The sequence below is a fragment of the Sorex fumeus genome, unplaced genomic scaffold (genome assembly GCF_029834395.1).
Source record: "Sorex fumeus unplaced genomic scaffold, SorFum_2.1 ptg000131l, whole genome shotgun sequence".
Classification (NCBI taxonomy): Eukaryota; Metazoa; Chordata; class Mammalia; order Eulipotyphla; family Soricidae; genus Sorex; species Sorex fumeus.
Window position 1 is genome coordinate 37,247,306 of NW_026606188.1, and position 72,089 is coordinate 37,319,394.

Genomic DNA, 72,089 nt, shown 5'->3' on the forward strand with positions numbered 1-72,089 from the left:
TGTTCCGAGGAACAATTCTTCTCCAGTGTCAAAAACGGCATGATGAGATCGTTGTCTTCTTGTCTTGGTCAGACCAATAATGTCGTACTTGATCTTTTGCGCTTGTACCATCAGGTCCTTGATGGATGCATCTGATGCTAGCGTAAGTGCATTGAAAGCACAGATGATCATTTTTGTATTCCTTTGTTTGGCAGCCTCGTTCAGCCTTGAGATTTCATCGGCCTCTCCTTTCTCATCCTTCTCAGTGCTGCCATATTGTTGAAGCCTTCAGGGTCAGGTGAATGAGACCCATTATAGTTACTGGTTTTGGCATATCGAATACACAATGGATAGCTTGCAAGGCTCTGCTGTGCGGGTGGAATACTCTCGGTAGCTTGCCAGCTTTTCTGAGAGAAATAGAGGATTTGAACAGCCAAGAAAATAAAAGAAAATAAATATTAGATAAATAAATAAATATGAACTGTTCCAAACTCAAAGGCATTTGTACAGAAAGAGAAAAAGGGACAAAATAGGGGCAATCAAGACAAAATTCATTCTAGAATTCTCATTTATCCCTTCCCATTCTCTTCTCATTTGCAGTCTTTGCTGAGAAATTTGAGGATTCCCTGATCCAGACTGATCAGGATGTTATAGTATGTTAGCCCACACCCTACGAATCTTGAATACGTTTATGATTGACTTTTGGAGATTTTTAAATTGGCAATCTGCATACCAGAAAATGAACTATGCATAACTCACATTGAAAACAAATTGAAAGTGGATCACAGATCTAAAAAGCTTCCAAAAGTATACACAGGAGAACATTTTAGTGACCTTGGATTTAGTTTTAACTAAAATAATAACTGAAAACTTTATAAAAAACTGACTGCATACATTTTATTAAAAACACTTTATCTGTGAAATAAAAATGGAGAAAACATTTAAAAGTAATATATATTTATATTTTATATATTTTATATAAAATCAATATATTTTTGTGTATAAAGGATCATATCCAAAATATACAAAATTGAATGTTGAAAAACAGAACTGGAGCTACAGCTCAGCAGACATACTTTTTTTTTTTTTTTGCTTTTTTGGGTCACACCCGACAATGCTCAGGGGTCACTCCTGGCTCTGCACTGAGGAATTACTCCTGCTGGTGCTCAGGGGACTATATAGTATGCTGGGAATTGAATCTTGGTTGGCTGTGTGCAAGGCAAACATGCTACCCACTGCACTATTGCTCCAGCCCCAGCAGACATACTCTTGCATGTGGTTGATCTGAGTTTTATCCCCAGCACTCTATATGATTGGGTCCCCAAGTTCCACCAGTATTAATCCCTGAGCAATGCAGCAATGACTAAGCCCTACACAGCCAGGTGTGACCCCCAAAACACAAATAAATGAGAGCAAGCAAAAAAATTCTCAAGAGTAAAAAAGTAAAAAAATCATAATAAATAAGTCACCAAAGTACACAGAGGACAAATATGAGAATAAAAAATATTTATTATAATTTTTATTAGGGAAATGCAAATTAAATCAATAACAATATAGCTTAAAACATCTATTAGAATATCCACCTATTAGGTTGGATAGAAGTTAATAATGCATTAATACAAATAGCTAAAATAATAATGAACTAAATCCGGCATTGATTATAATAATGGGAGTTTGTCTGAACACCTACATGATTTGGAAGTTGTCAATAAAACTAAGTGTAGGGTTAGTAAATAATACAATAATTGTGCCTTGTCTTATTAGTTTTACTGACTTGTAAAATTATGTCCACAAAAATCCTGCATAAAATACGCTTGTAATTGGATTTATAATTACAAAACCATGATAACCTTTAATAGATAAATAGACTGTAATGTATCCATGTGATTGTGACATTATTTAAATAATTTAAACTTTTTAAATATTTAATGGAAATATTTTTTAAATATTTAAACTTTTTAGGACACCCATTATTGTGCATAATAATTCAATGTTGAATACATGACATTCTTTCCATTTGTTAAATCCTCTGTAACTTTACAGTGTAAGCGTGGATAAACACCAATGTATGCAAATTAAATATATATTTAGATAGTTGAGGGATGGAATGTAGAAGGTAACAAAAGAATCTACATATTCGAACTATGAATCAAATTCACTAAGATGAAGGCAAAATACGACAAAACTGCTAAATGAATATCTTTGTAAATGAGTGCAACCTATGAAAACTGAAATACTTAACTGTACACAACATCAGTTTCTCTTTGACAAGCTATTTTCCATTGGTACAAGAATCAGCAATTTTGAAAGCCCAGTATGTGAAACTGGAATTGAATAATTAAAGTAATTGACTAGCAGATGGCTAAAACCAAGTTTCTCACTGTTGGAGGGAGGGTATTCACAAGGGAAGGAGATTTAAATGATCCACTTGGTGAGAGATTAGTTAGAAACTAATGAACTCGTGTTTGTTTTAATGTAGATAGGTGGACATAAAAAGAGAAACATGGGTATAAAGAGAGGAATATTGATAGCTACATATAAATGGGTGAGTATACATAAATAAATACATAAATAATTCTACATATCTATTAGATTAGACAGCCTAGAAACAATGAGAACTCAGTAGTAATGGCCAACCTAGTGCACAGATCATGATTTCTGGCTCCATTTTCCAAAGAAAGAACCAGAGTTCCTGAAGCAAAGATTCATTCTAAAAATGGAACAGGAAATATACAAGATGTGTCTGTGTGTCTGTAGCATCAAAAATAAGTGTTCAAAGAAGAAAAACAGATTGGCTTCTATGAAAAGCTCTAAGGAGCAACTGAAAGAGCTCACCAGGGTCAAAACAGAAACAATTAGAGAACAAAAATTTATAAAATATAGACTTCAGTTAATAATAAGATCCAGGGACTGGCTGGAGCAATAGCACAGGGGGCAGGGCATTTGCCTTGCACGCAGCCAACCCGGGTTCGATTCCCAGCATGCCATATGGTCCACCAGCACTTCCAGGAATAATTCCTGAGTGCAGAGCCAAGAGTAACCCCAGTGCATCGATGTAAAAAGAAAAAAAAGGAAAAAAAAAGAATCAGGAACCAGAGAGATAGTGCAGCTGATAAGGCACTTGCCTTGCACATGGTCCCGCTGCTTTTATTCCTGGCAGTGTATTTGATCCCCTCAACCCCAGTAGGAGTGATTCCTGAGCACTGAGCCAGGAGTAAGCCCTGAAAACATCCAGGTAAGGGTCAAAAACAAAACTTAAATAAACAAAAGATAGTGGTAATAATAAGGTAAGGTAAAGGTAAAGGCCCCCCCGTTGATCGTCGATTTGCTCGAGCGGGCCCAGTAACGTCTCCATTGGAGACTTTGTTGTTACTGTGTCTGGCATATCGAATACTCTCGGTAGCTTGCCGGGCTCTCCGAGAGGGGCGGAGGAATCGAACTCGGGTCGGCCATGTTGGCCGCGTGTAAGGCAAACGCCCTACCCACTGTGCTAGTGGTAAAAATAGTAATAGTATATAGCCAGGATTTGACTTGATAAGTTGACAGTGTGAATGCATGACATCTTAGTTAATCTCCAGTCCTGCAAAATAGCAATAATAGTAATAACAGTAATAACAGTAATAATAATAAATACTTAATGATGATATATCAATGTTTATCAAATAATCGTGACAAATATAACATTAATTCAAGTTGTTAATATTAAAAGAAACTGGATATAGACACTTCCTCTAGTATTTTGGAAATAATTATCTAATTCTAATACCATTGAATACAGAATTTTCTAAAACACACATATCTTTCTCTCCAGAGCTACCCATGTGTTTATGCTTGGCAATCAGTAACTATGTATAAGTTATGTCACATCCCAAAGATCACTGAAAGGTCTCAAACTCAAGGTTTCAAAGTCTATGAAATATGTAGATCCCCAAAGTACATAGCTAAAACCAACATTATGCCAAAACTCCCATATCATAACCAAAAAAATTTTTAAGCCGTTTTTAATTAATTAAAAAAAGCTGTCCTGCATTTTCTGCCTCGTTAAATTTTACATTGTTTTAAATCTTTATTGCTTTTTACATGAAATAGATTGCAGATTTCAGAATAAAATTCACTTAGATAAGTAAATGACTTTTGTGCTGTATATTTCCAGGCACTAATAGCATCATTTGCATGCTAAAGAAATGAATTCTTATTCTGCTGTGGCCACTAAGGATTAATTTAATGAATTGAGTAGAGTTTGTATTGCCTTCTGAGAGAGAGAAGGTTAAAAGGTACATTTTACTAAATATTTAAAATCTTTAACCTTTGAAGTATAGATCTCCATAATTTAAAAAAGATAGATACTTAAAACACAGCTGTATCTTGCTTTAAATATCTCCTTTTTAAAAAATTTAGAGGTAATCTACATGATTTCTGAATTAATACATAATATTTTTGCATCATACTATTATTCTGCTATCTAAAAATTTCTAAAGATGCTAATCATATATTTTTTGTGCTTTTTGTTTTACCAAGTCTGGATGACGGAGGATCTCTTACATGTTTATAAAGTAGTGTTGTGTCCTTTCCACGTCTATTTTCTGAAGAAACACATGAGGCCATTTTAAATTCAGATTTTTATTCCTAAATGAATGACTTCAAGAGCTATATTTGAATTTGAATTTTTCCACTTGTAGAAAAATTAAGAACTACCTTTTGATTTGTGTTTCTTGGAAACTATAAATTAATCAGTTCACATATTGATGACTTTTAAATATAGAACTGTCATATGTATGAAAGTTTTTTTGTGAAACAATGAACATATATGTTCATATGTATTGTATATATAGTGCAACAGTTCATTTTTTAGCAAATAAAATCACTGTATCACTGTATCACTGTCACCCTGTTGTTCATCGATTTCCACGAGCAGGCACCAGTAACATCTCCTTCATTCTAGCCCTGAGATTTTAGAAAGTGCCACTTTCGAGGCTCCTTTAGGGTCAGAGAAATGAGACCCATCATTGTTATTGGTTTTTGGCATAATAAATAAAATATCTTCCTATATCTTCCCACATTAAGCCTATTATAAGAAATCTATCAATTTGCAAAATGGTCAGAGGATCACTATAAATATCTAAGGTAATAGAAAAAAGTATTAAAGCAATATCTTATTAAGGGAGAAGAGTCGATATAAAATTTGAAACTAATATTGCTGATATAAGAGGATAAGAGTGTCTGGACTTCAACATACAATAATATAAGAACAGAATTTAAAGTAACAGAATTTCTTGAATCATTTAATGTAATCCACTCATCACACTTCTACTTATTGTTACATTTAACATTAAGAAAGTAGATTTTTAGAGGCTTGGGCTTAAGTGATCATTTCATATACAAACATATTTCCCATCATTTCAATTTTATACACATAAATAAATTACATGTGCATCTGTATGTCTCTGAAAAACAACTAAAAATAATATTTTAAAAGATAATTTATAAAACATTTTAATCATAGACACAGGTCTCCTCATCACTGTCATTCAAGTTTCTTTGCAGCCTTTGGACAGGAATCTCCAGTAAGAATAAAGTAAATTCCTTTCAAGGGAATCGCTATTTGTTTAAAATGACACCTTACCTCTCTCACAGGTAATTTATATTGTTGCTTTTTATACCTATGAATGAGTCATATTTGTCTGTTCTTTGAAGATATATTTTTGTGTGTGCGGGAAATTAGACATTTAGCTAATATATTGCAGAAATGTCAGCTACTATTTTCTGCTTTCCAGCCCCCCATCCAGGACTTACTTTTGTTTTCTTGTTTATTTTCTTATGATTATTTTAGTGACATCTTTTACAGCTGCTATATGAAACTTCTGACCTTGTTTCTCCTCAGTTTAGATGTGGGTACATACACAATTTTTGGGTAATCAGTTATTTTACCAGGGTTTTCTTCTTGGACCCGAATGATATTTTACCATGCGTAGGATACTTGTCCTACATGTGATCTACCTGGGTTCGATTTCTGAGTACTGCCAGGTGTACACCTGGCCCCCGTAAAACAAAACAACAAAACAAAACAAAAATAGCAGGGTTCCCATTGTCCATTTCCCTGTTCACTCTTTAAAGCTGTCTGTCTTTATTGGTATCAAGCCTAGCTCTACCTCATCAATTCCTCTAAGTATGGGTTAAGAATTCATGTGTTTCTGACATCTCCCCTCAATCATATGATCATCTAATCTTTGATAAAGGTGCAAGAAATGTGAAGTGGAGTAAGGAAAGCCTCTTTAACAAATTGTGCTGGCATCACTGGACGGCTACATGCAAAAAAATGGGCTCAGAACTCTGCCTAACACCATGTACAAAAGTAAGATAAAAATGGATTAAAGACCTCAACATCAAAGCAGAAACCATAAGGTACATTGAAGACAAAGTTGGCAAAACCCTCCATGATATTGAAGCTAATGGTATCTTCAAAGATGCCATGCCACTGACTGAGCAAGTGAAAACAGAGATAGATAAATGGGACTATCTTAAACTAAGAAGCTTCTGCACCTCCAAAGAAACAGTGACCAAAATACAAAGACAGTCTACAGAATGGGAAAGGATATTCGCCGAATACACATCTGACAAGGGGTTGATATCCAGGATATACAAAATACTGGTTAAACTCCACAAGAAGAAAACATCCAACCCCATCCAAAAATGGGGCAATGAAATGAACAGAAACTTTCTCAAAGAAGAAATCCGAATGGCAAAAAAGCACATGAGAAAATGCTCTACATCATTAATCATCAGGGAGATGCAGATCAAAACCACAATGAGATACCATCTCACACCTCAGAGACTGGCCCACATTCAAAAGAACAAAAGCAACCGATGCTGGCGTGGATATGGCGAGAAAGGGGCACTCCTTCACTGTTGGTGGGAATGTCCACTGGTTCAGCCCTTCTGGAAAACAGTATGGACGATTCTCAAAAAATTAGAAATTGAGCTCCCATTTGACCCAGCAATACCACTCCTGGGAATATATCCCAGAGAGGCAAAAATGTATAGTCAAAGTGACATCTGCACTTGTTTGTTCATTGCAGCACTCTTTACAATAGCCAGAAACTGGAAGAAACCTGAATGCCCAAGAACAGATGACTGGTTAAAGAAACTTTGGTACATCTACACAATGGAGTACTATGTAGCTGTTAGAAAAGATGAAGTCATGAAATTTACATACAAGTGGTACAACATGGAAAGTATCATGTTAAGCGAAATGAGTCAGAAAGAGAGGGATAGACATAGAAAGATTGCATTCATCTGGGGGATATACTGTAACAAAATATGAGAGTAATACTCAAGAATAGCTGAGATCAGCACCAGAAGGATTACTCCATAGCTTAGTGGCCAGTCGGGCATTCTAGAGGAAAGGGCAGCTCAGATAGAGAAGGGAACACCAAATAAAGGGTGTTTGTAGGATTCTCCCAGGAGGGGAGATGCATGTTGAAAGTAGACCATGGACTGAAAATGATTGCCACTCAGTGCCTCTTTTGCAGACCACAACACCCAAAAGGAGAGAGAGAACACAGGGGATTGTCCTGACACAGAGGCGGGGGGGATGGGGGGATGGGGTTGGGGGGGATATTATCCATGGTGGTGTAAATGGGCACTGGTGGAGGGATGGGTATCTGATCATTGTATAATCAAACCCAAGCACAAAAAATTGTAAATCTACAACTGTACCTCATGGTGTTTCACTAATAAAAAAAGGAAAAAAAAGACCAATTCAAAGATATAAATCAATAAGTTACAAAAGAATAAATTCAAAATAGACACACACAAAAAAAGAATTCATGTGTTTGATCCCAGTATCCCTCCCACCCCCATCCCACCCCCAACCCTCTCTGCCTCTGTGGCAAGGCATTCCCTTTAAAAAAAAAGTTGGTGGAAAATATTAAACATGTTCAATACCAAAAAAAAAAAAAAGAATTCATGCGTTTGAGTGCGTGTGTGGGGCGGGGGTTGACACTGTTCTCAGTAAGAAATTATTTAATGATGGGGTCAGAGTGATAGGACAGTGGGTACAGCATTTGCCCTGTATGTGGACAACCCAGGTTACCATCCATGACCATTTCATGGATGGAACCCAAATCCACAAGGAGTGAATCCGGAGCCCAGAACCAGGGATAATCCCTGATCACTGCCAGGTATAGCTCAAAAAAATAAAATAAAATAAAAATTTTCATTATCTTATCTCATTGGGCTGGAGCAATAGCACAGCGGGTAGGGCATTTGCCTTGCATGCAGCTGACCCGGGTTTGATTCCTCCATCCATCTGGGAGGGCCTGGCAAGCTACTGAGAGCATCCCGCCTGCACAGCAAAGCCTGGCAAGCTACCTGTGGTGTATTCAATATGCCAAAAAGAGTAACAACTCTCACAATGGAGATGTTACTGGTGCCTGTACTAGCAAATTGATGAACAACGGGAGGATAGTGGACAGTGCTACAGTGCTATCTCATTAAATTTTGGCCTGAACAAATTTAAAGCTAGTCCTGGAGATTTGTTCTGACTCCGAGACTTTTTCTTGGTTTAAATACCCTCTTGTTTCTGCCACACCAGCTGGCCAAGGATTTAGCTTGGTGATCACACAGAACAAGCAGCCTCCTCTTAACTGCTTACCACCTAAATATTCATTGTGTTTTAGTGTCTTTAATACTGAAATTAGACCATTAAAAATGATCGTTTTGGTGAAAGTTTTGGAATTTTGTTTTCATGAGCTATCTATTCCCTTGAGCACCTGTCATGGGTGTTGGAAATGGGCAATGGCGTCTATGATTCTCAGCTTACCTCTCCTAACATTAAAAATCTCCCCCTGTAAATGAGCCAATATGAAGGCAATCAGAGCCCTAATATTCTTGGTTTGCCATTTCTAACTATAATGCTAATCCTAAGTAGGAGCTGCATGAAGGAAAGAAGCCTTATGTTTCCCAGCTGTACTTACCAAAAAAGAAAGAAAGAAAGAAAGAAAGAAAGAAAGAAAGAAAGAAAGAAAGAAAGAAAGAAAGAAATACACATACCGTTATATATTGCAGTACCAGTATAATAGCTAGGATACAGAATTAACCCAGGAAGTTAAAGACAGATGAGTGTATATTGAAGGTGTGGCATATATACACAACAGAATACTGTGCAATTGTAAGGAAAGATGCAATATTCCATTTACAGGAACTCGGCTGTAACTGGAGTATGTCATGTTAACTGCAGTAAGTCAGAAAAAGTACAAATACTGAATGATCTTATTTATATATCATATTTAGGATAAACAAAAACCAGAATACAAGGTATCAAAGGTATAAAACTATGTGACCCTTGAGCTTAGATTATTAAAATGAGGACAGGGAAAGGAAGAAATCAAGGTGGAAATTTAAGAAGACAAATAGGAGGTAATAGGGGGAGACATGTAGAGCACATTGGTTGTATATATGTAGTGGTCCAGATATATCTATATATCTAAACCACATTGTCTACAGCACTATAAGCATGAGACCCAAACTACAATAACCAAATATAAAAGTATGCTTGCCAAGAAGGCAGGTAAGAAGGTGTGTGGGACCATTGGTGGAGGTAAATGGGCACTGGTGGTGAGATTGGCGCACAAACATTGTATTCCTGAAAACCAAATATTTGTAAATATTTTTAAAAACTCAAAAATTTGCAAAATTTTGTAAACCACAGTGCATAAATTTAAAAATGATTCTCTGTCTGGGTCTCCTGCATGCAGAGCATGCATCCCATGCCTTTAAGCCATCTCCCTTTTTAACAACACGTATACAGAACCAGAAGATCGTAGAGCAGTTAAGGTCCTTGCATACCGCTGACTCCAGGTAGAATCCCCAGCATCACGTGTGATTCCCTGAGCACAGAGCCAGGAATAGCTCCTAAACTCCACTGGGGATGGCTCAAAAGCCAAACTAAACATACCTACCTCCATTTTGTACAAAGCACATGAGATAGCTCAGATTAATGTCCCAGAGATGATTTTGCTGTACAGCCAAAAGCTAGGTATTTATTTATCCATATCTGGTAGGGCATGGAAGGAAAGATTTTTTTTTATGTTGCTACTATTATTAGGTGGGCTGGAGCATAGTATAGTGACTAGGATGTTTGCCTTGCACACAACCGACCCGGGTTCAATTCCTCTGTCCCTCTCGGAGAGCCTGACAAGCTACCGAGAGTATCCCGACTGCACAGTAGAGCCTGGCAAGCTCCCTGTGGCATATTTGATATGCCAAAAACAGTAAGTCTTACAATGGAGACATTACTGGTACCCGCTTGAGCAAATAGATGAACAACGGGAGGACAGTGCTACAGTGCTAAATCTTACTATAGTCATTCCAGTTCTAATCTGCCACAGATAAATACAAAATACCTTCTGCTTTTTGCTCTTTGTCAGCTTAAGCATTTCCCTTCCCATTTAAATGATAAGGAAAGAGAAAGAAGTGAAATTTAAATAAAAAAGTTCATTATTTGATTATAATGCCACATAAATTTTGGTATGGGTTGAGGTTAAGAAATATGGTAAATTCAGTTTTTTCGATTATCTAAGAATTTCAATTATCTAGGGATCCCTCTTCCTTATTAAAATAAATGACTGTAAACTAATGTAACTCATTTTGATAGAATTTAAATTTCATAGTGTTCAACTTCATTATCTGGAACTGTATTTTCATATTCAAAGACTATAGGCAATTTAGGAAATCTCTTTATTGTTATTTTTCCTTTCTTTGGGAAGGCTGACACAAAATATTTCATGCATCAAGAAAGCAATAAACCAGAATGGTGTTCATGTGACCTCTTTATTTGGACTTTATTAATTGCAAGATATTTATTGCATTGTATTCCTGACAATTGCTGTCATATTTAGAAAACATTTTGAGTTATAATTATATGTATAGATTATCAGTTTTATTTATGTAAACTATGTGTACATACATGAATTAATTATAATTCCAAAGTCTGAAAAGAAAGTTGTAAACCCAAATTGTTAAATATTTTTAAAAGCTTGCTGTCTTACTGAATAAATGCCCAACATTAACCTATAACAACAGAAGGTCTTAACTAAATTTCTATAATGGAAAAAGTGGGTCAAGAAGTTTGGTCATGGTCTTAAGCAAGCTATTTAATTTCAGGTATCTTCCAAATAAAATGAATATAATTATGGATCTTATGAGGAATATATTTTCACACATGCATTTCAACATAACCATAAGTTAGACTGTTGAGATATATAGACAACGTATTATACACATAGTTCACTATATAGCAGTTGCACAGTTTTTGACTCCTTTCTTTGATTTAGCTGAGAAATCAGTTTAAAAAGTAATTTTCTTTAATATTTTTCAAATGTGTCTAGTCTTTTTCCTTCTACAAATCTTACCCAGTACTATTTTGCGACAGTACCATAATTGTTCTTGCTCTATCTAATCTCCCCTTCTTTAGTCTACTCGCAGTCCTGTATATTATCTTTTAAAAATAGATACCAAATTGTAACTCTGTGGGAAAAAAATCTTCAATATTCCATCATTAAAATTATAGCTTTACATTAGCACTAAAAGTAACAATATACCCTAATTCACATTTTAAGTTCCTTCACCATCTGTACTACTTACTATCTTCCTCCTTCCATTACCACAAAACAATCATAAACATATTACTTGCCTGATAATAAACTCTCAATTTTCCTAATTTACAGCCTTGATTTGGATATTTTACATTTCCCTTCAAAGCTCTTCTTTAAAAACACATCTGATTCCCATGAACTGATTCTTACCTATTCTCCAGAATTTCTGCATTGTACATTTTAGTGTCTCTCACCTTTGCATTAACACTAACTACTTTCTCTGAAAATTCCTTAGACAGACACTTTATTATAACTCTGTGTTTGATTTTTATTCTTGCACTAGGCAAGAACTTTTCAATTCTTCAGTAATTCTCTCGGGGGACCCTCATACCAGAAAGACTCAGTAGGTCTAGAATGTCAACCCAAACATGGCACAACAAGATTTTAGATACTTTATTTATTTTATTTTTCATCATGACTATATCAGACTATCTCTTAGAAAATATTCAATAAAGACATAAGTTGAATTTAATGAGATAACCTTACAGTTTTAAAATATGCATTTGAAAACAAAGCTGTAGACTTGTTTTCAAATCTACAGAATACATAATTCCATGTATTCATGACAGAAAATATAATTGTATATAATTATATATATGATTATATATAACAAAATAAGCTGCTTGTTCAGAGTTTTTTTTTTCAAAACTAGCTTTGCCTCAGAGATAACTATGATGTAATCTATTGTTGTAATACTCTAATATTGTGGAAAAATACAACAGAAATCAAATTATTGCCTTACATATGCATCCTTCCTCCTATAACTAGAAAGAATTTTATTGCTTATTTTAAAAATTTGTTTAAAGTGAATAAATCCATTATCTTATTGTTGAACACTATATTGAATTTTAGGAAGAAGTGAAAGGTAAACTAAATGTGTTAACATAGAACTATGTCTAGGACATACGGCGCAATTAAAAATCGTTTCAAATCTCAAAACAGCTTTACATCCCTTATGTATTTAAAATCTATGAGACTATAGATTCCCTAGAAATGCACACATACACACACATATGCACACACACACACACACGCACACACACACACACACACACCAAATACATAGAAAGTTCTGAAAAATCATGTACCAGACAGAGAAGTTATCACAAGGAGAGCTAACAGGCTGGGATACTGGTGACCAAACTAAACTCTAGATGTTTTTAAATAAATGTGTATATGATTTCAACTTTTTAACAAGAAAAATGTATTCTGATAAACAATATGCCACGGTTAAAAATCCTATTTCTGCCATTCGATACTTGTATGATTGAATAATATATTCCTGTCAACTGTTTCTCATCTATAGAATATTTATAATCTAAATATTAAATAGGTATAGCTTAATTCATGGGGATATAGATATTTTTTATTTTTTTAATTCAATACTATATTAAACAGCAGAATTCTTATACAGGAAAGATATACAACCATTTTCCCCAAGGTATATATTTTACTTTTTAAATATTCTATTTTGGGCTGGAGCGATAGCACAGCGGTAGGGCGTTTGCCTTACAAGCGGCCAACATGGCCGACCCGAGCAAGCTACCGAGAGTATTCGATATGCCAGACACAGTAACAACAAAGTCTCCAATGGAGACGTTACTGGGCCCGCTTGAGCAAATCGACGATCAACGGGAGGGCCTTACCTCGAGCAAATATTCTATTTTATACATGAGAAGTTTATATCCACTCTTTACTGGAAGTGAAAATAAAAGCTAGAAATTTAGAAAATGTTTTATTTTAGTTATTGGGTTATGTTAGATAACTTAAATTTTATTTTGAGACAACACTGCGGTAGCATTTAGATTTGCAAACGTAAAATTCTACCAAAACATAGTAAATATTTTCTCTATTTTATAAGCGCTATTCAAAATTCATTCTTATATTTGGCAGCATCAGTTTCCTTCTCTTGGTAACATTTAAAAACATTTTTTTCTTTAATGACTACAAATGTATTTCCAGTATTTTTCTCCTGTCAACATTTAGAAAATTATGCCTACATGGTAAAACAATGCCACAGAGTCTAAATATCTACATAAAGGTAGAAGTGGTTCAAATAATCAGAAAAAGGAGCCTTGATCACTCCTGACCTGAATGAGTCCAGAAAGACTGCTTAGTAAATAATAAATAATAAAAAATATTGCTGAATTAATGTTACTGAATCTCTGGCACCTCATGCCCTGAAGCAAGTCAAGGAACACCTGCTGTTGGAACACGGGAGCAACTTTATATGTTACAGCAAAGGCAAGGGGAAAGATTAAAAATCCAAGCCTTCTCACCATCCCTGACAGGTCTTTAAGCGAACATAAGAGTTTTTCCTGATCAGGGAACCTCTGGTCATTGGTCAGTCACAGGATTAGATTTCACCAAACTTTATCGGTTGATGTAGTTGATCATTCACTCTCCCTTTCTCTGTGCATGTTCAGGAGCCTGTCACTGCTTACCAAAGGACTTGAATAGGGGAAATCATCTCAGTTTCTGTTATAATGTGCCTAGATTTTAAAGGGCTAAGCTACTGTGTTCCAAGGAAATACTGATAGCGATTTGACAACAAGGTGAGAAAACTGGGTGAGAGCAACTTTAGGGGCTTAGGGAGCTCTAACATTAACTCTGTCAAACTACTACTTTATTTTACAATTCAACTTTAATAAAAAGTTGATCTGAGACAGTAGCAACAAACATACTTTATTTTATACAGCCAAATGTCTTAAAATTGCCTAGTCTCTAACCAATTTTAGTTTAATTTTGAGAAAACCTGTTGTAGAAAATGTTTTAGCTCAGCATCACTACCCACCATTTCCTGGACATGTTCACTATATGTCTGAAACTGTAGTAGATACTGATACTATAAATATTAATAAGTGACATTCCTTGCCTTCATAAAAAATTAATATATAGAGGAAACAGATAAGTAGACACAAACTCTTTTTTATAATGTATCTGCTAGATCTAAAATTCATGTGACACACACACACACACACACACACACACACACACGCACACGCACACATCCCTAGCTCTTTAAGAGGACTTAGGTTTCAGTGCTTAGTACTATAGCTCCTTATAGAAACAACCCAAATTCCAAGTGACAGATGAATAGATAACAAAGCTGTGCCATATCTATGCAATGGAATATTACAAAACTATAAGAAACAGTGAAATTGTGCAACTTTGATGGAACTGAAGAGGATTGTTTTAAGCAAATTAAATCAGAGGAAGAAGGAAAAATTGCCAGGTGATCTCACTCATCTGTAGTAATGACAGGAATGAAACTTCCAAACATCTGTGAGAATCACTGCTAAACATTTCTGTAAATGATACCTAGTCAACATTAACTTCCAAATGTTTCCATTTGAGATAATCAGGCCTGACACCAGTCTCTTTTTATACTAAGTCTATTAGGAATAAATGAAAACGAGTCTTTGCCTGAGACAACGAAGTGATATTACCAAGAAGTGCAGGGAAGAAGTAGACTAAAACAACATAAGGACATTGGTTGAGAATCTTGAGCACTTTGGTGATGGTTAGGTGAATAAACCTACATAAGACCATAAATATTAACACTATCTTTGTAAAGATAAAGATAAAGATAAAGGCCCTCCCGTTGATCGTCGATTTGCTCGAGCGGGCCCAGTAACGTCTCCATTGGAGATTTTGTTGTTACTGTGTCTGGCATATCGAATACTCTCGGTAGCTTGCCGGGCTCTCCGAGAGGGGCGGAGGAATCGAACTCGGGTCAGCCATGTTGGACGCTTGTAAGGCGAACGCCCTACCGCTGTGCTATCGCTCCAGCCCTCTATCTTTGTAAATTGTTATAAAATATTTTAATAATATTGTGTGGGTACCTTAACCACACAATAGATGAATAGCCAGTTTCAGTTCACAAAGAAGGTAATTATAGCCTTATTATTTTTTAAAAGTATAGCCTAATTTACATAACACATTTATACAAACAATATTAACTCCACTGTATATTAATTGTGTGTATCAATGATTTTTTTTTCAATTTGTGTTTTCTAGCAGGCTAATATCAATCTTTTCCTGGCTCAATCTATATTATCTCTATCTATCTACTATGTACCTATAGCCTGAAGGTTTCTCCGATTGTATTATATTTTAAGATATTTCAGTGAGAGGATCTATTTAAAACATGCTTCCCTTTATGCTCTGAAACTTACCTTAAATCAGAAGAGTTAGAAAGATCTTAATTAGTAGTATAAAACAGTTTGTCATGAAGCCAGGGGATTTCATCAGCTCCAAATCTGAGCATTTGAGAACCATTTGGGAATGTGTGAGGATCACTGTCCTATGGACACCTGTTAGACATTTCTGTAAGTGATAGCTTGGCAACATTACTTTCCAAGTGGTACTGTTTGAGATAATCAGGCCTGACACCAGTCTGTGTTTCTACCAAGTCTATTAGGAATAATTTCTAGTTGATGCAGTTCTCTTAAAGCCAAATCAGAGAACTGTGCTGTAAATAAAGCTCACTCTTCTTCTCAGCAGGTAACTGTGTGATTACTCCCACTAACTTCATTTCTTTACCCCTGCCAAACTGTGAATATCACCAAGGAGGTTACTGGTGTAAAAAAGAAAAGAATAGAGCTTTCAGGAGCTATAGTGATGTGTACTTTACCAGCCATTGACTTGAACAATAAAACAAGTAGTAATTGCCTGATGCTGTGTCAGGTGATCTTTAGATTTTACATTCAAAAGAATTCAGAGGCGATAATACATAACAAGTAAAAGTGACATTTTCAATATCACAGCTAGATCATAGCAAGCCTACAATTTCCGTGTGAACATTGAGTACTTGTGTCAGCTTTTTCATCGTATCACAAATTTGACTGCAGTATTTGGACTTTGGAAGAATTGTAAATAAATGCTAAGGCTACTAATTTTAAGTAAATGATTCTGGTCTTGAATATTTTCTACTCTCTGAGCTTCTTCAGCATGTACAGATGTATAAATCTGAATCATTCAACTCAGCACTTAAAGATCAGCCTTTATTTGTGTTCCTTCATTTCTGTTGTAACACTGACTTATCTAACTACTATTGACACATAGAAGGTTTTTGGTAGTAATTCTGGGATTGGTTTAACTCTTTAGATTTCCTTCTGCTATATTTACCAGTGATGCGGTAAGAATATTATAGAAGCTAGGGACTTTAGCCAATTTTACAGAAGGCAATAAAATAATTTTTCAAAAGAATTGTAGGTTCTTTTCAGTAAAAATAAAACCCCACAAATAATAATGCAAGTTTCTTTCTGTTAATTACATACGTGAATGTATATGAATCATATATTTTTGATGCAAGACTCAAACAGAGTTGTTTTACTAGTACAAAATACAAATGGTTTGGGGCCAGAGATACATAGTACAGGAAAAAAAGGCTTTTCCCTTGCACATAGCCGACCTGAATTTAGTCCCTGTGCATCCCTAAATTCTACCAGGAGTGAGCCCTGAGTACAAAGGCAGGAGTGAACCCTGAGAGCACTGCCACATGTGACCCAGAAACACACACATACACACACAAACACACACATACGCAAGCATGAGTGCGCATGCACACTCACACACACATACACACACCCCAAGAGAAAATAACTGTTTCAAGAGAAATCAAATGAAATATAGCATATTATATCATGTAGCACTGTAGCACTGTCATCCCGTTGTTCATTGATTTTCTCAAGTGGGCACCAGTAACATCTCCATTTGTCCCTCTCGTGTGCTAGTGTAGCCCAATGACATCTGCTCACTTCAGGAACACAAAGTGAGACTTGTTCTTACTGTTTTTGGCATATCAAATATGCGACGGGAATCTTGCCAGTCTCTGCCATGCAGGTGGGATACTCTCGGTAGCTTACTGGGCTGTCCAAGAGGGATGGAAGAATCAACCCAGGTCGGCCACATGCAATATGGACTGGAGCAATAGCATAGTGGGCAAGGCGTTTGCCTTGCATGCGGCTAACCTGGTTTCGATTCCTCTGTCCCTCTTAGAGAGCAGAACAAGCTACTGAGAGTATCTTGCCCGCATGGCAGAGCCTGGCAGGCTCCCTGTGGAGTATTCGATATGCCACAAACAGTAACAACAAGTCTCACAATGGACACATTACTGGTGCCTGCTCAAGCAAATTGATGAACAACGGGAGGACAGTGCAGTGCTGCTATGATTCTTGGCCAAAAGTGTACAGACAAAGTTCCATGGCCTTCTGTAACTCACATATTATATCCATATTGGCAATTATTAGTTACTGAATTAGGAAATACTAGTGACAAAAAATTTCAAAAACCACATGCACACACATAGATAGACTTTCCAAAGAAAAAAATTATCAAAATATATCAGTATTTTTAGCAAATTAACGTGACTTTTACCACAAAGAAACAAATGCTTTACTTAATGAGTGTTGTATAGCATGCATTGAGCTTGTATGACATTGTTGCGACCAAGCCTCAGGTATTAATATAGTTTATCCAATTTAAGTATGTATTAAAATACACATTAAAGATATCATGGAATCCCTATTTTTCAATAAATGTGTCAATTAGCACAGATGAATTGCCTTTTTTTCTAAAATGCTAAGCCCATAATATTCTAGGACACAGGGCAAAATTCTTATATGTTTGAAATAGGAATTGACCAGCTCTTCAAAAATAAATTGACCAGCTCTTCAAACAGCAGTTATTAAGACTATAGATAATTCCATCTAATCCCAAATTGTAGTGTTCAATTACCACTTTCCCTCATTTACAAGGGAAAATCAAATAGCTTTGTATCATTCTCTTGCACCCCAAGGTCTAGATAAAGGATCAATACAAATTCTTCTTTATTTCTCTTCTTTCTCAGCAAATGTGGCTTACCACTAAAACTAGTGTGGTTTCCATTCAGTCCCTCTGGCTATTAAACAACGAACTACTCTTTGGAAGATAACTCAGAGGCAATCAAACGAATTTTGACAAAGGATAGTAATTCACCTCAAAATACTGCCAAATTTTGAGAAATAAATAAGATTAAGGCTGGTATCCCTTTTTTTTATGCAGTTCAACTCAAGACTCATGAAAATGTAAATGAGTTATATAACTGCATAACCTATTGCTGTTCTTTTTGACAGCTTTTACTGCTCCCTGACATTGTAAAGTGAATCATTCTGGCCTAATAACTAGGCAACTTGGAGGTACTGGCATGTGAACACACATATACATGCGCATCTGTTGCAGTAATCACTTGTCTACGAATATATGCTATCATTCTAGCACAAAGAATAAAAGTTAATAAACCAAATGTAAGTCTGCAAAACTGCCAAGCCAAGAGTGGTTTTGTACTTAGTGGAAGCAATTGCTTTTTGCAACATGAGGCACAACTTAGTTTTGTAAAATTAAATTAAGTCCAAATTAAAGCAAAGGATGGTCCTTATGATTTTATCTATAAGAAAGGAAGCTTTGGGTTTTTATTCTCAGAGGAATTCTGTATCATAAACATATTTTTAGGAGTCCTGCCCAATTCTAATCATCAGCATCCTCTCTTTCATAAGTGCCTAATGAGCCATTATTCAAGCCAAAATGTTGTAGGCTTTATGGTTATCACTTATTATTCAGACCAACTGTCTCATGACTATGTAACATATCCTATTCCATCAGTGTCTACAGCCTGAAAAAAGTTGGATGTGTTTTTCTTCTTATTTTGAATGGTGAAATTCAGATAAATGTGAATCAAAAGATTTGCCCTTTTATAAAATTAGTGATTATAGTCTGCTGGCTTGTTCAGTAAAAACAGAAATTATTTAATGAGAAGCTATGTTCTAAATGAAAATGAAAAGCATGCATAGTAGCCTCATAATAACTAAACAGAATTGCATACACCTAAACTTAAATTATGGACTTCTGTTCCATAGTACTCTCGTTTGAAAGGTTGAGTCACCCCCTGGCCACTCCCCCACCAAAGTCCCCCAAAAGTGAAACTTTCATTATCAGACAAGAATACAATATTATAACTAAATTGAATAGGGGAAATAATTGGTCAGAAAGTTACTTTTATAATATAAGGTGGGTATTTTCTATTTCTAGTTTAAAAATAAACATGATTCCAGTTTAATGCTTCTATTGAGTTTCCTGGAGAATTTACCTTTTATGAAAAAGTACAATGAATTAGATAAAGGGTAACTTATATAATTCATAAATCCTCTAACATGACTAGGATATTGTTCTCTGTACCTTTAGAGGCCAGATTTACAGATTAAAAACCAAGGGGCTATGTGATGATGCATTGGGCTAATTCACCAGCTTCCCTCTTCTTTAAGTTTCTAAGAGACCGAATCTTTAAACCTGACATATGGACGAGTGGTGATATATTGGATTAATTTTGTAGCCCCTTACTTTCATTTTAGGTCCCATGTGTTTCTATGGATATTTGTCTCTATCACAGACACATCAAACCAAACATCTGACTTGTCCATTCATTTGGTCAAGCAACTCTAAAAACAGGCAGACCTTAGGGAGAAGACTAGTTCAAGATGTGCATCCCACTTCCCAAGCAAATTCAAATAAATTTTTCTTCCAGTTTTGTAGAATACTCTCTCTGTTTTTGTCTTTCCCTCTAATCCATTCAGGACTTCAAAGTAATAGTTTTCGGACATTCTCCCTCCTTTTTTCTCTCACCTGTGAATCTATAGGTTGTAAAATTTTTCCATATTCTGTTTAATGCTAAACATCAGAGTTTTCAGAGTTTGTAGTCATACTTCCTCTGATGCTATTCTTTTTTCTATACCATTTTTGTCTAAGTTTGGGGTTATAAATGTTTTCCAAGTTCATTCTGCTACAACAGGCATGGAATCTAAATTTACTATGGACAAAGTAAAGGAGATTTTATAAACAACAGAATTCTACATAAACTATGCAACTACCTGAGACATTTTGAAATCAGTTATAAAGCAATATCTGTACTTTAGATATAAAACATTTAATGCACTGTATTTCACATAAATCGCATAGCAATACAAAATGAAATAATGCATTGCAATGTAAACAGAGATGTTGTTGGAAGATTAAGCAATTTTCTCAAGGTCAGGCAGCTAGAAAATGCCAATATTTGAAACTTAACCAGATTCAGTTAATCCATAATTCCAAATTACACTTTAGTGAAGGGTAAATAAATTGCACTTTAAAACAATATACTGATGCACATCAGTAAGAATACACAATATATCCTTTATCTATGATCAATTTGAGCTTTCTAGTGCTGTATGATTGATTATCTGCATGATATATAACATGTTATTATATATAGGTCATAGGGCATTGATAAAATAGAGACCAATGATAAAACTCTGGACAACTCTGGACAACCTACAAATTATAAAACTGATATTAGAATTTACAATGAAGAGAGGATCATCTTAAATTCCTTCTTGGGGTGTATGCCTAGGATAATTGATTATTTTCTTTCTCTTTACAGAGAATAGTCTTGTGAGGAAGACAGATGTTTGATATAAAATTATTATGATTTTTTTAAAAAGGTAACTATAGGAACATAATACATAATACATATTTTGCCCACTATTATGAAAGAATGTATATTTCTTCTGTCACTGTCACTGTCCTTCTGTTGTTCATTGATTTGCTCGAGCAGGCCCAGTAACATCTCCGTTGTGACAATTGTTACTGTGTTTGGCATATTGAATACATCAGGCTTGCCAGGCTTTGCCATGCTGGCGAGATACTCTCGGTAGCTTCGCCGGGCTCTTTGAGAGGGGTGGAAGAATTGAACTCATATTGGCCATGTTGGCTGCGTGCAAGGCAAACGCCCTACCGCTGTGCTATCACTCCAGCCCATATTTCTTCTAAGTGTTATTATACATATAACATATACAATAACTATATATTATTATATTATATTATTTGTTTTGTATTATTATGGATAGAATATAAAGTCCAGGATATTCTATGTCGTTGTCTTCCAGGAGCTTTAGTTTATAGTCTCTGGGTCTTAGCTGTTGATGAGATTACATGGCACCAAGGGTAGTTTGTGGTGTGATTGCCAAGCTACTGGAAAATGGGGACCCAGGAGGAGGAGGCCCAGTCCCGATCCAGGATTGTAGATCTCAATAACAGGTTCCTACATACCTGGGTTTTCCTGCCATTCTGTTCTTTGGTGAGGTTCATTAACATTGTTTTTTTTGAGATAGCATGCAATCGTTTTAAAATGCATGTTGTAAGTAGAAGGAGGCATGCTGCATAACTTTATGAGAAGATAATTTTGTGAAAACAGACTTTGCTGCACTGGTGACTTAAATGGAATTTGATAAAAGAAGAAATGGCAGAATGGGTATATTATGATCTCTTTAATGGGATAACCTGGTAGCCATTTCTAAACTTTACATTTGAACTTCAATGAACTATTACTCCTCACACTCAATATGACTAGTAGCTAAAAATTATATCTCCCCTGCTATCTATAATTTAAATGATCCTGTTATTCTTTACATAAACATCTGGTGAGGCCAGACTGTTATTTTAAAACTATAGTAAGGTGTGTGTGTGTGTGTGTGTGTGTGTGTGTGTGTGTGTGAGAGAGAGAGAGAGAGAGAGAGGAGAGAGAGAGAGATGTAGGTATATTTGCCTCTACTCCAAGTTTTAAATTAGGTTCATGTTTCTCTCTGCCAACAAAGATAGAGAATGACTCATGCCCTGATTGCCTCAGGAAATGTTGGGTAAAGGGAAAATAAGCATTTCTGGCAGTGAAGTGATCCATCCACTCAGAATAACTGTCCCAGATAAATGGGCTTTGAAATGGGGAGTAATCAGCCTTCCCATTCATTATGTAGAACTATAAGAGAGTTTCTTTTAGTCTCTTTGTTTAATGTAATATCTTAAGGACTTGTCTGGATATAATGGTGGATGAAGCTCACTCCAACTATGACTCATGAAGAATGAAGCTGTGATATTTCTGATATATTGAGAAATGAAAAATTGTCTGCCATTTTAGTAAATTGATAGAACCCAAGTGCATCTGTGGGGTTTTAAAGCATTATGGATATTTCATATAAAATTCAGCTCAAAGAGAAGGTAGGTTAATGTCAATATGATTTCTATTCATGCTATAGTAGCAGCTCAGTGTAGGTCAAGAAGTAAGAAGATGGGATATTTACAGAGCTTTAGAAAACTTGGAATAATAGTCCAAACTTTTCCAGAAATAGAAATGTGGTCATGAGAAAGGCTAATATACATAATGTTTTAAACATTTTAAATTATACACAGTGTCATCTTTAAGTTCTTGATAATTGAAAATTCCAGCACTGTTTATCATTTGGCCCATCTCCATGTAAATTTCTCTGCTACAGCTATCCAGAAGGTCAAAATCAGAGTCCAAATTAGGACATTTCCTGAAGACAAACAATAGGTAAAAAGGTAAAGGCCCTCCCGTTGATCGTCGATTTGCTCGAGCGGGCCCAGTAACGTCTCCATTGGAGACTTTGTTGTTACTGTGTCCGGCATATCGAATACTCTCGGTAGCTTGCCGGGCTCTCCAAGAGGGGCGGAGGAATCGAACTTGGGTTGGCCGTGTTGGCCGGTTGTAAGGCAAACGCCCTACCCGCTGTGCTAAGACCAACTTATTCTGGATATAATCAAAGTTTAGCCTCTGAATTAGCGCTCAACAAAGACTTTAAAACTGTTCCCTGTATTCAGGACTCTTTATTTAATGTTTTGTCAAATCTGAAAACTGAAGAGGAAAAAGAATCACTTTTCTTTATCAGTCAACATGATGTCAGGACAACTAGTTGAAATTTGAAAGGTTTTCAAGTCATCAACTGTTTGTCTATATGAAACCAAATAACAATGAGCTTGATTGATATTTTTTAATAAAAATTTTTTGTTGCTAAAGCATGTTCATCAAAGCTTTTAAATGACTATACATTTTATTTTCTTCACAAACCAATTTCAAATAAATTATTTTATTGGTTTGTTCTAATTTACTAAAATAAAGTCAGTATTATCTATAGAAAAAAGTATTTTAACACTTGTTTTAAAAGTGAAAGTGTAAGTTGGATTTGCGCAGAATAGGCATAACTCTCCCACCTATTTTGTTTTATTTTCAACTAAGTGGAATAGAAATAACTACAAAGTTCTACAATTTATTTACTAGAGTGCATATTTTAACTTGTCCAAATAAAATGCTCAGTAAATAACATTTAGTTAGAGGCTATTACTTCCTATTATCAATAGCAGAGACTCTAGCTACTTACTGGATAATTTCCTTTACATATGCTGAGAATAATTGTCTTGAATAGTCTTGTTCATGAAAAAACAGAGGTACTTTCCTTTTGCCTCCTTTACTTCAAGTTAAAATAATTTTGGCCTCAAATATACACATCCTTAATTCATTACCAGTGGACTGCTACTGTAAAAACGTCTTACATTGTAGCTATCTGGAACTAAACAAAATAATTTGATTGAGATATCTTGATTACAAGTATTCTAATCAGGGTATATATTTCTATATCTATATTATGCAGCCATGCAACATATCATAAGACACTTAATACTCATCTTCCAAGATTACCACATCATATTTTATGGGGTTCAAATATGGTGTGAATCATGGGAAAACATATAAGGGCAATTAGAGGCCTACCTAAAAGCTCCATCCCTCTTGGAGAGAACGGCAAGTTACTGAGAATATTCCGCCCACATGGCAGAGTCTGGAAAGCTACCTATGGTCCATTTGATATGCCAAAAGCAATAAAAACCATGGACCTCATTCCTCTGACCCTGAAAGAGCCCCCAATATGGCAGCATTAAGAAGGATGAGCAAGGAGAGGCTGATGAAATCTCAGGGACTAACTAGGTTGCCAGAACGAAGGACTAAAATGACTGTCTATACTTCCAATACACGTATGCACGCATCGGAAGCATCCATCGAGGACCTGATGGTACAAGCACAGATGATCAAGTACGATATCATTGATCTGAGCAACACAAGAAGGCATCAACCACATGACACCACTTTTGACACGGGGGAAGAACTGTTTCTCGAAACATGCGGCTATAGAGACATTGGTGGTGTCAGTGTCCTCGTCAACATGAACTTGGCCATGATCGTTGATTCATTTGAATGCCTAACATCCCAAATCAGCTTCTTATGCTTGAATAGATGTGTCTCACTATCTTTCTATTTTCGTCACCAAAAGAGGAATCGAAAGAGCTATGCTTGGAGTATCATGCTTCACTCAAGTGAGAGAAGGAATCCAGATTTCCGACCTCCATCAACAATCGAGAATCAGGAACACTGTCTCATTTGCCAAGGCGTTGAAAATCAGATAGGCTGGACACGTAATGCAATTTGAAGACGACCCCTGGAATAAAGCTGATACCCACTGGATTCCACGTGACCCCAAAAGAACGCGTGGCCACCCATGTATGAGATGGTCAGATTTCTTCATCAAAACCCTGAACAGATGGTTTGAGGCTCTTCATATTCCCAGTGCGAGCAGACGCCATTGGGCTACACTAGCACATGACAAGGACGAATGGAAACGTTAGTGGCACCTGCTCAAGAAAATCGATGAGTAAAGGGATATCAAGTGGTCAAGTTTTGTTATTCAAACACCTATTCTCCCAATCATTATAATTCTACTTGTTTTGGGGTCATTGATATGGTGTTAAGGTATCACTTACAGCAGAGGTCAGAAGATCTTTATATTCTAGGTATCGAATCCAGGGCTTACACATGCAGAATTATGTGCATGTGCAAGTTATATCCTCTAAGTTATATTATCTATTCTCCCTACAACTTTTTAAACAAATATTCATGTTTCTTGTCAAATCCTAAGCCTGATTATATTGGAACTTCCTGTCTACTAAACCAGTATTTTGTTTTGGGCGGGTTTATAACCATAAATAAGATGATCACATATCAACAGTTTCACCAGCTTATTTAAAATTCATTTTTACTTTTCACTTACTGAGGTCCAGTATTATTGAACAAGAAAATTATTTCTTCTTTTGTTTCCCATTAAAATAGCAAGAGTCTAAATCCTTGAACAATAGATGGAGAGAATCTACCAATTGTATCAGTCTGACCTATCAATAAATATTTTTATTCCTTTATTCAACAGACTTTATTGAATGTTAATGGTATAGGGAACAAGATAGACTCATGAAACTTTATGGAACATACAATATAGCTGGGGCTGGAGCCATAACACAGTGGGTAGGGCGTTTGCTTTGCATGCAGCCAACCCAGGTTCGATTCCTCCATCCCTCTGGAAGAGTCTGGCAAGCTACCGAGAGTTTCCCGCCCGCACGGCAGAGCCTGGCAAGCTACCGTGGCGTATTCAATATGCCAAAAACAGTAACAACAAGTCTCACGATGGAGACGTTACCATGGTGCCCACTTGAACAAACCTATAAACAAGGGGATGACAGTGCTACAAAATAGCTGATGATTCAAATATTGACTAAGTAATCAGGAGAGGTGTTCCAGAAGAAAGGGGGTATGGGTGGGGGGACTTTCATGAATATTTTACAGGGAACAAAGTAGATTTGGAGCACCAAAAACAGCTATCCATCAAAAGTGACTAGATAGTTATGCTGTAATGTGGCACATCACTTTGAATCTGTTGAGTTTCAGGGAGCTGGAAAAATTCAATGACTGAATTTGTTAATTTTGTGTCAATTTGACTAGACTCTAGTACTCAGTTATTCAATTAAACAGGCATCTAACTTTTCTGTGGAGGTATTTTATAGATGTGATTAGCACTTACTATCAGTTGATTTTAATTAAAAGAGATTTTCCTTGCTAATCTAGGTGAACCTCATATAATCAGTTGAAAGGCCTTTAGATCAAAACTGAAGTTTTCCTAAAAAAAAGAAGAAGAAATTCCATTTCCAGGCTGAAACTTCAGCTCCGGCATTAAGTTTACAGCCTGGTTGAATTGACACAATAATTCTACTACTTACTCAAAAAATACATACATATATATATATATATAAACATGCACAGGTATGTATATGTGTGCATATGTACATATAGTAAGGACCTAATCAATATAATTTTTAACCAGGAAGTAGGATGCTGTAATAAGTAAATACATTCAAACATCAGTAACTATGAAATTCAGTAATAGTAAACATTGGAATAATTTCCAGCCACATGATAGAAAAAGCCTAAATTAACTTGTGAAGATTTTTACTAAAAGCGTGTATGTTAAAGGAGAGCTCTCCATAGGAATTGAGGAACATGTTATTACACACAGTAGGAAACAAAATAGTATGAAGTGGCAGAAATCTTAAGTGAATTGCGCTCTGTAACCGTATAGAAAGGAGAACTTGTAAACAATGAATTCAAATGTTTAGCTGAGGGATAGTTCTAAGTTTGGAATTCATAGTCTTACTTATTTTAGTAAATTACAATAAAAAAGAACTAAATTGAGGAAGGGAATATCATGCAAAAAAGGAGCTAGCATTTGATGATTTAGGATGTTATTAGGCTAGTCATTATTCAGCTTATTATTATTACAAAGGATACTAGAATTAAGAAAAATTATTGTTGAGAAATTATGCCCTGAACAGAAGTCTAAAGATATAAGCAACTTTTAAAAAAAAGACAGTGGGTATGTGATTCATTAATCCGATTGACTATCACAGAAGAAGTCAGGTTCAGTAATACTATCCAGGAAGGATCTATTGAGAATCCTTTTGTCTCATGCATGGACCACCTTGACAGATAGACAAATAGACCCATAGTGGTTTTGAAAACGATATATTCATAGAAGAAATCCTACTTGCTTGGTAAGAAAAGCACTAAATTTGACTTAATGAAGGGTGATGGACTCTGAAATTCTACGAGTTGAAAAGAGTTCGAGTTAAACCAGCAAAAAACATTCTCTATCATTTAAGAAAACACAAGAATGAATACAAAGGTGGCAGAAAGTTTATGTAGAGTGTAAAGGATAAGGGACCTCTGTAGGTGCATGAATATACATATCGTTCAAAAACACCAGCCTACACTCCTCTCATAAGAGATCACAACACTGACAGCTACTGGTAATTGTGACTTCCTCCAGTTTGCACTAATTTCAGTTATTTACTTTTATACAATTATTAATACCTATTTTCCAATTTTTTTTCACATAATTCAGGGAAGCACACTATGTATAAAGTAGAGCACACTATGTATAAGTCAATTTATAGTTGGGAATTATAAATTTAGATAATTTGCTTCAATTCTGGTTCTCCCTTTTCCAGTACCAAAAAAAAAACTTTCCTATAAGTTTCTATAACAATGTCAATTAGGTGAGTTCTTTTTGCATTTTCTATGATTATGTATATATCATAATCATATAACATATGATTATGAAGAATCCGGCAGCTGAAGACCTCCAGAACCCAGCCACAGCCATGCTTATTACCACTCTCCACATGCTTGGACAAGCCTCATGCATGAAGAGGGACCCGAGGCTGCGGGACCCAAGGCTGAGATCTCCAAGGTTGCTCGGATCAGGACTTGTCCTCCTCCACCTAGATTCCCCATCTTCCACTACCTAAACAGTTACACCTACCAACTATCCCTGATGCCATGTAATCCCATCAACGGCCCCAGAGACTATAAAACAAAGCTCCCAGAAGTGCACGGCCGCATTTGCAACCACAGGCAAGTTCCCTGTGGAGTATTTCATATGCCAAAACAAACAAATAACAAACACTGTCCTCCCGTTGTTCATCAATTTGCTCGAGCGGGCCCAGTAACGTCTCCATTTTGAGACTTGTTGTTACTGTGTTTGGCATATTGAATACATCACGGGGAGCTTGCCAGGCTTTGCCGTGCAGGCGAAATACTCTTGGTAGCTTGCCGGGCTCTCCCAGAGGGGCGGAGGAATCGAACCCGGCTCAGCCGGCCTGGCTTCACACAAGGCAAACAAACACCTTACCGCTGCGCTATCGCTCCAGCCCACATGCCAAAACCCAGTAATAATGATGGGTCTCATTCCCCTGATCGTGAAAGAGCCTACAATGTGGCACTTGCTAAAATCTCAGGGCTAGGAGGAATGGAGATGTTACTGGTGACTGCTGGAGGAAATTGATGAACTGGATAACAGTGACAGTGATACAGTGATGTATAATCATCATAGAGTATATTGTGTCTTCCTGTTATTGTTGCTGAAATGCCAGGATTCACTTTGATAACATTGAATGGCTCCAGGAATCTAACCCAGGACCCCACACACTCAAACATTTTATTGCTGAGCCACATCTCTGGGACCTCAGTGCTGTGACACACATTGCTTCACATGAAAGATTTGAGTTTTAACTCTTTAAGTTTCCATAATGTTTTAATTTTCAAGCACAATTTACTCTGTTCTTTCCCCTGCCTTAGTGTTCTTTAAACACTACCCCTTCTTATTCTGCCCAGCCAGTAGCTACCATATTTCATAGCCAGTTCACATTACAAGATCTACATGCTACAAAGACTACCTGCCAATTCTATTTTCTACTGTCCTTAAAATGAATACCAAAACTGAAGCTTATAACTTTAATTCACTTGTTTAAGTTGTTTGAGAGTCATAATTCAACTCACATCCTATAAGCATTCTGAGGACATATATTATGTCTTAAACTTTTGCCAACACCAAAACATAAGGAATAAAGCAAGCAATATCATAAAAGCTATAAATATCATGAATGATAGAAGCCAGATGATAAAAAGCATTTCTGCATCAGCAGGAAATCTTTTTCAAATCTTACTTGCACATCCCTATTTCTGAAATATAACCAAAGAAGTTAACTTCAAAGTGTAGTTCTTAAAATTCAGGCGTTGTGAACATATAGGAAGTTCACAGCTCCCCAGGTTTCTTTTGCAAGGATTCTGCACTAAAGACTTTGACATCTCTATTTTTTACTAAGTCAATCTGCTGGTTATGATTCTTAAAGTCAAATAACAATCATGATAAATATTGCCCTAAAATAAGTAGTGAAACTAGAATCCCACAGATGCAAAACTAAAAAGGAAGAGAAACAAGCAATGATAGAGCTTTACTGCCTATAAGATACATTCCATAACTTTGGATTCTCAGACTTTCCAGTTTTAACTTGATCACTAGATCACTTGACATCCCAATTGACTCATCGATTTGCTCGAGAGGGTGACAGTAAAGTCTCCATTTCTCCCTGCCGCATGCTAGTGTAGCCCAATGGCGTCTGCTGGCTCCAGGAACACAAAGAGCCTAAAAAAGTTTGTTCAGGGTCTTGATGAAGAAGTCTGACAATCTCGTAGGTGGGCGGCCACACAATCTTTTGATATCCTGAGGAATCCAGTCGGTAATTGCTCTAGTCCAGTGGTCGTCTCCAAATTACATTACGTGTCCAGCCCATCTGATTTCCGGTGTCTTGGCTAACAAGGCAGCATCCCTGATTCTCGATGGTTGATGGAGGTTGGAACACCGGATTCCTTCTCTCACTTGAGTGAAGCATAATACACCAAGCATAGCTCTTTTGATTCCTCTTTGGAGACCCAAATTGTGTTCTTATCCTGTTTTCCTAGGACCCAGGTCTCTGAGGCATATGTTAATGCAGGAAGAAGAGTAGAGTTGAAGAGATGTGCCTGGAGCTAGAGGTTCTTCATCCTCTTAGCTATTTCTTCGACACTCTTTAAGGCATTCCAAGCCGCTCTCTTGCTTCTGTGATGTGGAAGAGAGGTGCCAGCTCATTCATCAAGTTGAGTTCTCAACCTAGATACACATAACTGCTGCATTCAGAGTTGATCTTTCCATTAAGAGTGAATGGAATATCAGGAAAAAGTCCATTTCCCATGAACATTGTCTTCGTGAGACACAGCTGCAGTCCGACCTTTCCACACTCATGGTTGAAGTCGACTAGCATTTGCACTGCTTGGCTAATGTTTGGTGATATTAGAACAATATTATGAGCAAAGCAGAGGTGGTGAAGTTGCCTACCATCTATCTTCATTCCCATTCTATCCCATTTAATTCATTTCATCACATTCTCGAGAGTGATACTGAAGAGTTTCAGTGAAATGGTATCACCCTGTCAAACCCTTCTCTTGATGTCGATATCATTTGCTTGTAGAATGGTAAGATCCTGGTAGTGAATACATAATACAGCTCACAGAGGATCCTGATGTATTGAGTTTGAACGCCCTGTTTGGCTAAGGCTTCAATGACCACTTCCATCTCAGCAGACTCAAAGGCCTTCTTTAAATCAATGAACATTAGATGGAATAGCATCTTGAACTCTTGAGAAACCTCAATGAGCTTAGTTTCCATGTGAATATGGTTAATCGTGCTGAATCCTTTTCGGAACCTGGCTTTCTTGCATGGTTGCCCTTCATCTAGTGTTCTGCCAATCCTATTCAGGATGACCCAATTGAACAGCGTGTAGACGACGGACAACAGGTAGAATGGGAGAGAGTTGTCAATGGCACAGATGTCTCTCTTCTTGTACAGTAAAACGGTTCTGCTGGTTTTCCATTGGGATGGAGCCTTGCATTAAAACAGGTAGCATGTGAAGACTAAGCTGGTGTGTTGATGAGTACTGAGGGCAGATTCTTCAGGTGTTCAGGTCTGACTTTGTCTTGACCAGGTGCTGTATGCTTCTTTACCGATGAAATGGCTTGTCGGATTTCAGAAGGGAGAACATTGGGAACAACATATCCATCCTGCAGAATTTGGTATGTGGGCAGGTGGATGTGGCTATCAAAGAGATCCCAGTAGAAGTCGTGGATAATCTTCTCCATTGCCGTTCTGGAAGATGTGATAGATTCATCAGGATGTTGGAGGGCAGTCATCTTGGTATTGTAGTTAGCGAAGTACAGGCAGGTATTGTGAATTCTTTTCCCAGTTTCTTCCACATCAGTCAGCACTGCTGCTCTTCTCTCTTTGAGGTCTTCCTTTATCACTTCTCTGCACTGCTTTGCAAGCTCAGATAGTAACTTGTGGTTGCCTGAGGCTCGTGCCAAGCCACATTGGCGAATGAACTTGAGAGTTTCTGAAAACAGGTGTCTTTTTGTGGCTATCTCTTTCTCAGCATTCCTCCCACAGTCATGGAGGAGCAGAGCCAGTTGCTCATATTCTTCGTCAATGTCGTCAATAGCAGCATCTTCCAATGTTGCCAATATAGTGCCAAAGTTCTCCCAGTTGGTGATCGGTCTGGTTGTTCTCTTCTTAAACTTTTCAGTCTTTCTCCCCACGACGTAAAGTAGAATTTTCCATGAAGGAGATGGTAGTCTGATCCCATTTGGAATTTTGGGACATCAGCTTCATCGGTCAGGCAAAACCGTCAATTGAATATGATGTGGTCAATTTTGTTGTAGAACCGTCCACCGGGAGACTCCCATGTCCAGCATTTAAATTCAGCTTTTTGGAACTGTGCGTTGTCATGGATGGCCTTGGTCTACATGATGAACTCAGACAGTCTCTCACCCCATTTGTTCCATTCATGGCCATGGGTCCTGACATGGAGTTCTTTGGCCGATCTTCTTGGTCCTATCTTGGTATTAAAATCACCGACAATGATCTTATAGAAGGTGTGGTCTTCTTTATAGAACTTCTCTACCATCATTACTTCCACTTCCCAGCGCCACCATGCTCCTAGCCACTTTCCGGATGCTCGGGCCAAGCCTCACGCATGAGTGTGACCGCACAGAATCATGTAAGCTGAACTTTTTGACCTTGGACTCCAGGCTCAATGGGACCCAGAAACAGAGATCCTCTGCCTACTTCCAATCTCCAGAGACCTAGGGATCACATCCAAAAGTCCCACCCAGTGTTGCCAGATAAATACCTCATCAACAGACCTTCGCTTAACTCCACTTCCTCCAGTACCTCTACTACCTAGCTGTTGCCACGCTCCAGGCTGATTTTAGACACATCATAAGACACTCCCTACCCATCTTCCAAGATTACCGCATCATTTGATGGGGTTCAAATATGGTGTGAACCATGGGAATGCCTAGTTTTAACTACACTGTCTAATTCCTCATTTCTCAATCCAAACTTAAATTTAATTCTACAAAGTCTAGAAAAGTGCACATCCTGACACTTTTCAGTGGCATAAAAACATGTATCTGACACCTAAGGACAGTAGACACATGGGCCAGGAAGATTGCTTCATAGCTGGAAGCCTTCTTCATAAGCCATAAGCAGAGGGGACAAAACAGCTGGAATAGAGAAGGGATGAGTGAGAAAATAATGGCTGATGGAATCAGATGTGAGATGTGTGCTGAAAGTAGATAATGTACCAAACGTGATAATCTCTCAGTATCTGTATTGTAAATCATAATGCCCAAAAGTAGAAAGAGAGTATGGGGAATATTGTCTGCCATGGAGGCAGGGGGAGGGTGGGGAAGGAGGGGGTGGATATCAGGGATATTGGTGGTGGGGAATGTGCACTGGTGGAGGGATGGTATTTGATCATTAATGTGATTGTGACCCAAACATGAAAGCTTGTAACTATCTCATGGTGATTCAATATTTAAAAAAAAAACACATATCTATGAGTCGTTTAAGTCTGTTTTACAGCAGTCTCTTAATCCATTTTACAAAGGAAGAAACTAAGAATTAAAGCAGGTAAAAGATAACATGCAGTTAAATATAGATAGATAAACATTACAGCTACAACTGAAAATAAGATATGGCTGAAGATATTAAGATAAATATGTGGAAAAGGAATATGTCTTAGCTTTATTGAAATTTCCAAAAGAATTTCCACATAAACTAAAGTCTAAAAAAAACTCTAAAAAGCTTAAGGTAGTGGTTTCATGAACTATTAGCATTTGAGGAAAAATGACAATTGGTCCAATTTACAATCAAAAGTAAGCTATGTGCAAAAAAAATTGGTTTGGAATATTGAAACATTGCTTGAACTTCAGGTCATTTGTTGTCACTGTGAAGTGAAAGTTATTATTTTTATTATTATTACACAAAGTGGAGTGAGTGTGTTATTATTATGCAAATAATAACATTAATGATATAGGGAAAATTCAGATTATTTTCAAATTTTTCTCTTCCATTTGTACCATATAAAATATATTCAAACTCTAATTGTTCTTCATTCTAAATGGTTTAGTTTGAAATTTTCTTGGTCCATGAGTAAGAATTAATCAAAAATTAGTCACTTAAAAGACTTCACCTTAGTCCCATTCATTAGAACTAAGTTCTGATTGACTGATTAGTCCATAAAATGAATTCTTTACATCAAGGTAAACTGAGACAATGAACTAAACACACTCCTTTTAAAACACAACATAAAAGAAAACTCAGAACGCCATTCATGAATATATCCAGTAAAAGAAAGCTAATCTAATATTTGAAAACTTGAATACTTTTTGTCAGTTGTTTAAACACTTCTAATTTATAGTTAAGGGCTATCATTTTCAATCTTCATTAACAAGCACAGGGCAATAAAGATGGATCACTATATTAATAAAACAGAATTATTATGTGTTATTTATATAGGAGAGCAATAAAATCAAACCAAGTAAATTAAGCACCCTAGTCTGCTATAATTTATGTCATAGCAATGTCCTATATTGAAATCAGAATTAGCTTAAGCAATAAAGTAGGGCAAATATTCAAACAAGCAAAGGGGCAGGAGAAAAAAAGGCCAGTTTTTCTTACAATATTCAAAATGTTTTGACTAATTTACAAGTCATCATTTGAGAAATATAAGCCGAAACAAAGAAAGGTGAGTGATGGTGTATTCTCCTCTACCCCCCCCCACTTTATTATCCACAATTAGTTACTGTAAGAGTTACCTTCATAAGAGCAAGTGAGGTAAAAAGTGTTTCAAGTATTTGAAGAGGACTCTCTCATGTTCTGATTGACCTTGACTCTTAAGTAGGAGCTAGAAAAATACAACGTATCTCCATAACACAACAATGTCTTGAGAGATTTTCAACTCTTTTTTTTCTGAGGGGGCACACCCAGTGATGCTCAGGGTTACCACTGCCTCTGCACTCAAAAACTACTCCTAGCGGTGCTTGGGGGACCATATGGGAATCAAACCCTGGTCCGCCACATGCAAGACAAACGCCCTACGCGCTGTGTTATCGCTCCAGCCCCTGAGATTTTTCAAGTCTTAAAAGAAACCTCTCCCAACACATCAGCTCCCAAAAAAAATCTTTTTAAGTTGTATTTCATTTTATTTTATTTCTGTTTTTGGACCACATCCAGCTGTGCTCAGGTCTTACTCCTGGCTCTGAGTCAGGAATCACTTCTGGCAGTGCCCAGGGGAATGTGTGAGATTGTAGAATTGAACTCAAGTTGGTTGCAAACAAGGTAAATGCCTTACCTCCTGTACTCTGGCACTCAAAATAATATCTAAAAGTGCAAACCTAGGAGGAAACTTTATTCTACTCCATTTATGCCTACTCAACCTTTAAAGTGTCGTTAACATAAAATTTGGAGACAAAATTAAACAGCTTGATTTATTATAGTTTCTGAATACTAATTTTGAAAACTGTTTTAAGACCATTGTTTTCCCCTTGAGGCTCCATCAAGAGGTGCACAGCAATGTATCAGAAGGGAAGAGCCAGACATATATCTGTTGTATCACCTTGTAGAATCAATTTCACTAAATTTTTTGGAACAATAAAATAGCACTGCACTGTCCTCCCATTGTTCATTGATTTGCTCTAGCGGGCCCAGTAACGTCTCCATTGTGAGACTTGTTGTTACTGTGTTACGAATACATCATGGGTAGCTTGCCAGGCTTTGTTTAACTTGGAGATTTTGTCTTTCCTAAAATCAACTAAAATAGTCTCATTGGATGTGACTCTAGAAAGAAAAAAATTAGGATATTTGGACTTTGATGATAGGCATGATGTGTAACATACGTTTAAAGAGAAAAAATTTAAGTAGAAGTTTCCTTGGAGTAATAAGTAGCTATAAATTTTGTTGTTTTGTGTGACAAGGAAGCCCACAATATTAATGCTATAATTAAATTAAAGAGAAGAATCTTCAGTGGAAAGACTAGTTTGAGAACTGATGATTTTGTCCAGAAGTAGCTTGCCACTTAAAAAATTATTATTATTTTAAGTCCTAATTATCACACACAAAATTATTGGCAGACATTTATCATATCCCATCTCCTATTCCTAATACATCCAAACACTTTTTTAGAACATGTGACTTATGTCTTCTCAGAAAAATTCTGGAATTTGGGGGTTGGAAAATGGCACAGAGAATGGATGCCTGACTTATTATATCCCTGGTACCCCAAGCATCACTGTGGGTAGCGCTGGTGTTCATCAACATCACTTGTCCCATAGTACCTGCATCCTAGGACTTCTCATTGAACAGTGTGGCCAATTGCCCAAATATTCCTCTAATTACTCCTTGGGAGACACCCCATAGTAAAATATTTATTATATTCATAAAATCAACTTCACAAAGCCCCTAATATCTATTTAACTCACATAGAACTTCGTCATTACAGCTTGAGGGAAAAGAAGTTCAGTAGTTGGCAAAAGTTCTAATCCATCACTCCCGCCCTCACCTACTTGAGGATGTCACAGAAAAGATTGATATAAATTGGTAAAATTTCTAAAATAAATATAAGATTTTAAATTGTGAGAAAATAGAGATGTGACTCTGAGAGATATGGACTAATGTTGAGTTTCCTAGAAAACAAGTTCTTATGCCTCAGAAGATTGGATTATGGAATATTATTTTGGTGAGCCTAGCTTTACCCTGCTGTACATTATCCAGTTTGGCACTATAGCAATGTAGTACTGTCCTCCTATTGTTCATCAATTTGCTCAATAGGGCACCAGTAGCGTCTCCATTGTGAGACTTGTTGTAACAGTTTTTGGCCTATCGGATACGCCACGGGGAGCTTGTCAGGCTCTGCCATGCGGGCGGGATACTCTCTGTAGCTTGCCAGGCTCTCCGAGAGGGATGGAGGAATCAAACCCGGGTCAGCTGTGTGCAAGGCAAACACCCTACCCGCTGTGCTTTCGCTCCAGCCCATTATCCAGGATAGGTCACTGTATTCTCTTCCCTCTCTCCCATAGCCAGTAACATTAAAAGTAATTGATGACAGTAGGCAAGCTGCACCACAGATATGAAATAATAAGTCAAGCTGAAATAGTGAGCATCTGATACCTGATCAAGACAAAGTAGCAGGTCCTTGATTATTTGTACAATAATTTTCTACTCCCTCTACAAATGAAGGCCATGTAATCAGACCCTTAAGAGAAAAAATGTTGAAAAAACAATTCCTGAATACAAGCAAGTAGAAATATATAAAGCAGCTCAAGAAGAGCTCCATAAATTCCCTGCCCCAGGGAGGGTGGGATGGGGGGAGTGGGGGGTGGGAAGGATGCTGGGACCCGTGGTGATGGAGGATGGGTGCTGGTGGAGAGATGGGTACTTGATCATTGTATAACTGAAACCCAACAACAAAAATTTCTAAGTCTATAACTGTACCTCATTGTGTTTCACTAATAAATAAATAAATAAAAATAAAGAAAAAAAAAGAAAAAACAACAACACAAAAGAAGAGCTTCCTACCAAAAATAAATAAATAAATGAATAAATAAATAAATAAAAAGAAGAGCTCCTACCTTGTACTACATGTACTTCTATGCCCTATTTCTAAATCTACTAGAAGGCAAGTAAGCTAGAACTTCAGTTTTAGGTTTCCAACCTAATTATATATTGCTAATGAATATACCTAATATTCCTGGAGTCAAAAAATAACTAGGTAATATAGAAAGGCGAGAACTATACTACAAAGATTACTCAACAACCTAGATAGAATCTAGATATGTTTAAAATTGCAAGTATACTAAAATTGCTTGAATTAATACTCTCGATAGCTTGCCGGGCTCTCCGCCCCTCTCGGAGAGCCCGGCAAGCTATCGAGAGTATTCGATATGCCAGACACAGTAACAACAAAATCTCCAATGGAGACGTTACTGGGCCCGCTCGAGCAAATCGACGATCAACGGGAGGGCCTTTACCTTTTTAAAAGTATTTCAGAAAGACTAGATTGCTAAAATGAGAGATGAGTCACACTAACAACAAATACCACACAAACAAAACTAAGTGCAATAGAAACATTGTAACAGCATTTTCAGCTGTAGGTTAGAAAGGAACTTTGTCTTGTTATACTTAGCTAAATTTGCATTCATTATATAATGACAAAAAATTACAAGGCCTTAAGATATTTATATACACACCATCATATATATATATATATCTATATACATATATCTAATATCTTGGAAAATAAAAATTAATCCCAGAATAGATAATTTATAATTTTGATAATTTAGTAATATTTATCATTATTTTATAAATCAATCAGGACAATATCACTTGAGTACAAACCATCTAGGATTAAATTACTATAAAATGCTAGGAATCATAGAAGTTTGATACTCTGGAGGTTATGTATGTATGTCTTACTTGGGAAAAATGTAAATATTGTTGAATTTGGAAAATTTATTTAAAATAGCATAGGGGGCTGGAGCAATAGCACAGTGGTAGGGCTTTTGCCTTACACGTGGCTGACCAGGGTTTGATTCTCAGCATCCTATATGGTTCCCAGAGCACCACCAAAAGTAATTTCTGAGTGCACGAGCCAGGAGTAATCCCTATGTTTCTCCGCGTATGACCCAAAGAGGAAAAAAATAGCATATATATGACAGTTTATGTAAAAATAATAGAATACATAATGTTTACAGCAACAAACAATTTGTAGAAAACATGAAATAAAGGAGAAAGGGGCATCCAAAATGGCATATGAAAGAAGAGTTGAACCAAAAAAATAATTTAAATAAATTTCAAAATTTAAAATTAGCTGTCTTTTTTTATTGGGGGGGTCATCTGGCTGTTCCTAGGGCTTATTATTGATTCTGTGCTCAAGGATCACCCTTACTCTGCTCTGGGGACCATATGTGGTATCAGGGATCAATCCCCCATTGGCCACAAGCAAGGAAAGGACCCTACCCACTGTACTATCTCTCTGGCCCCCTGGAATCAAACAACTAAAAGCAATAAGTGAGAACACTGAATAAAACTGGCTTTCTGCTTAACACCATGTATTAGTAATATGATAATATTAAAATATTAAAGAAGTTTAAAATTAAAGAGAAATAAAAGCAGAATAATTAAAAATAAAGGTAGTAGATAACTATTTTAATATAAAAATAGTGTACATATGTACACATACATACATAAACATGCACAACCTAAAGGATGCAAGCTACAGGTTAAGAAAAATGGGTCAAGATACAATAACACTGATACAGTCATATAAACCCAACACAATAGTCTATTGGGATAACACTGTAGCACTGTCCTCTCGTTGTTCATTGATTTCCTCGAGCCAGCCCAGTAAAGTCTCCATTGTGAGGCTTGTTGTTACTGTATTTGACATATTGAATATGTCATGGGTAGCTTGCCAGGCTTTGCCGTGCGGGCGACATACTCCCAGTACCTTGCCAGGCTGTCCTAGAGGGGCTGAGGAACTGAATCCGGGTCGGCCAAGCTGACCCCATGCAAGGCAAATGCCCTACCACTGTGCTATCGCTCCAGATATCAGGAAAATGTTATCAGAACTAAAATGGGACATTGAATATTGAGGGTTACTTAGTTCATCTTGGTTTTTTTTTTAATTGGTGAAAAAGTCTAAATACATTTTCACAAAGATAAATAAATGGATTAAAAACAATGATGTGACTCAAATGGTAGAGCAAACACTCAGCATTCCTTGGGCCCTGAGCAAAGTGCGTGGCACACAACCCCACAGTGTACTGCAGAAAGTGGTTCTGTAAAATATACAAAAACAACAGAGAGGTGTTTAACTATTGCCATATAATACTATATATTTTATAATACTATATATTTAATGCATATGGGGAGAATTCTCTTTTCTACAAATGATTGGTAGGTAGAATATTTATAGTTATTAAATATAATATATATTATTATCCCATTGTTGACAACCTGGCAGGCTACCAAATGTAATCTGCCCACACAGCAGAGTCTGGCAAACTCCTCATGGCATACCCAATATGCCAAATACCAGTAACAATAATGGGTCTCATCTCCTAATCCTGAAAGAGCCTTGAATATGGCACTTTTTAAAATCTCAGGGCTAGAACGAAGGAGAAGTTACTGGGGCCTGCTCGAGGCAATCAATGAACAACAGGATAATCATGATCGTGAATATATAAATAAGGATCACTGTCACTGTCCTCCTGTTGTTCATCGATTTGCTTGAGTGGCCTCAGTAACATCTCCATTGTGACAATTGTTACTGTGTTTGGCATATGGAATACATCACGAGTAGCTTGCCAGGCTTTGCCATGTGGGCAAGATACTCTTGGTAGCTTGCCGGGCTCTCCAAGAGGGGCAGAGGAATTGAACTCGGGTCGGCCATGTTGGCAGCTTGCAAGGCAAACACCATACCCGCTGTGCTATCACTATAGCCCATAAATAAGGATATTAAAATATAAATTTAGTCATAGTACTGCTTTATTTTCCAGTGGTGTTTTTGTATAGTTTGACATCCTCAAAAGATATGTACAACTAGGTGCTTATACAATAATTTTAGCTTTAAAATATGATACTGGATTTTAAAAAGTAACATGATTATAACAATAATAGTATCATACATGACATTTAATGTACACATACACAAAAGGATGTGATTTATCTTGTTCACAAATGGATAGATTTCAAATCCGTTGGAAGGGTATGAAAAGGGAAGGAATCAGCCATTTCTGGGATCAGCCTGCAAACTGAAGAGTTTTTGGAGTTTATGTAGATGATTTCAAATATTTTAATAATAAAAAATGTAAACATTGACATGGAATTTATATCATATTCTCTGATAGTGAAGGGGGAAAGTTGGAGATTTATTGTGAAAAAATAGTCATAAGAATACTCTGGTAGAAAAACAGTCATATAAATATTTTGATATGTGTCAGAAACAAACTCATTCACCTTAGACTTAACGCAAGCTGCATTTTATCTCAGCAAAGAAACCTATGATATCCCAAATATTACTGTGGGATCAATTCTCATCTGAAGATCCTGGATATCTATATGCAGGCAAATGAAAAACTTATGCACAGATAATATATTGTGAGGAGTCCAGAACAATAAAAAAATCATAAGATAATTTAAAACCAAAATTTCTAACTATGTGAAGAAAATGAATATTCAAATTCTAATAACTCTAATATCAAACTCTAATAACTTTAATAACAGGTTTATAATGTTCTTTGAACACTTGCGCATATAAGACCCTGGGTTTGAACCCCATAGCCACAAGAAAGCCATAAGAAGTCAAATTAAATGAATAATAAACCACCAAAATATCTGCAATGATTATGCTTAGCATTCCTAATCAAGGTATAGTTGTTCACTGATACTCGTCCTACCTACCTCCTCATAGAGAAGTATATTAAACTTCACTCTATTGAATTCAATAGTGGTTATTTTTGTTTTAAGGCTCTAATCAGTAAAATCTCCTAATGAGGCTACTTTTTGAATATTCCTATAACTATCTATTAATGTGTTAGTATTTTAATTGACATAGATATTTGAATTCAGATTAATCTCCTGTGGCTTCTATAAAATACTGTTTTTATTTTCCTTCAACAAAAACAAAAAAAAGCTCTATCTTATACATTATAACTATTTGGACTCTTTATGAATATATTACTTGTTTTATTTCTTCTACATAGCCCAAACTTCATATTTTTCCTTATGAACAGAGATGTCAAAGTTCATAGTTGGGACATAACCTATTTCTCAAAAATACTTAATATGATAATCTTAAAGTCAAACTTCACATTGTGTGGAGGAGCTGTAAATCATTTCAAATCCTGGGATCACAACTCTCTCTGAGAACACATTTTTCTTCATAATAATTTAAAGGAACATCTCAGAAATTGGATCCTAAAACCAGAACACACATTCTTAGGTATGGAGAGAAAAATACTCTTTACATATCTGAAGGTGAATTCCATCTCTACCTGTCCTGGGTATACATCCCTAGGAGCAAGTTATTTGATCCTTATGAAACTTGGTTCACACAGTATTTTTATGAGGATTGAAAAAGCTTACTCCAAAGTCATTTCTAGTATAAAAAATATGCAAATGAACACAATGAGTGAGGCTTCAAACTGTTTGGAAATAATGATATAATTTATTTCAAGAAACCACTACCAAACTTTGAATCACACATTTTGAGAAAATAAATATTGAAGTGTGACTCTAGCAAAATGTGAATTATATTCATCCAGTTGCAGAGATTATTTTTGAGAAGCATGTCTCAGAAATTCTCTTTTTAATCTAGCCCATTTTGGATTAACTGCCAAGGTGGATCAAAAATTAACTTTATATTAATTTTTATGCTTAGTCTTCCCAGTCCAAATGCTTCTGTATGATATATCTAATTGCATGGAACTTTACATGGGAAGGAATGCAATATTCTGTGAGCTTGTTTCACAGTTTGCATTGATGAAGAAAGCGCTTCAATGAAAAAGGAGTTTGGTGCTAGAAGTCGGTAGAATAAACATGTGAGGAGCATGAAGACTTCACTTGAAAATGGCTGATTTGGGAGGCTGGAGCCATAGCATGGCAGGTAAGGCATTTGCCTTGCACGTGGCTGACCCAGGTTTGATTCCCAGCATCCCATATGGTTCCCTGAGCACCACCAGGAGTAATTCCTGAGTGCAAAGCATGAAGTAACCCCTGTTCATTGCCGAGTGTGACCCAAAAAAGTGAAAAAAAAAAGAAAATGACTGATTTTTATTAGCACTGAAAAAAAATATTGTTCTATTTTGAAAGTGTCGTGTAAAATCTCAGACTATCATGGTTTGTGTATTCAAAAAAGCAAATACAAAAACCTTGGGGGCTTTTTCTCCCCACTTGCATTTGGTGGTCTTGGTTGCTTCCCCACCCTAGGTCAGCCGATGGCGATGGGCAGACAAAGGAGGGAACGAGGGTCAAGCTGTTTGGCATCAGCTGTAGTTTATTCCATTCCCATCTCTATTCTCTTCCTCCTTTCCCCATCCTCCTTCATTCCTCTCCCACAAATCCTCTTCCTTCATTTTTCTTCTGGATTCTCTTTGATTGCCCTGATATATTCTACTTTATTCTCCTTCTCCCGATTCTCCCTGATTCTACTGATTCTCCCTTCCCTGACTCCCCCCCGCCCAGTCTTACAAACTTAGTTATATGCCCCAGCACGAGCGGTTTGGGATTACACATAGATGTGGTCATATAATCACAGATGTTAAATCCTTCCCTCAGGGGAAGCTTCTTCTAGGACCAACTCTGATTCAGTAAGTTGACTCACTCAAGAGCAAAATACCACTATGCGTATCTTTTTCCTTTCCTTAGATCAACAAACATACAAACATTCATGACATTCGTCATTTTGTATGGACACAGTAAGAGATACATTAAGCTTACACAGTAAGAGATACATTAAACTTATAGGATGGTTCTCCTGGGGACATCTCACTATAGATCTCGGACTATAATGCTTAGGCCAAATTAATCTTTCTTGATCCTAGCAGGGTAATAATCCAGTGGTTACTTTCTGGATCATGATAGAATTTGTCTATGACCATGTTCTTAACTTATAGTTAAGTATTATGGTGCTTTGGCCTGGCCCATTTCAATGCCAGGGTAGCTCACAGCTTGCCTAGGGTCTGTCCAGTCCTTCATTGGGACCCTGCTTTTGGGAAGCTAGAAAGTAAAGGAATCTGAGGCTTAAATTGAGGAAACAGATGCCCAGGATTGAATACTGTTAGGATTTAATTAACTCCCAAGTTGCAAAGCATAGAATTAACTGTCTTCCTATGTCTATACAAAAAGGGCATTGCTTTGAAGTAACTATGTAAAAGGACATAAGAGAAGAAGAAAGCAATAATTCAATTATGAATACAAGTCCAGTGTCCTTAGAAGGATCTGACCTAACAAGTAAACAGAGTCCAGTTAGGGGATACAGGTGATAGACCAGTTGGAGAAGCAGAGCACAAAGAAAGAGGTTACAGATAAGCAAAGGAATGGGAGTGTCTCAGGAGCACTGTGATGACTGTAACCTGATAAACCTAAGCTCCCTGTGGCAAGGGAGAAAGGACAAACTGATGCTAAGCCTAAAACGTTTAGAGCTATATTCCAACAATGGTTATCAGAAAGTGATCTTTTAACATTATATATACATATAAGCTATAGCACAATAAAGAGAGCATAAATAGGCATTAGTGTCCTCTGAATTCTAGGGGGGTGGGGAACCACAATTATCCTAATCTGACAACCCAGGACCTGTGATTAAATACATTAAGCAGTAATCAATGTTTTGACTTTAGAAATAGATCATACTGACTCACTCAAGAAGGCAGAAAAAAAATTAGTTGAGCATGTCAAAAAACAATATCAAAGTTCCAGCTTCTTGAACAAGGAGAATTTGATCCTTTTCTGAAAGAGTGCCACTTGATGACAAAAATGAGAATAAGCTCAGCCAAGAGAGAGGGATACTTTCTGGGAGTACCCCTGCAAACTGATCCTTTACCCAGCCTTAAAAAGAGCAGCAGCTGCTGTCTGCCCTTTCAGCCAGAAAAATGAAAAAAAGAAGTAAAAAAAGTGGCCCATAGCAGTCATAACAGCTGTCACTGCCAGAGTAGGGGACAGAGAGAATTTAAAATTCTATAAACAGTGTTGGCACTGCAATAAAGATAAAGAGAATTAATAATGCACCACACAACTTCTCTAGTTCTCCCTAGCCTTCCATGGAAAGCAACTGAGATTAATTAAATCAAGTATTTCAATAGACAAATAAAATAGATCTAACTATAAATTCTCTGTTTGATATGATTAATGTTTCACTCTAGTACAAAAGCCATGGTAAGTGGTAAGCCATGAGATATTGGTATTTATGAAGGAATTTTTGTCATTTTTCATTGATTTTTATAAAGTCTGACCAAACAATGTTGAGTTTCACTTTGATAGTGCCATAGTGAATGCTGTTTATAGAAAAAAATATCTTTATCTATAATTTACTTAACCCTTCTCTTTCAACATGAGATGAGATATTAGGACATCTTTACTCAATTTCAGATCAAAGAAATAATCCTGACCATATCACCATATATTGCTTTAAAAACGCTTTACTAATATATTGCCATAAATGTTTTCAGTATATTATCATTGATCTCATGAATGTGCATACTTTAATCTCTAAAATTCCTCTCAATTTTTTTAATTTCTACTTTAAGTATTACTAGATTTGCAATGTTGAGCGTGTTTAGACTAAATGCAGTGCTACATATGTAGTCACAAAGATGTTGAGAACAAAATAAAAATTCTTTAAACTTTTTAAACTGTTGACTTTCTCCTGTTGTGCAAAAGAATCATAATAGTTAATGCAAGTACAAGAAAATGAGCATGTTATATTTATCAAATGAGTTTAGGGAGTAGGGAATAATTTCTTTAAACAGATTTTAATGTATGTTACAGAAAAGAAAAAAGATGGTTATAGAATGCATGTAAGTACCATTGCTATAAAAACAGACTGATATGAGAATCAGTTTCAAAGCAACGTTTCTTTTAATGACATCATTTCCATAAGAAGCTTCACTTTAAGTTGAACTATTTCCAAATTTGTATTTATCACTGTAGGTTCTCTTTCTCTAACTCACTTATAAAAGCTAAGATGGCCATCTAATTAGTCTACAAGGTAGTAATTTTTCACACATAAAAAAAATATTCATACTTTAAGGCTAATAGAAGAAAAATTATTTAAATGAAAAGTATTGGCAAATTTAGTGTGAAAAATAACTTAGATGAAAGAATTCTCATTAACTAAGGCCTGCAATCAAATAATTATAAATAAACCATTGCACGCTGTAGAGGAAAGGTGAGATAAGGCCATGGAACATTCTGAAATAAGTATAACCCACTATATTACCCATTATTTTGTTCACCTAAACTTGTATTCTATTTTCGCTCTGAGACCATAACCATTTTTTCCATTCTTATAAAAATAAGCAACATTTGGGTTGGTATAAAAGAACAAATTTCCAAAATCCTATTTCTTTCTATCACTGTGCAGCTATAGCCAACGGAGGTCAAGGCAGGCCATCCCCAAAGCATCACAACATTCATCAGGAATGTGTCTACATGCTGCACATTTCTAAGTATTCTCCCTGAGCATACTAGCTAGCAACTAGCTCCTGAGTGTTCCTCAGATTTGAAATTTAAACCATCTATCTGACCTACTTTAAAATCCAGAACCCACATTAAACCAGGTGAAAGCTTTCAATCTCATCACCTACATTCTCAACTTGAGCTAAAGCATCTATTTATACCGAGAGCTCATTCTCCCTAAGCTTCCTTTCAGGCAATATCCCAATCAGGTAATGTACCTGCAGTGCTCTCTCTAGCCCCTTTGCTAAGGTTTTTAGAATTAATGGAGTCTACCAGGAAATTGAAAACTAAGCTTTATTTTAAAGGGCAGAGTATTCACTATCTAAGTCAACATGTTAAAGATGTTTAAAAATGCCATATTTGTATATTAATCAGATAAACTTGCATCTGATTTTCCTTCTAAAATTTAAATCACATGTAGGAAGGTCCACACTTATCTCATTGTAAGTCTTGTTTTCCAAACTCAGCACATAATCTGTTATATATTTAATTGAAATATTTATTGAGATGTTTGTTGGTCCTCAATTTCATTGACATATATCTTTAGACCCTTAAGAAACAAGAATTAAATCATGTGGATATATTTGTCCTATCTGCTACCAAATAATTCAAACTGAGATGGTAGGGAGACGCTCTGGGTGATGATATCTTTAAAGTAAAGAAAAAAAGAAAAAGTCTAGAAGCAAATTGGCAGGGGTCAGAAATCATTCATTCATTTCCTTTGGAGCGAAATTCATTGATCTCTCCAGTCCATTTTGAGGTTTTTCAAAGGATAAACTGTTCACAGTCCTCTTGCTGGGTGGCAGAGCACCACTGATTTATGTGCTATGCAGTATTCTACCAGGCAGTGGGGTATTTGAAGGCAGTGAGCAAGGAAAGGGGGAGCCAAAGAAAACTTGGAAACAAATTAGGGGCAGAGAGAATATGCTGATATTGAGGAATTCCCAGAAGCTGGTGATCAAACAACCAGGGAGCATTGTAATTAGAAGTCAAAATCAGGTATTTAATACCTTTTTTTCTCTGTCTGAAAGTCTTCTTTTACTCTGTGTACATGAGTGATATTGTGATAGGCTGAAAAGAAAAAAACTTTTCCTTACTATGTTTACTTAAGTCATCATTCACCTCCAGTTAACCCTACCAGCATTTTTTGAGATAAATCTCCTCTACACATTCTCCCTTTTCAGTGGCTATGGAATAGATTTAGAAGTATCCATAACATGTCACATTTTGTCCTCATTCTGAAGAAGATGGAACACTCCTACTTCCATAAGTCTTATTTTTGTCGGAAAATAGACAAGCAGGTCAGTGGTATGGATTAAATGATGTGTATAACAAACATTGATGCGTTTTTTTTTTGAGGACAGTTGAGGTGCAAAATTATTTCATCAAGAGATGCTGGTAGCAAAAAGTGGGTTTGAGCTACAGGAAGAAAAATAGAGTGGTTCCATTTACAGCATGTAGTTTATACAAAGATGGAGAGTCAACATGGCAACTTCAAGAATCACAGTGGGAAAAAACTAGTGCTACAGGTTTGAAACTCTTGCCCTGTTACCTCCCTAGTCACTATCTCATCAAACTTTAATTCTTTGGGGGGTTGTTGATCTTCACCCAATTTGTTTCTAATTATTTTGTTTTGACAGTATTACCTGTGTTCATTGTTCTTCCTCTCTGTTGTTTTGTCTGGCTCTCCCTTCCTCTGGTGTCCCCTTACATGCAATGTTTAATCAAGCAATCTGCCTTTTAGTCTTTTATTCTTATTCTCAGTCATTTAACTTCCCATAACTTCAAGTAGCCTAGAGTTCTCAGGAGCATTTCTGAGATCAATTTATCAGATACTTGGATATTTTACATTCAACTTCAACAGAAACTTATTTTAAACCGCAGTCTTCAAAATAAAATTTTCCTCTCTTTATGGACTTTGATTTGCATTGACATCATTACTTAAACAGCCTCTACTCAAGAAGCATTAAATCCTCTCTGTCTCACTTCACCGCATCATTCACTAAGGTTTTTTTCAGGTAATTCAATCTGTTTTTTTCCACTACCAATATAGAAATATGGGCTGGAGTGATAGCACAGGGCTGGTGTGATAGCACAGCGGGTAGGGTGTTTGCCTTGCATGTGGCCAACCTAGTTCAATTCCTCTGTCCCTCTTGGAGAGCCCGGCAAGCTACTGAGAGTATCCTGCCTGCACAGCAGAGCCTGGCGAGCTCCCCATGGCATATTCGATATGCCAAAAGCAGTAACATTAAGTCTCACAATGGAGATGTTACTGGTGCCTGCTCTAGCAAATTGATAAAAAAAAAACATGAGGACAGTACTACAGTGCTACCCATATTTTGTGATTATAAAATATATTTACTTAATAAAATATATTAACTTAAAATATATGTTATATTTCTATCTTCTTCCTGTTCGTATTTAAATAAGAGTTCTCTAAAATGAACTCCCTCACATCAGAGATTCTCACTTCTGAAATTGTCTCCTCTGCTGTCCTCAAACATTATCACGAAGATTAACCACTTTAGAAAACTTAATCTTGATCCTACTACAGCACTAAACAAAACTGTCCAGCAAAACAGCCCTTGAAATTGATCTTATATCCATTAATTGAAGCCAAATAAATCATAACAGTGGACATTTGTATGGGTTTGTGCTTAAATGACACTTGATGATCATCACCCTCTTAGTGAAACAATAAATAGATCTCATGAGCAAAATTTTTACCAATATATAAAGTATCTAAAACACACAAATATAATTTTCTCCATACAACTATTGCTCCAGCCCTACAGCACAGCGGTAGGGCATTTGCCTTACAAGCGGCCAACATGGCCGACCTGAGTTTGATTACTCCACCCCTCTCGGAGAACCCAGCAAGCTACCGACAGTATCTCGCCAGCACGGCAGAGCCTGCCAAGCTACCCGTGATGTATTTGATATGACAAACACAGTAACAACAAGTCTCATGATGGAGACATTACTGGGTCCGTTTGAGCAAATTGATGAACAATGGGAGGACCGTGACTGTGACCATACAACTATTTAAGGTCTCCCAAACTAGACTTGGTTCCATTTCTAGCTAAGCTCTCTTTTATTCTTTTTGTTTCAGTGAGTTGGACATAAGAATAGACACACTAAAGAGTTTTACTTGTTCTCCACTTCAGGGTCATTGATCCCTGAGTCCAAGGTCACAAAGTTCTGCATTATCAGAGGGGGACAGATGAGAGCCCTTCCTGCCCCAAGGGATCCAGCCTCCAACAACCGACCTCCAAAACCCAACTGCTGCTATGCTCCAGGCCACTCCTCACCTGCTTGGACCAAGCCTCAAAAATGAATGAACATATTCCTGGACCACGCAGTTGCATAATACATCATAAGACACTCCCTACCCATTCTCCATAATTACCACACCATATTTGATGGGGTTCTGACAGTAGGCAACAAATCATAGAGGGAAATATATATATGTATATATATACATCTATACATAGTTTCAGATATATATATCAAAGTCACATCACCCAAACTTTAACAACATGTTAGTGATATCCTATACAATGTCTTAATGACTTCTACCAAAATAGAACAATCTTCACATGGTTTCCTATATGTACACTTTTTTGTAAGCATGTTCAGCAGTTTCTCAAAACAGACAATACAAAATATATACTTTCGGTTGTATTTTGGGACAGGGATTGGGGTTTGGGATGGATCACTTGATCACTTGACATTCTGTTACTTATCGATTTGCTCAAGCGGACAAAAGTAACACCCCCATTCATCCCTGCCAAATGCTAGAGTAACCCAATGGCATCTGCTCGTTCTAGGAACATGAAGAGCCTTAAACCGATCATTCAGGGTCTTGACAAAGAAATCTGACCATCTGGTGGTTGGGTGGCAACACGTTCTTTTGACATCAATGGAATCCAGTCGGTAATGGGTCTAGTCCAGCAGTCATCTCCAAATCGCATTACGTGTCCATCCCATCTGATTTTTGATGCCTTGGCAAAAAAGACAATGTCCCTGATTCTTGATTGTTGATGGAGGTCAGAACTCCAGATTCTTTCTCTCATTTTCGTGAAGAGGGATACTCCAAGCATAGCTCTTTCGATTCCTCTTTAGGAGACACGAATAGCATTCTCATACTGTTTTCCTAGGGACCAGGTCTCTAAGGCATATGTTAATGTAGGAAGAACAGTGGAATCAAAGAGACGTGCCCGGAGCCGGAGGTTCTTCGTCCTCTTAGCTATTTCTTTGGCACTCTTGAATGCATTCCAAGCCACTCTCTTCCTCCTGCGTAACTCAGGTGCCAAGACATTTGTCATGTTGAGTTCTCAACCTAGGTACACATAAATAACTGTTGCATTTTGAGATGTTCTTTCCTTTGAGAGTGAATGGAATGTCAGGAATGAGACTGTTTCTCATAAACACTATCTTTGTAAGATTCAGCTGTATAGTCTGACCTTTCCACACTCACGGTCGAAGTTGACTAGCATTTGTGCCACTTGGCTAATGTTTGGTGTTATTAGAACAATGTGATTCCCATTCCAGTTGCCGCATGAACGTTTTCAAGGGTGGCACTAAAGAGTTCAGTGAAATGGTATCACCCTGCCGAACCCCTCTCTGGACATGGATAATCACTTCTTTGTAGAATGGTGAGATCCTGGTAGTGAATCCATAATACACCTCATGGAGGATCCTGATGTATTGACTTTGAACGCAGATTGTCTAGGGCATCGATGACTGCTTCTGTCTCAACAGAATCAAAGGCCTTCTTTAGATCAATAAACATTAGAGTGGCATCTTGAACTCCAAAGAAACCTCGATGAGCTTGGTTATTATGTGGATATAGTCGATTGTGCTGAATCCTTTCCAGAACCTGGCTTTCTCGCATGGTTGTCCTTCATCTATTGTTCTGCCAATCCTATTCAGGATGACTCCAGTGAACAGCTTGTAGACAGACAATAGGCAGATCAGACGATAGTTGCCAAGTCATGGATGTCTCCCTTCTTGTACAATAGTACAGTCTTGCTGGTTTTCCATTGGGACGGAACCTTGCATTCAGACAGGTAGCATGTGAAGTGCCAAGCCAGTGTATTGATGAGTATCGACGGCAGATTCTTCACGTGTTCGGGTCTGACCTTGTCCGGGTTAGATGCTGTTTGTTTCTCTACTGAAGAAATGTGTTGTATTTCAGAAGGGAGAACGTTGGGAATGACATATCCATCCTGTGAATTTGGTATGTGGGCAGATCGACGTGGTTATCAAAGAGATCCGAGTAGAATTCGTGGATAATCTTTTCCATTGCCCTTCTGGAAGATGTGATAGATCCATGAGGACATCAGAGGGCAGCCATCTTGGTCTTGTAGTTGACGAAGGACAGAGGGGCATTGAGAATGCTTTTCCTGGCTTCTGCCACATCTACCAGCACTGCTGCTCTTCTCTCTTTGAGATCTTCCTTTATTGCTTCTCTGCACTGCTTTGAGAGCTTGGACGATCAGGATGGAAACATTCCGAATTTAGTGGTGGGAATGTGTAATGGTGGTGGGACTGGTATTTTAATAATAAGTGTAATAAAACATTGTGAATTAACTTATAAAATAAAATAAATAAGAATTAAAAAAATTTATTTGTATTTAACTCACTCCTCATTCCTCTCTTTTCCCTCTTTAAGATACACTAAGCAGCATGAATCTAAAACCTGTATTGCTTCAGTTCTCTGGACACAGGTGGGAGTACTTCCACACAGCAGGAGCTGAGCTTGATGCACAGGGAAGATCCAGTGCACAGTGCCCTAAATGGACACAATCCATCAGTGCTGCAAAGGAGCCTGCATTATTTCTTGGAGTTAGCTATTGTGAGTCTGGTTGATACAACTTGTCATCCCTCTCTGATTTTGTTTTAGCAGACTAGGGAGTCACCCAGTGTTGTTTAATTGCATTTTCCTGATGCTAACAGTTGCAGAGCATTTCGTCAACAACATTCACCCATCTGCAGGTTGTCTTTGAAGAAGCCCATCACTTCTACCCACTTTTCAATTATTTTCTCACTCCAAAGATTTCTCTTAAGGTTGAGATTTGCTCTGTCTTGAGCATTCACTGTGTCTCAACACAGATGCCCAGCTTATTGGTGTGTCAATTTCCTATTGCCAATTCAGCATCACTGACATTGCTTCCTCTGAAATGTCATGGTGAGGCAAGAAAATTCTTTTCCAGAGTTCCTTTCCCTGTGGATTCAGGGTAGAGTTTTCCAAGAGTGAAAAAAAAAAGGTTTAGGTGCCTTTAGAGAAGTCATTATTCTCCATGTAAAGTTGTAGCCAGAAAGGAAGGCAGGCAGGAAGGCAGGCAGGCAGGCAGGCAGGCAGGCAGGCAAGCAGGAAGGAAGGAAGGAAGGAAGGAAGGAAGGAAGGAAGGAAGGAAGGAAGGAAGGAAGGAAGGAAGGAAGGAAGGAAGGAAGGAAGGAAGGAAGGGCCAAGAAAGAAGAAAGAAAGAAAGAAAGAAAGAAAGAAAGAAAGAAAGAAAGAAAGAAAGAAAGAGAAAGAGAGAGAGAGAAAGAAAGAAAGAAAGAAAGAAAGAGAAAAAAGTTTTCTTTTTGTTCTTGTGAGAATTACCCACTGCATTTGAATACTGTTTTTTTCTTGATCTTTGGTTTAAGATTTTTCATAGACTGTGTAAAGCTCTAATTTCTCTGATAATTATTTAATATTTGTTACATGTAAGATAGTTTTTATTTTTTACTGATAGTGAAATGACCCACTTGATAAGCTTTCCCCCTTATAATGTTGCTGTAATTATTATCTAGGTCATATTACATCCTTACTTTTAGAAAACCTCTTATTATCTCTGAAAGTTTTCCCACATTCCTGTTTTATTTCTCTCTCTCTCTCTCTCTCTCTCTCTCTCTCTCTCTCTAACTTAGCTTACCCCTTTCTTTTTCTCTCTTCCTTATCACTTTTGGAGTTGGGGTGGGGGTGTGGTGATTGATGTTGAGCAAGACACAGCTACTCTCAGGGCTCATTCCTGGTGCTGTACTCAGTGATGACTCTTGAAGGGGCTATGGAGACCCAATGTGGTGCCAGAATTGAACACGGGATGACTGCGGAAGGTAAATACATTACCTGTTGCATTCTCTCTCCAGCCCCATTTGTATGTCTTTCCTTGTTCTGTTATTTTCTACTTTCCCCTTGTCCTCCTTTCCTTCCCCTCCTTTTATCTCTTCTTCTCTATTCTTCACTTTCCTCCCATTCCTACCTAATTAATTTCCTTCCTCTGTCCCTCCCTCCCTCTCACCATCTCTCCCTCCTCCTTCCTTCCTTCCTTCCTTCCTTCCTTCTTCCTTCCTTCTTTCCATTGTCTTTCCACCATCACTCTTCCAGTATTTTAGCTGTATTACTGTTACACTTATCTATTTCTGAACAAGTATCCAACCCAAGGTCAGCATGATAATGTAATAGCTACTTTATAATGTACATGCATTTAAGTGTCAAGCATTTATATAGGGCACAGAAAGGATATCTTATTACCACAAACACTGAAGTGTCATATCAAATGTTCAAATGTAAGAACAATGTGAAACTTTATATCTTGAATGTATGATATAAACTGAAATACTTTCATTTATCTTATTTTTTTAATTATGGAAGCTGAGATGCAGGGGTGAACATTCTGAGATTTAGAGTCAAGCTGTTGAATATTCTAAGAGAAAAAACAGAAATCTCCTGGCCACTTATGACAGATTTTAAAGTCACACTCTAACACTTTTGTTTTGTCTATCTAAGTTCAAGATACACACTCAATAACACCATTTACTGATAAGAAAGAATAAAAATTTTAGGGGACTATATTTTCATAAATGTCTTTCATTTTTCTCTTATTAAGTATTGTGTGATTATTATTTGATCATTTTTCTGCTCTGAAGAACCCAGAGGGAAAAAGGATGATTTCTTTTCTGTTCCAATAAAAACATTCAGTTTACTCAGTTCCCCAAGTCTCATCACTTACTACTATCCATCAGTGACTTCCAAATACAGAGGTATAAAATATTAGGAAATAGAAGCTATGAGTGCCACTATATTTATTATTTAGCATTAGCTGAAACCATGATTGACTATGCAACAACATCCTTACCACATCTTCATCTTGGTAATGCAAATTTTAAGAGCTGTTTTAATGATGGAATGTTTTATTTATTAAGTCATAAATAACTAGAAGTTATGCTATAATAAGAGAATGACACTCTCACATGCACATGTTCTTTTAGATTGCTTTAATATAATCAGGCATACAACTAAAACCCAGACAATTCTACTTATGTGTACTGAGTTAAGATGTTGTATTCACACAATCTATATATGTATATCTAATACAAGGATATAAATATATAGAGATATTGAGATGGGAGTGTGAATTTTCTGTAGATTGGCATAGTCAAAGTTTGCTTTATAAAACTATTTTTTGTTATCACTTTCTTCTGTCAGTCCTCGTCTATAAAAGTGACATCAGCCTGTGCAATACATTGTGAAACATCAGAGATTAAACGGTTCTGTTGTTGCAGTAAACTATACACAGGAAAAATGATACAGAGGTGTCTAAGAAGGTGAATGATAATGGCAAGATATTGGTAGTTTACTCCAGGAAGTAGTGAAGCAAACTTAAAGGCAGATTCAGATGCTTGCTAGGATTAAAAAAAAATGAAAGAAAGTAATCAAAATTGAGTCCTTTTCCGAGGCAAAGAAAGTAGTTCACTGAAACATTTCTGATATTAATTATAAGGTTTAAAGAAATGAACTTTAATAGCACTGTATCACTGTCCTCTCATTGTTCATCAATTTGTTCGAGTGGGCACCAGTAACATATCCATTGTGACACTTGTTACTGTTTTTGGAATATCGAATACCCCACTGTGAACTTGCCAGGCTCTTCTGAGTGGGCAGTATACTCTTGGTAGCTTGCAAGGCTCTATGAAAGGAACGGAGGAATCGAAGCCAGGTCTGACACATGCAAGTCAAACGCCCTACCCGCTGTGCTATCGCTACAGCCCAAACTTTAATAGTAATAATAATAATAATAATAAACTCACTTGATCACTTGATCATTCAACTTCCAGTTAATTGTCGATTTGCTTGAGCGGGTGCCAGTAACATCTCCATTTGTCCCTGTCTCCTGCTAGTGTAGCCCAATGGCGTCTGTTCGTTCTAGGAACATGAAGAGCCTCAAACCGATCATTCATCATCTTGATGAAGAAGTCTGACCATCTGGTAGGTGGGCAGTCACGCAGTCTTTTGATGTCCAGTGGAATCCAGTGGGTAATGGCTCTAGTCCAGTGGTCATCTCCAAACCTCATTATGTGTCAAGCCCATCTTATTTTCGACGCCTTGGCAAACGAGACAGTGTCCCTGGTTCTTGACCTTCGACAGAGGTCAGAACTCCGGATGTTGTGTATTCGATATGCCAAAACCAGCAATAATAAACTAAAGGGAATTAAAAATGTCTTCTGAATGACCAAAATGTGAGAAAATATCATGAATAAAATTTACTCATCTTTAAGAAACTGGATCAAAATTTTTGATCAGAAGGAAAAAAACAAAATTAATCACCTTAAAATGAGAACTTCATATATATATACACATTAATAAAAATATTCTGTACATGTATGAACACATATATGAAAGTTGATCACCTGATCACTTGACATCCGATTACTCATCCATTTGCTTGAGCAGGCACCAATAATGTCTCCATTCGTCCCTGTGGCATGCTAGTGTAGCCCAATGGCATCTGCTCGCTCTAGGAACACAAAGATACTCAAACCGATCATTCAGGGTCTTGAAAAAGAAGTCTGACCATCTCATAGGTGGGCAGTCAGGAGATCTTTTGACAACCCTGGAATCCAGTCGGTAATGGCTATAGTCCAATGGTCCTCTCCAAATCTCATTATGTGTCCAGCCCATCTGATTTTCGACACCTTGGAAAATGAGACAGTGTCCCTGATCCTCAATGGTCGATGGAGATTGGAACTCCGGATTCCTTCTCTCACTTGAGTGACGGGTGATACTCCCAAGCAAGGCTCTTTCGATTATCTTTGGGAGACCCGAATAGCTTTCTCATCCTGTTTGTGTAGGGCCCAGGTCCGAGAGGCATATGTTAATGCAGGAAGAACAGTGGAGTTGAAGAGATGTGCTGGGAGCTGGAGGTTCTTCGTCCTCTTAGCTATTTCTTTGATGCTATTGAAGGCGTTCCACACTGCTCTCTTCCTCCTGCGCAAATCAGGTGCCAGGTCATTCATCATGTTGAGTTCTCAACCTAGGCACACCTAACTGCTGCATTCGAAGTTGTTCATTCCATTAAGAGCGAATGGAACGTCAGGAACAAGACCGTTTCTCATGAACATTGTCTTCATGACATTCAGCTATAGTCTGACCTTTCCACAATCATGGTCGAAGCTGGCCAGCATTTGTGCCACTTGGCTAATGTTTGGTGTTATTAGAATGATAACATCAGTAAAACGAAGGTGGTGTAGTTGTCGACCGTCTATCTAAACTCCCATTCCTTCCCATTCCAGTTGTCGAATAACACTCTCAAGGGTGGCACTGAAGAGTTTCGGTAAAATGGTATCACTCTGCCAAACCCTCTCTTGACCTCGATTATCACTTCCTTGTAGAATGGTGAGATCCTGGTGGTGAATCCATAGTATAGCTCACTGAGGCTCCTGATGTATTGAGTTTGAACACCCTGTTTGGCTATTGCTTCAATGACAGCTTCAGTCTAAACAGAATCAAAGGCCTTCTTTAAATCAACGAATGTTAGACAGAGCAGCATCTTGAACTTCTGAGAAACCTCAACGAGCTTGAAAGTTGATATATTTTAATTTTAGGTGATATTACATGTATGGTAAAGAACTTATGGTTAATATAATACAGTAATAATATAGAATTCTTCATATTGATTTCAAGGTTTTCCCACATAAACTATTTGTTAAAATAGATTTAATAATGAAGGATATATTGGAATTTTAGTTTGTAAACTTTTATGGAGTCACTTTTTTAAATTTTTGAGTCACTCCATTTAATTTTTGGAATTAAAAATAAATATTCACTCAGTAGCTTTTGCAACAAAAGAGGATATGAGTAAGAAGAAGAATTTTAGGAGTGATATCCTTGTGATCAAACATGACTTTGAAAAAAATAACCCAAAAAGTAAGCCTTACCTAAAGAAATAATGACCAGGGCACTTTCTCTGCATATGTCCGCCAGGGTCTGATCTGAGGTATGACATATGGTCCCTGAGCCCCTCAGCGGAAAGCTAGGAATAAAATCTGAGCACAGCTAGATGTGGGTCCAAAACATAACACACACACACACACACACACACACACACACACACACACACACACACCCTCAGTAAAAAATTTAAATCATTATCAAAGAATTTCCCATTCTCACTGTCCCACCCCACTTAAAAGCAATGTTTCTATTATAGCAAAATAGATGTTGAAAGGATCCTCAGACTTTACCTGTCCCTTTTATTTACTTTCCCTCTGGTTTCTCCAATATTAATATGATCATATTACTCTCCTGTTTAAACATTTCAGTAGCCTCTGAATAACCAGAGAAGAAATTCAAACTTTTATCTGACCTACGGATTGTTTGTTTTCATCATCCAACTACTAACAGTTGGTTCTGAGCCAAACACCAGATTTCTAATCGGTGTGTCAGACAACTTATTTCTACAACATACACCTAATACCATGATAATTTTATCAAACATACACAAAACAGGCATCCTTTATGTATGTTGTGTATTAGTTTTAAAACATACTTGCCTACAAAGCCTGCCTTGTACAAACGAATCCTATTTCCTAAGGGCGCTTTCCTCCTTTCCTCCCTCCCTTCTGTTTCCCTTCCTTCTCCTAACTCCCTCTTTAGAATTCAGCTCTCTGCCTTTCTATACTCCCCTACGAAGTGACCAAAACAGCCCTTTTTACCCACAGCTCTCGTTGCCCCTACGGCATTCTCCTCATGCTTCTGCCTCAGGTCTGGCCATACTCAAATCTCTTCCATAGCCTTAAAGGCAGAGACTATTATATTATATTATTTTTCTACCTCTAATACATGAACCAACAACTGTAATATAGCTCACACACAATAAATTTTGATTATATCATATTATTTTTCTATCTCTATTTCTATCTCTAATAAATAAACTGACACCTGTAATGTAGCTCACACACAATACATTTTATTGAATAATGTGTTTATCAGCAAGTAACGTGGGATATTAAGAGTAATAAATATTTCACACAAAGCAATGATGCTCAAATCAAAGAACAAGTAGTAAAAAGAATGTTATTTTAAACTAATTTGACAGGGATTGGAATCCTATTTCAACAAGACCAGTCATGAAGCAGAAGTTAATCCAGGGCCCAGCAGGTTCAATTTGAGTTTTCCAGGAGTATTACAAAGCATCAGCAAGTAACAGTGTTTTGTTCTGTTTTGTTTTGTTTTCTTGAATTGTCATAGAGATAAATTGGCCTTAAATATTATGGCTTTATGGGGCTCCTGCACATAATACCACAGACCAACATTTGAGTGGTCCATTGAATATCATTTATAAGCATAAGCATGCTAAACACTAAACTGGAAATTGCTGTATCAAGCCACATTTACAGCACTTAAACCCTTACAGAATTTTCATGTTTTCTGGGTTTTTTTACATATTTTGCAGTAATCTAACTATGACCTGTACTAATATTGAAATCTACAATAGTTCATGATTTTTATGGCTGGTTTCTGTGGCATGTCTGAGTTACAATAAAGTCTTAAATGCTTGCTTAATAAGTAATTTTAAATAAAGATTATGTGGATGTGGTTCCTTCTTGAAATACTTTCTGCTTAATGTCCTTCTTCTGCAGGGAATTTCATTAGCATGTGCCCTGTTCTTGTCCTCCAAGATCTCTCTTGCTTCAAACAAGCCTAGGCTTAATTGAGCGAAAACCAAGCTGTGACTATGACTCAGGTGCAAATCTATGTCTCCAGGCAAATTAACTCCTGAAGAATAATTGTGTGTGTTTTCCCATATACTTCTGATAGATTTAATGCTGCATCTTAATTGTTGTTCTCATACTCAATTCTGTGATTTTTTTCCCTATTGTTGATTATTTACTGGAATGGAAAAGAATGGGAGTGAAGATAGATGGTCGGCAACTACACCAGCTCTGCTTCACTGATAACATTGTTCTAATAACACCAAACATTAGCCAAGTGGCACAAATGCTGGCCGACTTTGACCATGAGTGTGTAAAGGTCGGACTACAGCTGAATCTCATGAAGACAATGTTTATGAGAAACAGTCTCATTGCCGACGTTCCATTCATTCCCAACGGAACAAACATCTCTGAATGCAACAGTTATGTGTACCTAGGTCGAGAACTCAACATGACGAATGACCTGGCACCTGAGTTGTGCAGGAGGAAGAGAGTGGCTTGGAGTGTCTTCAATAGCATCAAAGAAATAGCTAAGAGGACGAAGAACCTCCGGCTCTGGGTTCATCTCTTCGATTCCACTGTTCTTCCTGCATTAACATACGCCTCAGAGACCTGGGCCCTACGAAAACAGGATGTGAACGCTATTCGTGTCTCCCAAAGAGGAATAGAAAGAGCTATGCTTGGAGTATCACACTTCACTCAAGTGAGAGAAAGAATCCGGAGTTCTGACCTCCATTGATGATCAAGAATCAGGAATGCTGTCTCATTTGCCAAGGCATTGAAAATCAGATGGCCTGGACACATAGTGTGATTTGAAGATGACCACTGGAATACAGCCATTGCCAACTGGATTCCACGGAATGTCAAAAGATCGAGTAGCCGCCCACCTACGAGATGGTCAGACTTCTTTGTCAAGACCCTGAACGATCAGTGTTCCTGGAGCAAGCAGACACCATTGGGTACACAAGCACGCAACAGGGACGAATGAGATGTCACTGGCGCCCGCTCGAGCAAATAGATGAGTAACAGGATGTCAAGTGATCAAGTGATCAAGTGACTGTTGATGATTGATATTCAGATGAATTTGATGTTTCATATAGAGAAAGAAAGATCAGGATGTGCTTGTAAAAATACCAGATTATGAGATCTTAGATTAGTCTAAATAAACTAATTTAATCAGCTCATTCTTTTGCAATTTTAAGAAAGAAGCAGCCTGGTAAATAAAACTCAAAAATAAATAAGAAAAAACAATAACTGGTTTCTTAGGCACAGTTTCTAGTATCTTTGTGATATAAAAACAAATGTGACTCATGGGTTAACAGTTAAGCCAATTTGAAGGATTCTCTTTTGGTCATATTCATAGACATGTTAAGATAACTAAGGAAGAAATACATATTTAAAAGTGATTTTATCGCCACCAGGCAAAGTTTTTCAGGACAAACTAAGGTGATATCTTACTTTGTCCAGAGCACCATTTTTTTTGAACATTCACTTCACTGCAATATATTTAAGATTACTTAGTACATACTTAAAGGTACATTCTAAAAATCAGCTTGTTTTTATTTCTTCTCAAATCTTTTCATATTTTTATTATCCTTTATAATAAAAGTATAGAATTAAAAGTTTAAAGAGGTATATAAAAAGTAGATGATATTTGTATTATTGAAGACATGTCTACCAATTGTCCAAAATCCCCTCTTAAACTAGGCAGTACAGGAGCAGGAGCAATAGTACAGTGGATAGCGCACTTGCCTTGTTTGTGGCCAACCCAGGTTCTATCCCTGGCATTCCATATGTTCCCCAAAGCACTACCAGGACTAATTCCTGAGTGCAGAGCCAGGACTAACCCCTGAGCATCACTTTACAATATCATATTATCGTTTAACCAATAGTTTTTACTTTGCATCTTTCATAGTTTATATCCATGTTTGCCTAGACTCCTTATGGTGAATCAAGCTCACTTGTGAATTTGAACTATACCTTTATTAACTAATGGTCACAATATAGGCTGACATTTTTGTTTGCAAAATATTTCATCTTGGGTTTAGGTACTTATCTAAAACCTAGCTCATGAATTTACTTAGTTTTCCATTCCCTTTCAGACATTAGTCAGCTAAAGCTATTACACATATATTAATAATACCAATCAATCCCAACTGCATATACATATACATTCAGGACTTGATTATTCGAGATAAAATAAGTGGTTAAGAATAAGTAACACAAATTAGCAAAAAATTCAAATCCCATGTACATTGAACTAATGAATGCATTATTTATTTTTGGAGCAGTTGATCTATATTATTATGTTTTTCTTAATTTATTAATGCATTAATTTATGTTTACTTATCCCATCTGAATGACTAATGGGGCCAGAGGATCTAATAATAGTCAACCTTACAGTTTAAGGGTTTGGTTAAACTTCATTTTCAATCTCCTTTTCCTTCTCTTTCTCCTTGTCCTTGTCCTTGTCCTTGTCCTTGTCCTTGTACTTCTACTTCTCCTTCTCCTTCTTCTCCTTTTCCTTCTCCTTCTTCCTTACTCTTCCTCTTCTTCTTCCTTACTCTTCCTCTTCTTCTTCCTTTTCTTCTTTCTCTTCCTCTTTCTTTTCCTCTTCCTCTCTTCTTTCTCTTCTTCTTCTTCTTCTTCTTCTTCTTCTTCTTCTTCTTCTTCTTCTTCTTCTTCTTCTTCTTCTTCTTCTTCTTCTTCTTCTTCTTCCTCTTCTTCTTCTTCTACTTCTCCCTCTTCTTCTTCTTCATCCTCCTCTTCTTCTTCTCACGGTTGGACATCTTCTATAATGTTGTCTCAGTAACATACCACAATATCTGACACATATGTGAAAATGTTATTTTCAGTCATATCAATGAGGGTTATCTTCTAATTAACTCCAATTTTAAATTTTATTTTTTGGAAATTAATTTTTTCAGTTAACCATCATAAGATTTTGCTAGTTTCTATCACTCTTTCAGAGAAAGTATTGTGTAATGCATCTGTTTTATGATATTAGTATATAGTACCAAGTAATTTGGAAAAGTTGTTAAAACACAGATCTCTGGCTTCTTACTCCTAGAATTTTTTCTTCAACACACTTCTGATGAAATCCTGTAATTTGTATTATTAGCAAGGTCTCCAAGATGCTAATTCTGCTATTATGGTTATCTCACTTTGAAAATTAGTAGTGTCATGGTTAAGAATTTAGCTTAATGGATTTATGGTCAAATCTGACACAACTTGCTTTATGACTGAGGGTAATATATTTACACTCTTAACTCAGCTTTCCTCTAACCTGTAATTCAGGTTAATTATAGTAATTTATTTTATAATAATTTTACTGATTAAATGAGTTTTACATTTTAAATGCTTACAACAATATTTGATACCTACTATGAAGTAAACAAAGATTATTCTTACTTTTGTTACTGTTATAAGCAAAGGTTATCTGTGGGAATCAAAATTGAATTATCATTTTAAACAAAACAAAGCAATATAAAAAATTAATGCAGTGGAATAACCACTGTTTACTGAAGAAGTATGATGATGGTACACAAACCCCTCAAAATAGCTTAGAGAGAATCAACGAAAGCAGATGGGTTTTGAAAGTATTACAATAGAACTTCAAATTCTGGGAAAAATGGTTAAAAGAGGTGATAAAAAACTCATTTGTAGAGTATAAAGAAAACATAACATGAGACTGACACCAAAGAATAGTAGATACATGGGACAGGAAGATTGCTCCATAGCTGCAAGTCTGCCTCATGGGTAAAGAGGAGAAGGTAGCTGGAATAGAGAAGGGATCACTAAGAAAATGATGGCTTGAGGAATCAGTCAGGATGGGAGATGTGTGCTGAAAGTAGATAATGAACCAAACATGATAACCTCTCAGTATCTGCATTGCAAACCACAATGCTCAAAAGTAGAGAGAGAGTATGGGGAATATTGTCTGCCATGGAGGCAGGGGAAGGGTGGAGAAGTGGGGTATACTGGGGATATTGGTGGTGGGGAATGTGCACTGGTGGAGGGATGGGTGTTTCATCATTGGGTGATTGTAACCCAAACATGAAAGCTTGTAACTATCTCACAGTGATTCAATAAAATTTTAAAAAAAAGTGGTAATAAAAAGAACTGGAGGTCTGCCGGTGAGGTATTTATCTGGCTCTGTAGGGGTAGGGTGGGGGGGGGTCCTTCTGTGCGCAATCCAATCCCTGGGTCTCTGACGGTTGGTGGAAGCAGACAGGGCAGGGTAGGGTGGGGCTCCTGATTTTAATCCCTTCCTCACATGTGGTTGGTGGGAGCAAGCAGAGAATCTCTGTGCCCAGGTCCATTGAGCCTGGATTCAAAGGTCTCGAGTTCTGCATATCTTGTTCTGTGGGACTTCAGTCCTGCGTGAGTCTCGGCCTGAGCATCCGGAAAGCGTCCTGGAGCATGGCAGCGGCTGGGTAGTGGAGGAAGTGCTGCCAGATAAATACCTCACCAGCAGACCTCCACTACCTCCACTACCTCTACTACCCAGCCACTGCCATGCTCCAGATGCTTTCTGGAGCGTGCGGCCACTACACGGACACATTATAAGACACTAAATATCCATCTTCCAGAATTGCCGTACCATATTTGATAAGGTTCAAATATGGTTAGAACCATGGGAACACCTACAAGGGTGATTAGAGGCCCCCAAAAAACCTCTATACCTCTCAGAGAGCCAGGCAAGCTACTGAGAGTATTCCGCCCGTACAGCAGAGCCTTGCAAGCTATCCGTTGTGTATTCAATATGCCCAAACCAGTAATTACAATGAGTCTCATTCCCCTGACCCTGAAGGCGTCACCAATATGGCAGCATTGAGAAGGATGAGAAAGGATAGGTCGATAAAATCTCAAGGCTGAACTAGGCTGCCACAACGAAGGAAGACAAAAATGATCATCTGTACTTTCAATGCATGTATGCTAGCATCAGATGCATCCATCGAGGACCTGATGTTACAAGCGCTAAAGATCAAGTATGACATCATTGGTCTGACCGAGACAAGAAGGCACCAATCTCATCATGCCATTTTCGACACTGGAGAAGAATTGTTCCTTAAAACATGTGATAAAAGAGGAGTCAAAGGTTTCGGTGTCCTTGTCAACTTGGTTATGAGCATTGATTCATTCGAATGCCTAACAACCCAAATTGGATTTTTACATTTGTATAGATGTGGCTCACTGCCAGCAGTTTCTATCTTCGTTGTCTACGCACCAACATCCAATTATAATGAAGGAGAAATTGAGAATTTCTACATGGAGCTGGAGAAGTCCTTTAAAGAAGACCACACCTTCTATAAGATCATTGTGGGTGATTTTAATGCCAATATAGGATCAAGAAGATCAACCGAAGAACTCCACATCGGGACTCATGGCCTAGAATGGAACGAACAGGGTGAGAGACTGTCTGACTTCATCATGTCGACCAAGATCATTCATGGTAACTCAAGGTTCCAGAAGGCCAAATCTAAACGTTGAACATGGGAATCTCCCTGTGGATGGTTCCACAAAGAAATAGACCACGTCATATTCAATCTATGGTTTTGCTTAACTGATGTCGCTGTTGTGCCAAATTTCCAAAAAGGATCAGACCACCAGCTCCTTCATGCAAAATTCTACTTCACAGAGCAGGGAGAAAGGGCTGCAAAGTTTAAGAAGGGACTCCCAGAACGACCACCAATTGGGAGCTCTTTGGCACTATTGCAACAACATGGGAAAATGCCATTGTTGACAACATTGACGAGGAATACAATTGACAGGTTCAGCACCTCTATGATTGTGCAAGGAATTCCAAGAGAGAGATAGCCACAAAAAAACGCCTGTCTTCGAAAACTCTTGAGCTTATTCGCCAACGTGGTTTGGCGCATGCCTCAGGCAACCGCAAGTGAACGTCCGAGCTCGCAAAGCATTACAGAGGTGCCATCAAGGAAGACTTCAAAGAGAGAAGAGCAGAAGTGCTGGTAGATGCAGCAGAAGCCAGGAAAAGTATTCGTAATGCTCTCCTGTCCTTCGCCAACTATAAGACCAAGATGACTACCCTCCAACGTCCTAATGGATCTATCACATCTTCCAGAAGGGCAATGGAGAAGATTATCCATGACTTCTACTCAAATCTCTTCGATAGCCATGTCCACCTGCCGACATACCAAATTCCACAGGATGGATATGTCGTTCCCAATGTTCTCCCTTCCGAAACCCGACACGCCATTTCATCGGTAAAGAAACAAACAGCACCCAGTCCAGACAAGGTCAGACCTGAACACCTGAAGAACGTGCCATCTGCACTCATCAATACGCTGCCTCGGCTCTTCACATGCTACCTGTCTGAATGCAAGTTTCTGTCTCAATGGAAAACCAGCAGGACTGTACTACTGTACAAGAAGGGAGACATCGACAACATTGGCAATTATTGCCCGATCTGCCTATTGTCTGTCATCTACAAGTTGTTCACTCGAATCATCCTGAATAGGATTGGCAGAACACTAGATGAAGGACAACCATGCGAGCAAGCCGGGTTCCGCAAAGGATTCAGCACTATAGGCCATATCCACACAATAACCAAGCTCATTGAGGTTTCTCAGGAGTTCAAGATGCCACTCTGTCTAAAGTTCATTGATTTAAAGAAGGCCTTTGATTCTGTTGAGATGGAAGCGGTCATTGAAGCCCTAGCCAATTAGGGCATTCAAACTCAATACATCAGGATCCTCCGTGAGCTGTATTACGGTTTCACTATCAGGATCTCACTATTCTACAAAGAAGTAATCATCCATGTCAAGAGAGGGGTTCGGCAGGGTGATGCTATTTCACCCAAGCTCTTCAGTGCCATCCTCGAGAACATCATGCGACGACTGGAATGGGAAGGAATGGGAGTGAAGTTAGATATTCTTCAACTACACCACCTCTGCTTTGCTGGTGACATTGTTTAAATAACACCAAACATTATTAGCCAAGCAGCACAAATGCTGACCGACTTTGAACGTGAGTGTGGAAAGTTCTCACTACAGCTGAATCTTACAAAGACAATATTTATGAGAAGCAGCCTCGTTCCAGATGCTCCATTTGCTCTCGATGGAACGACCATCTCCGAATGCAACAGTTATGTGTACCTAGGCTGAGAAGACAACATGACAAATGACCTGGAACCTGAACTGCGCAGGAGGAAGAGAGCCGCTTGGAATGCCTTCAAGAGTGTTGAAGAAATAGCTAAGAGAACAAAGAACCTCTGGTTCTGGGCACATCTCTTTGATTCCACTGTTCTTCCTACATTAACATACTCCTCAGAGACCTGGGACCTACGCAAACGGGATGAGAACGTGTCTCCCAAAGAGGAATTGAAAGAGCTATGCTTGGAGTATCATGTTTCACTCAAATGAGAGAAAGAATCTGGAGTTTCGACCTCAGTCGACAATGAAGAATCAGGGACACCGTCTCATTTGCCAAGGCGTCAAAAATCAGATTGGCTGCTCACGTAACGAGATTTAGAAAAAACCGCTGGACTAGAGCCGTTACCAACTGGATTTCATGGGATGTCAAAATACCGCGTGGCCACCCACCTACCAGATGGTCAGACTTCTTTATCAAGATTATGAATGATCGGTTTGAGTCTCTTCGTGTTCCTAGAACGAACAGACGCCATTGGGTTACACTAGCACGCAACAGGGACAAATGGAGACGTTACTGGCGTCTGCTTAAGCAACTCGGCGATTAACAGGAAGTCAAGTGATCAAGTGATCAATAAAAAGAACTAAGGGGAGAATCTAATTTTTCTCTTATGTATCTATGCTAGGTTTATATTAGGGATAAAGGAAACATATATTACATATCTGATACTTATTTTTATTTGAATCCTGAGTTAAAAATTAACATGCAAATGAGAACAAAATTTGACATTTCCTCTCTATTCCTAGAACTTAGAATATGATTTAAAAGTCACTTACATCTAAGACTGGAGAAATTGTACAGGGTAATTGCGTGCTTTGTATGTGAATGAAACAGGTTCAAGCCCTAAGTATTGCATAGTGCAGTCCTGAAGACCCCAGAGCACTGCCAAGTCTGGCCTGAAGATTCCTTGGCACTAACAGGGTGGCCCCAAGGAGCAGCACCTCTTCATCAGGCCCTAATATTTAACTACTGGGAGAGAATGTCCAGGTCTCTTGAACAACTTGAAGATTCCACCACCATAAATAAATCATGAAAGTACCAAAAAATTTAGATAGATAATAGATGATAGATAGATAGATAGATAGATGGATAGATAGATAGATAGATAGATAGATAGATAGATAGATAGATCGTAGACAGACAGATAGATGAAACAAGTTCCAAAGAGTATTTTTGTTTATGAGGTGTCAGGTTGACATTTCTCTGAAAGTAAAAGGAATAAGATGGAGTCAGAAGGAAAGACAGTATAGGCAAGAAAAGAGTTATAGTCCATGAATACAGTAAGTTTAGTCAATAGAAATTTCTCAGTTCTTGAAATTAGTATTTAAGAAATGGATCCATAGATACAAAGGTAAACAATAGATTACAGATAGCTAGCTAGATTTAGATAACTGGCATTGAAGTAATGCTTATTGAGTAAATGTATTAGCCATAATTATATGTGATCACTAAATTAAAGACTTTGAGGTGGTACTTGTTAATTATACCTAAAAGGAATTTTCAGGAAATGCAACCAGAAAAATTCAAAATTTTAGTTAATTTTAGTTAAAATTAAAAGACAATTTACCTTAAAAAGAATTGGAGTTAAGTGACTTTTGATTTTGATTATGTGACAAAACATATTAGCAAGCTTGTTAAATTCTCTAGGACTTACCATCCTGATTATCACCTCACAGCATAAATGGGTACATTTCATGCATTTCCATTTATATTCTGGATAACACCTGTATTCCCCAAAACTAATTTCTGTTTAAGTATCGTAGATCAGAAATAATGTACCAGATAACTCCGAGGGAGAGGTACACTAGATGTAGGAAAATTGAAACATCATGATTTCTGTAAGTTAATCATGACTTTCTTGCCTACGAAGAATTCTGGTTACAATGTCAGAATCCTGGGAACTTGAAAGAAACTGGCAGTTTCTTCCATAGAAACATATATAATTTTGATTTATAGGTGCAATTATAGACTGTAAAACTTGTTATTAAATTGTAAACTTGGAGTATGGTGCAGATAATTGTAAAGATTGATATACATCTCTGATTTTCTCTTATGTTGGGTTGGTACAATTCTCACAGAATTGTGCCAACCCATTAGGGCTTATGTTTTGTAGAATAATGTTTCTTTTGATAATATGAGATGGAATTCTTTTTCTCCTTGAAGAAAGATGGAAAATCACAGGATTTCTTAATCGTTATTGATTGGTAATAAATTATATTCTTAGACACAGAATAATTTACAATATACTGTATATGTAAACATGTGAAGTCAGTGGGCCCCCATAGGTGATTTATGTGGAGAGGAGAGAGATAGCCATTTTCTCCCTATCCACCTCTGCAACCCCAAGACTCTCTGGGAAGGCTAGGACTGATAAAGTTTGTGATGCACCTCACTTGTAGGTAGTTGTCAAGCCTCACCTGACTTGGTCTGTTCGGCACTGGGGTTAATCTTGACGACCCAATTTCTTGGGGAGCCACGAATTCAGTCTGGAGCCAGCAGTTGCTCTCTGGAGGAAAGAAAAGTCAGTCCTAGGCCTTACCCAGACTTCCAGGTTCTTGCTTTTCAGAAAAGAATTTCAGAGGACGAGCAGTTTGGGTTGTTTTTGTTTGTTTGTTTGTTTGTTTGTTTTCTTTCAGAAGCAAAAACAAATTTTATTTGGAGACTTTAAGGAAGGCAGGAGGAAGTATAATTAAGTATAATCTTATTTTTAAATTTAAGGATGACAGTGACTTCTTTTCAAGAACATGGAATTTAAGCAGAGTTTTTAAAATGAGAAATGTTTACATATACTTGAATGGTAAGTCTATGGCAAAGTATCGATATTTTGCTGCCCCTATATTTTTCCAATTTATTTCTTATTAAAAAATAATTAAGTTGTTGGGATACTTGCCTTTAATGCTATTTATCTGTGTTTATTCTTTAGCAACTTATATGATTCCCTGAGCACAAAGACAGGAATGAACACTAAAGTCTGCTGGGTGAGTCTCCCCTCAAAAAATAAAAATTCCCTGCCTACAAGTTTTCTCTTTTGTAGAACACTTTGATCTCAGATATTTTTCACACCACGTTGCAATTTCACATTACTTCTTTTATTCATTTTTTGGACAGAACTTGGACTGGAGTGATAGCATAACAGTAGGGCGTTTGCCAGCCCAGCCGAGCTGCGTTTGATTTCTCCGCCCCTCTCAGAGAGCTCGGCAAGCTACCAAGAGTATCTCCCCCACATGGCAAAGCCTGGCAAGCTACCTGTGACGTATTCAATATGCCAAAGACAGTAACAACAAGTCTCAAAATGGAGACATTACCGGGCCCACTTGAGCAAATCAATGAACAACAGGAGGACAGTGACAGTGATTGGACAGAACTTGTTTCACTTTTGTTGTTTGACAAACTATTAGTTATATTTCCTCTGTTAAGTGTCAACAAGGAAAATGGCAGTTTAGTGGATAAGCTAAAATATGCTTATTTAGGAGCAACAGAGAATTGCAATTCAGAATATAGAGATTTAATTTGAAACTTTTATTCCTACCATTGGTGGGTAGGAGGCAAATCCAGTATTTTATCGTATTTATTATTTGTTTATCACCTCAAGGGACCCAGTCTCAGCAGCCACCTTCCATTACCCAACCCCCGCCATACTCCACATCACTTTCCACATGCTCAGGCCAAGCCTTACACATGAGTAAAGTCCCACGGAACCCAGGTAATGCGGAACTTTCTGACCTTGTACTCTGGGATCAATGGAAACCAGGAGCAGAGACCCTCTGCCTGCTTCCCCCAGTCTCTGGTGACCCAGGGATCACACCCATAAGCCAACTCCTCCTGGCACCAGATAATTTCCTCATCAGCCACCCTCCAGAACTCATGGCTGCTTCTCCTGGTAGGAAGCATAAAATGAGGCCCCCATAACCATGCCGCCATTCTTTGTGCCAGGCTGTTTTCACTGGGGTATCCCAGAGGGGGTGGGTGAAAACCATCCCCTCCCCAAGGAACCCAGCCCCAGCAGCCAACCTCTACTACCCAACTGCTGCCACACTCCAGGCTGCCACACACTTGGACTGAGCCTCACATATGAGTGAAAATACTCCTGGATTGACATATCATAAGACACTCCCTACCCTTTTTTCATGATTGCCACAACATACTTGATGGGGCTCAGACAGTAGGCAACCAATCATAGAGGGAAATTCTTGTCAATTTTAAGACAGAGCAGCATCTTGAACTCTTGTGAAACCTCAATGAGCTTGGTCACCGTGTGGATATGGTCCATCAAGCTGAATCCTTTCAGAACCCGGCTTGCTCACATGATTGTCCATCGTCTAGTGTTCTGCTTATTCTATTCAGGATGACTCAAGTGAACAACTTGTAAGTGACTCAAGGGAACAACTTGTAAATGACAATATGCAGATCAGGCAATAGTTGCCGATGTCTCCCTTCTTGTACAACAGAACAGTCCTGTTGGTTTTCCATTTGGGGTTGGAATCTTGCATTCAGATAGGTAGCATCTGAAGAGCCGAGCCAGTATATTGACGAGTACTGGCGGTAGATCCTTCAGGTGTTCATGTCTGACCTTGTTTGGACCTGGTGCTGTAAACTTCTTTACCAACGAAATGAGGTGTCAGATTTCAGAAGGGAGAACGTTGAGAATGACATATCCATCCTGCAGAATTTGGTATGTGGGCAGGTGAACATGGCTATCAAAGAGATATGAATAGAATTCGTGGATAATCTTCTCCATTGCCCTTTTGGAAGATATAATAGATTCATCAGGTCATCAGAGGGCAGTCATAATGGTCTTAGAGTTGGAAAACTACTTTTAGACTACTTATAGTAGTCTACACAGCACAGAACTTATATCTAACCAGTTGCATGAGGTGGTCAGCAAACCACACCTGTGTCCTACTTGTCATGCCTAATGTGGAAAATGGAATTTTTCATACCCAGTTTCTCAGGGAGCCATAAAATTCAGGCAAGAAATAGGGATTGCTCTTTACAGGAAATAATTCAGTCCTAAACCCTACTGAGGTTTATCCAGGACAATCACCTTCCCTAACAGAAAAGAATTTCAGGAGGAGATGAATACTGAAGTAAAATAAATGGTTTTGAGAAATGAGGGATAAGAAAGAGAAAGAAAGATACCTGCTCCAGAGAGAGCATGGACTTCTCCAAGTTTATAAAGCAGGCACATCTCCCAAGGAGATCTGCGGTAAATTTCTGAGATGGATAACACATGCCATAAAGCAGCAGGCAAATGGTCCATAAGGTAAGAAAGTACATATCTTAGGCAGAGGTGCGGGCCATTTCCCAGAATGAGAAATTTGGCTCTGCCAAATAAGTTTCTATACAGTTTTCCCAAACTTCCCAACAAAGTCTGTTGCTAGGTTAGTTCTCAAAAATGAGTGCTTGGAGCAGCTGATAATCTTTTGATAATCTGAGTATCGCCTTTATTGCAAGGTGGGAACGCTCACCCCAGGGGCATCAGCTGTGCTCCGTACCCAGAATTCTGGATTTCACTGATCTTTCAACCTCCACAGAAGGATCTTTAATCTTAAGAGCATTCCTGCTTTTGGAGCTGGTTTCCGTTCAAGACAGTGATTTTCCCCCAATATAGATCACCAGGCCCCTTCTCTCTCTCTCTCTCTCTCTCTCTCTCTCTCTCTCTCTCTCTCTCTCCAGCAAATGAGTCACAAAGAAAATGGTTAGGTTGCAAAGGTGAAAATTCTTTTTATCAATCCTTTCAAATCAGATGCTCTCATTCTTGCTGGCTTCTTGGGATGTTGTCAGTTTGGTCTAAATCAAAAGTTATTTCAGTTTAAGGAAAACAGTTCCATGGTTTCTCTAGTAATGGCTGCTACAGTCCCTTTATAAAATGACTGGAGCAAGGCTATCTTTTTGCACTTCCTACTTTAGGTCCTTCAAGGGCAAGGATTGTGTCACATCTACCCTTTAACTTTATTCTTAGGATTCATGTGAGGCAGAAATGGTCAAGAGTTAAAAGAGTCGTGTTCTAGATGTCAGAAACAGTGACCCTTCACATAAACTGTCTGTTGGGAATATGACCAATGAGGATTGTGATGATTTGATGGTAAAAATAAACTCCTGA